Source organism: Ovis canadensis, chromosome 3 (assembly GCF_042477335.2).
Source record: "Ovis canadensis isolate MfBH-ARS-UI-01 breed Bighorn chromosome 3, ARS-UI_OviCan_v2, whole genome shotgun sequence".
Classification (NCBI taxonomy): Eukaryota; Metazoa; Chordata; class Mammalia; order Artiodactyla; family Bovidae; genus Ovis; species Ovis canadensis.
Genome location: NC_091247.1, coordinates 217,400,907 through 217,468,274, shown reverse-complemented (window position 1 = coordinate 217,468,274; position 67,368 = coordinate 217,400,907). Strand labels below are relative to the sequence as shown.

At 46.2% G+C, this 67,368-nt stretch overlaps 2 protein-coding genes across 5 annotated transcripts; one reads left to right on the top strand and one right to left on the bottom strand.

The window, feature by feature from the left end:
- Positions 1-10,673: 10,673 nt before the first annotated feature.
- On the top strand, positions 10,674-31,922 carry TIGAR (TP53 induced glycolysis regulatory phosphatase). 4 transcript variants are annotated; one of them, XM_069581473.1, is made up of 8 exons: positions 10,674-10,879; positions 16,421-16,458; positions 21,901-22,022; positions 24,373-24,450; positions 25,085-25,195; positions 26,243-26,656; positions 29,351-29,395; positions 30,297-31,922. In XM_069581473.1, the coding sequence occupies exons 1-8, from the start codon at positions 10,848-10,850 to the stop codon at positions 30,378-30,380; spliced, it is 924 nt and encodes a 307-aa protein (XP_069437574.1). In that variant the 5' UTR covers positions 10,674-10,847; the 3' UTR covers positions 30,381-31,922. The 4 variants fall into 4 exon arrangements, with proteins under 4 accessions (XP_069437574.1, XP_069437573.1, XP_069437576.1 ...); XM_069581472.1 differs by lacking the exon at positions 30,297-31,922 and having other exon boundaries at positions 29,351-30,169; XM_069581475.1 differs by lacking the exons at positions 29,351-29,395; positions 30,297-31,922 and adding an exon at positions 27,127-28,364.
- On the bottom strand, positions 31,270-42,177 carry FGF23 (fibroblast growth factor 23). The gene is made up of 3 exons (XM_069581477.1): positions 41,982-42,177; positions 35,641-35,744; positions 31,270-34,097 (listed from the first exon to the last, which is right to left on the bottom strand). Exons 1-3 carry the CDS (start codon positions 42,175-42,177, stop codon positions 33,660-33,662), a joined length of 738 nt encoding a protein of 245 aa, XP_069437578.1. The 3' UTR covers positions 31,270-33,659.
- Positions 42,178-67,368: the final 25,191 nt, after the last annotated feature.

The following is a 67,368-nucleotide window of genomic DNA, read 5'->3' as shown; positions in this document are numbered from 1 at the left end:
AGGAAATGAACTCGATCACAGAACAGAAACAGACTCAGCTTTAGAAAACAAAGTTACGGTTACCAGAGGGGAAAGGTGGTAGGTAGGGATAAAGCAGGAGGTTGGAATTAATGTACAGACACATGTCTGTATGTTATCAAACAATGACCAAGGACCTATTGTATGGCACAGGGAACTCTCTTCAATACTCTGTAATAACCTATATGGGAAGAGAATCTGAAAAAGATAAATGTATAACTAAATCACTGTGCTATATACCTGAAACTAACACAACCTTGTAAATCAGTTACACTCCAGCATAAAAATTTGTAATGTGAAAATTTAAAAATGAATTTCTATGAGAGTTAATAAAATATGAAAGGAAATAATAGAGCTGTAGAGACAGAAAATAATAACCTAGTCTCTAAGGGGGGGAAAAAGTCACTTTAGGCTATTTTCCAGTTTAATTCTGACCTCAGTTGCAAGCAGGAAGGGTAACGGTGGTCACGGAGGGACAGTCCAGATGAAGACATTTCACTGTTATTTCCTAGTAACTCCACTCCATAGGATGCTTCATCTTAGAAGGACTCTAGAAGTTCCCCTTTGTCTCCGTCTGCTGTGGACTTCCAGTGTTCTTGGAGGAAAGCAGACGTAACTTTTTTCTTGGGTTTCTGCCTAGTGGCGTCCGCTGGGCCTCTCGGGAGTTTCCAAGGCCTCTTTCGTTGGTTGCTGCTCTTAACCATCCTTGGAATCCTCTTCTGCACGACCGACAGTGCAGCCCTCCCTCCCCTTCCCTCCCCAGTCTGTGCCCCACAGTGCTTGTGCCCTGTCTGTTAATAACACTCCAGCACCTCTCCTCCCAAATACCGTCCAGCTGGGGCCGGCTTCTCCCTTCTGGGGCTCTGGGTACTGAAGGTGGGAAGGAAGCTGAAGCCTCACTCTGCACAGCTGGCTTGGGATCCATCCACTGGCCCCTTCACACACATTTTCAGACCCACTTCATCTTACACTTGGAAAATCTCAGACTTCAGACATCGTGAACACCGGTGTTACCCTCATGAAAAGGACGCAAGTGTTCTTTCTGCAAGTAGAGCAGAGATGTCAAAATCCCAGGTCTTTTGTTTCTGCTCTAGGGACTTCTCTGGTGGTCTAGTGGCTAAGACTCTGCACTCCCAAGAAGGGGGCCCAGGTCCAATCCAGGTGCCCCCTGTAAGACCCAGATGTTTTGGTCTTCCCAGGTGGCTCAGACAGTAAAGAGTCTGCCTGCAATGCAGGAGACCTGGGTTTAATCCCTGGGTCAAGAAGAGCGCCTAGAGAAGGAAATATCTACCCACTCCAGTATTCTTGCCTGGAAAAATCCCACGGACAGAGGAGCCTGGCAGGCTGCAGACGGTGGGGTCACAAAGAGTCGGACGCGACTCAGTGACTAACACTTTCACTTTGTTTCTGCTCTAGGGAGAACTTTTCTAACAACTTTGCAGAGATCTGGGGCTTTGAGTCAGGATACAGAGGTCACGCCAAAATGAAAAGTTCCAGTTGCCCGAGTAGCATGCTTAACCTGCTGCCGTGAGGAGAGTGTTCAGAGCTGAGTGTCACACTGGATCATTTCTGCCCTGTCCTTTCAGCAATAACGGCAGCAAGAATGGTGGAGACGGTGTGACGTTCAGCGTGTCTCAAAGAGCTGACCGGCCACGGCCAGCACGTGTGTGCAGGGCCAACTACACTTGGCCTTCAAGGAGAAGCAGAGCAGACATAACCCATGCTCTCCGGTATAGGAGGTTTTCCATGAGACCCCTGAGGTGGCACAGAGCTCTGATGGCAAACGCCGATGCCCTGGGTGGCTCAGGGTGCTTTCTGACAAGATGAGTTTTAGGAAAATACATACAGCCGGCCTTTCTGAGCTGATGGCGTGGGCTCAGGGATGTCCTGCTGTTGAGGGGCAGATTCCGTCAGGCTCCCGTCAGGAAGGCAGACAGAACTGGGCGGCCTGAGAACACAGCAAGACAAGCCCCAGGGCCTTGCCTCAGCATCCCACGGGAACTTGGTATCTATGCTTATCCAAAACACAGCTTCCATTTCACTGGTGGTGACTTGCTCTGACTCTGGCCTTTGCTCCAGGTGGCTCAGTGGGTGAGGAGTCCACCTGGAGAAACGCAGGAGACTACAGGTTTGATCCCTGGGTGGAGAAGATCCCCCGGAGGAGGGCATGGCAAACCACTCCAGTATTCTTGCCTGGAGAATCCCATGGACAGACGAGCCTGGTGGGCTACAGTCCATGGGGTCAGAAAGGAGTCAGTCACGACTGAGCAACTGAGCACGCAAGCTGGGCCCCCACCATCCTCTGGCCTTGGTGGGTATCAACTTCCTGGAAAGTCCGCTAGGTGGCACTAATGCCATGGGCGGGAGCAACTAGCAGAGAGAATCTTGGCAGACAGGTGTAGGGCGACACCTCCCTCCCACAGGTGAGCAGAACTGGCAGCTGCCTCCCCAGCATCTCTCAGCACTGCTGCCTTCTGACTTCTCCTGGGATGGGCTGGTGCCATTTATGACTTCTTACCATTCTTCTCACTGTCTAATTTGGAGATGCAAAAAGTAATTTATGGACCAAATCCAGCCCTCGGGCATGTTTAGCTTGACTCGCATCACGACTTATATTCATTGGAAGTACTGATGCTCAAGCTCCAATACTTTGGCCACCTGATGCGAAGAGTTGACTCTGGAAAAGACCCTGATGCTGAGAAAGATTGAAGGTAGAAGGAGAAGGGGTCCACAGATGATTGGATGGCATCACCAACTCAATAGACATGAATTTGAGCAAGCTCCAGGAGATGCTGAAGGACAGGGAAGCCTGGTGTTCTGTAGTCCATGGGGACACAAAGAGTCAGATGTGACTTAGCAACTGAACAATGACATCTCAGCCCAGAGAATCTTCCTGGTCCAGGGGACAGGGAAGACCTCATCACAGGCTCCCAAGCCCTTGCTTATGTCAAGGTTATTTTCTTTATCCTCCAAGGAGAGATGGTCATTTCCCTGGCCTCTGGCACCTACTGTTCCCTGAAAAGGGGACAGGGGATAAAGAGCCAAAAAATGCAAGGGAAAAATGCTGGAGGAAAAACACTGATTACTGTCTCAAAAAGTATCCTGCCGTGGACATGATCACCTGAACCCTGCAAGGGCTTATGCTGTTCTCAGCGTAGGGTCACTCAGCAATGGAGGCCTTGACAGGGAAAGTGCTCTCAGCTTGTGTGGGTTTCCGTTTGTGGCTGGGCTCAGTGAGTCTGGACACCTCAGTCAGTACCTTCCTGGAAAGTCTTGATGCCTCAGATGTTTTGACAGCAATCATTCACTTCTATCTCCCATGTGTCCCTATAGAATCAGAATGAAGAGTCTACGGGGGACTTCCCTGGTGGTCCCTAGGTTAAGATTGTGTCTTCTAACGCAAGGGGAGAGGATTGATCCCCCAGTCTGGTAACTAAGGCCCCACATGCCATGGAGTGCGACCAAAAATTGAAAAACAAAACCAGATAAGAGGGTAGGGAAGATCTGCTTCAATATGACACTTCCTATGGCCTTACCCACTCCACATCCTAAATCTTTCCAGATACAAGGGCCAGGAGAACAGGATTCTAGGGTCTTGCTGAGCACTCTTCCTGGCTCTAGGGGAACCTTCCCAATCAAGACCCAACAATGCTTGCTCTCTGCCTGGAGTGTTGCACATTTATTCATCTCATGCAGATGGTCACAGTGATGGGAAGAGTCAGGATGGCACAGCACAGAGGCCGTTTCACTCAAGCAAGAGGATCTATATTTGAATCCCAAGGCGGTTGCTTGTTAACTGTAAGATGCTGCATTATTAAAGGGATTACATGAGGTAGTGTAGGTACAACACCTAATACTGGAAGTTTCAAGCAGTGTCTGACCATGGCCCTTCCATATCCACAGGTTCAACCAAAGATCGAGAATATTTGAGAAAAAAATTCCAGCAAGTTCCCTAGTGGCTCAGACAGAGAAGAATCTGCCAGTAATGCAGGAGACCTGGCTTTGATCCCTGGGTGGGGAAGATCCCCTGGAGAAGGGAATGGCTACCCACTCCAGTATTCTTGCCTGGAGAATCCCACGAACAGAGGAGCCTGGCAGGGCGCAGTCCATGAGGTTGCGAAGAGTTGGAAACGACTGAGTGACTTACACTTCTAGAAAGCAAAGTTTGAATCTGGAGAGGGCTGACAGCTATTCACAGAGCTTTACATTCTGGGTATTCTGAGTAACCTAGAGATGACTAAAAGTGTCTGGGAGGACGTGCATATGTTACCTGCCAGTCGTATATGGTGCATTATATATGCACCATCATATATAAGGGACTTGGACATTCACAGAGGGTGGTACCCAAGGAAGGTCCTGGAACCAGTTTCCATTGGGCAGTGACAGTATATGCAAACACATCAAGTACCTTGTCAACTATTTTTAAAGGCATTGTGAATGCAAATGTTAACTTTCCAAAAGGGCAGGGATGATGGGAGGTATCGCTTTCCTGTAGATCCTGATGGAAGAGACTGCTCTGACCCACGACAGTGAAACCATAAGCGTTTACTCTGTCTACAGTATCCCCTTCATTCTGCTGCCCTTCTCCCAAACATCAGTGAACTTGGGCTTAGGCAAAGTTCTCTTCCCCCACTAAGTGACAGGCTATCAGGCGAGGCATGAAAAGGGATTACTGGATACATGTATTCAAATAAAGGGGAGTTCCCCAGAAGCAGGCTGAGAAGGCCTCCTTCCACCATCCAGTAGAAAAGCCGTTTGACTGGCAGATATAATTTTTTGGAAGCAGCAGTAATGGCGAACTCTGGGTGACAGATGTCAGATGTTGGCAGAGTGACTGCCAAAACAAATCTCCTTGCACCTTCAGACATCAAACTGATGGAGGACTGGGCACAGTTGGACTGGCAGCCCCTTCCTGCTTGGATCACTGCTCACATTATTATTTCTCAGTCGCCGGACAAAGCAGATGGTTTACCATGTATTTGTGACTTGTTATTGGCCTTGAAGTTCTGTTCTTCCATCAGGGTACAGCATGTAATCAATTATGACAGTGGGTGGTGTAAAAAAAAAAAGTCCCTGCCAATAAAAGTCCAAGACTTTCTCTTTTATTACATTTGCACAAACCCTGACAATTTCCAACTTAAAAGCCAGAGGAGCAAAAAGCAAAGTCATGGTGTTAAAAGTACAGTAACTGGGGTAATTGAAAAAGCACCAAATCTTAGTTGTCCTGAAGACTCTTGTTAGTTTAGACTAACATCTGATGTCAGCTTTGTCCATTTTGAGTCTTCAACTCAAAATCTTCTCATCTCTATTTTGGTGAGTCTTTAAAAACATTTTGTTTTTCTTTATTTTTTTAGTTGCTCTGGGTTCTTGTTGCTGATCGTGGGCTTTCTCTAGTTGTGGCGAGTGGGGGCTCCTGCTCCTCTTCATTGCAGTACCTGGGCTTGTCACAGCAGCGGCTTGTCATGCTGCCGAGCATGAGCTCTAAGCGTGCAGACTCAGAAGTTGTGGTGCACGGGCTCAGTTGCTCAGGAGCATGTGGGATCTTCCTGGACCATAGTGAAGAGTTTTCTATCTTATGATTTTTCCTTTTTTTCCCCCCCTTTATTCTTTAGGAGCATGATTTTTGTGGATGACAAATGTTGATTGGGCTTCTGCAACATGACTGTCACCATTCCAGGCCCGTGTAAGAGAACAAGAGAGTCCCTTCCTTAAAAAAAAAAAAAAAAAAACAACCCTACATTCCAGCATATAACAAAACAGAAATGGATTTATACATACAGAGGGCAAACAGGCGGCAAAATGGGGGTAGTGGGAGGAAAGAGATAAGGTGAGAAAGATGAGGAGGTACAAACTTCCCACTGCAAAATAAATGAGTCAGTGGGTATTAAAGGTTCAGTGAGAGGAATACAGGTGACATGTTGTAACCACTTATCTTGGTGATCATTTTGAAATGTGTCAAGCCACTATGTTGTAACAGGAACTAACAGAGTTTTAGCTCAATTATACTTCAACAACAAACCCATGGAGGGGGGGAGATCAGATTTGTAGTTACTGGGGGCTGAGGAGTGGGGAAATTGGATGAAAGCAGTCAAAAGGTACGCACTTCCAGTTACAGGATAAATAAAATTTTGTCTCTAAGTCATGTCTGACTCGTTTTTGACACCATGGGCTGTAGCCTGCCAGGCTTCTCCGTCCATGGGATTTCCTAGGCAAGACTACTGGAATGGGTTACCATTTCCTCTCCAGGGGATCTTCCCGACCCAGGCGTCGAATGGGTGTCTCCTGCAGTGGCAGGTGGATTCTTTACCACTGAGCCACCTGGGAAGCCCTAAGATAAATAAATACTAGAGATGTAATGTACAACATGATAACGATATAAACACAGCTGTAGAGAGTAAATCCTAAGAGTTCTCATCAGGAGAAAAGCTTTTTTTTTTTTTTTGCTATAATTTTGTGTTTCTAAGATGATTCTTTCAGGAAAAGAAACAATTTCGAACTTGATTGATAATCACTAGAGTTTTACTGGACTCCCCTGGTGACTCAGATGATAAAGCATCTGCCTGCAATGCAGGAGACCTGGGTTTGATCCCTGGGTTGGGAAGATCCCCTGGAGTAGGAAATGGCAATTCACTCCAGTACTCTTGCCTGAAAAATCCCACGGACAGAGGAGCCTGGCAGGCTACAGTCCGGGGGTCGCAAAGAGTCAGACACGACTGAGAGCAACTAACACATGAGATGACAAGATGAGGGATATTCACTAAGCTTTTTGTGACAGTCATTCCGTGATGGGTATAAATTACATCATTATGTTGCACACCTTAAATTTATAGAGGACTGGATGTCCATTATATCTCAGTAAACCTGGAGGAAAAAGTAGACGAATAAGGAGAAAGCGGAGGGAGGGGACTGCAGGCTGGAGGTAGGATCACTGAGGAGACTCATGGTGGAGGACGGAAGAGGACCAAGGCATAAATAACCCACGGCGACCTGGACGCACACTGTGTGGGTGGCATTGTCCGCGCACTAACCACTCCTGTGTTCCTCACTTTTCTTATCACCTTTGCAGTTAAGGAGGGTCACGTGAGCAGCTTTGGGCACTGAAGAAGTGTCTAAAAACTGGCTCAACACCCTCAATCGTTCTCACTTCCTGCCCTAGTTACTGAGAATCCATGTAAGGAGGTCATTGTTAACTGTTAACTTAGGACTTTGTGGAGTAAAGCCCCTTCCTGATCCATGTCAGACACGTAGCATGAGAGAGAAATAAAACTTTAATGTAGTAAACCATGGGAAATCCAGGATTAATTTGGCACCATAACTTGGCCTATCCTGACTAATTCAGAATTCTATCATATGAGTTGCCACAACAAAGCATCCTTTTTTATAAAACAAACAAACAAACCAGCATGTTATTTTATCTGTTGTCAACAAAAGTATATCAGTGGTCATTTCCAGCTTATATCTAAACACAGTTGAAATGAATTCCTCGTCCATTTTATAAACTGTAGGGTAGTCTCTGAACTCTTGAACGAATAATGTAGAATAATGTCCATTCTTTCAAAGATTCTCATTTTTCAACTTTTTTTCATGATTCTCAAAGTTTTTGAAAACATACATGGTTTTTATAAGTAGTTCTTAGATAATTAAACATTTTGTATTATTTTAATTTTCTAAATTTTTCCAAAACAATTCTCTCCCCTTACATTATAAAGCTAATTTTTTTTAGATGTTTGACTTATTTGCCAAATGAATGCAACTCTGAACACAAGGACGAATGGAAATTTATAAAGGGTGGGCTACCCGGAGGCTGAGCGGAAAAGAATCAGCCTGCAGTGCAAAAGACTCAGGTTCAGTTCCTGGGTTGGGAAGATCCCCTGGAAGAGGAAATTAATTATACCGTACTCCAGTATTCTTGCCTGGAAAATTCCATGGACCGAGGAGCCTGGCAGGCTAGAGTGCATAAGATCACAGAGTCACACACAGCTGAGCATACATGCATAGCCAAGGGTGCAGGGTGAAGGACAGAATAGAAAATGAGGTAGAGAACGGAAAATATGACCATGAGGAACTAGGTGAGATATTGGGGGAATGGGAACGGAGAGGAACATGATATTATTAACAGAATGGAGGAAGAGGAGTTTGATTGGAAATCAAAGGTGGAAGGATTCTCCAGCAAGTGGCTTTGCAGGATTTTTGGTAAAAATCGGGCCCTGCAGGTGAAACAGGAGGCCTAATCGAGAAACGGTATGGACCTAACAGAAGCAGAGATATTAAGAAGAGGTGGCAAGAATACACAGAAGAACTGTACAAAAAAGACCTTCACGGCCAAGATAATCATGATGGTATGATCACTCACCTAGAGCCAGACATCCTGGAATGTGAAGTAAAGTGGGCCTTAGAAAGCATCACTATGAACAAAGCTAGTGGAGGTGATGGAATTCCAGTTGAGCTGTTTCAAATCCTGAAAGATGATGCGTGCAAGTGCTGCACTCAATATGCCAGCAAATTTGGAAAACTCAGCAGTGGCCACAGGACTGGAAAAGGTCAGTTTTCATTCCAGTCCCAAAGAAGTTCAGTTCAGTTCAGTCGCTCAGTAGTGTCTGACTCTTTGAGATCCCATGAATCACAGCACGCCAGGCCTCTCTGTCCATCACCAACTCCCGGAGTTCACTCAGACTCAAGTCCATCGAGTCAGTGATGACATTGAGCCATCTCATCCTCTGTCATCCCCTTCTCCTCCTGCCCCCAATCCCTCCCAGCATCACAGTCTTTTCCAATGAGTCAACCCTTCGCATTAGGTGGACAAAGTACTGGAGTTTCAGCTTCAGCATCATTCCTTCCAAAGAAATCCCAGGGCTGATCTCCTTCAGAATGGACTGGTTGGATCTCTTTGCAGTCCAAGGGACTCTCAAGAGTCTTCTCCAACACCACAGTTCAAAAGCATCAATTCTTCGGCGCTCAGTTTTCCTCACAGTCCAACTCTCACATCCATACATGACCACTGGAAAAACCATAGCCTTGACTAGAGGGACCTTTGTTGGCAAAGTAATGTCTCTGCTTTTCAATATGCTATCTAGGTTGGTCATAACTTTTATTCCAAAATCCCAAAGAAAGGCAATGCCAAAGAATGCTCAAACTACCGCACAATTGCACTCATCTCACACGCTAGTAAAGTAATGCTCAAAATTCTCCAAGTCAGGCTTCAACAGTATGTGAACCATGAACTTCCTGATGTTCAAACTGCATTTAGAAAAGGCAGAGGAACCAGAGATCAAATTGCCAACATCTGCTAGATCATGGAAAAAGCAAGAGAGTTCCAGAAAAACATCTATTTCTGCTTTATTGCCTATGCCAAAGCCTTTGACTGTGTGGATCACAATAAACTGTGGAAAATTCTGAAAGAGATGGGAATAGCAGACCACCTGACCTGCCTCTTGAGAAACCTATATGCAGGAAAGGAAGCAACAGTTAGAACTGGACATGGAACAACAGACTGGTTCCAAATAGGGAAAAGAGTACGTCAAGGCTGTATACTGTCTCTCTGCTTATTTAACTTATATGCAGAGTACATCGTGAGAAATGCTGGGCTGGATGAAGCACAAGCTGGAATCAAGATTGCTGGGAGAAATATCAAGAACCTCAGATATGCACATGACACCACCCTCATGGCAAAAGTGAAGAGGAGCTAAAAAGCCTCTTGATGAAAGTGAAAGAGGAGAGTGAAAAAGTTGGCCTAAAGCTCAACATTCAGAAAGGAAGATCATGGCATCTGGTCCCATCACTTCATGGGAAATAGATGGGGAAACAGGGTCAGACTTTATTTTGGGGGGCTCCAAGATCACTGCAGATGGTGACTGCGGCCATGAAATTAAAAGATGCTGACTCCTTGGAAGGAAACTTATAACCAACCTAGACAGCTTGGACTGCAAGGAGATCCAACCAGTCCATTCTAAAGATCAGCCCTGGGTGTTCTTTGGAAGGAATGATGCTAAAGCTGAAACTCCAGTACTTTGTCCACCTAATGCGAAGGGTTGACTCATTGGAAAAGACTGTGATGCTGGGAGGGATTGGGGGCAGGAGGAGAAGGGGACGACAGAGGATGAGATGGCTGGATGGCATCACCGACTCGATGGACGTGAGTCTGAGTGAACTCCGTGAGTTGGTGATGGACAGGGAGGCCTGGCGTGCTGCGATTCATGGGGTCGCAAAGAGTCGGACACGACTGAGCGACTGAACTGAACTGAGTCCAGATAAGGGCTGCCAGGGGCCAAGCCTAGACTTTGCGCCCGGAGCAGGTCTGTCTAGGCGGAGTTGGGGGCTGAAGCCAAGGTGGGTCTAAGCACACTGCTGACTCCCGCTCCCAGTGCCAGCGGTTAACATAAACCCTAGGACTGAACGTGTCTGGAGCTGTACATCCACGAAGCAGGACTGCTGGCCTCACTCCAGCCTTAAATCAGACTAACCGCAATCGGAGCTGGAGCAGCCTTATCATCGCGGAGCCTCCAGTCCTGGGTTTGCCCTGGCGCGACCCGTCTGCCGGGGCGGGGCCGCCGCACCTGCCGCGCTCCAATCAAGGGCCTGCGCGCAGCTGCGCACGCGCCACGGCCCTGGGCGGGATCTGGCCGCCCATCAGTCTCCGCGACCAGCCGGGCCCCCGCCTCCCTGATTGGCTGGTCAGGGAGTGACGTAGAGGCCGCCTTCACCTATAGCTGTGGAGCCGGCCGGCGGCGCGGTGCGGAAGCGGAGGGGCTTGGCGGTCGCAGTGCGGGGCAGCGGGTGCGGATTCGGGCGGCGCTGCGGTCCTTGGTCTTCTGGCTCCGGGCGTGGGCGGGATGACGCGCTTCGCTCTGACCGTGATCCGGCAGTGAGTACGGCCGTCGCGGGCTGCCCTGTCCCTTCCGTGGCGTGCTGTGGGGCTGGGCCGGGGGGACCGAGGCTCCGCACCCGCCCCGCCAGTCCTGTCCTGTGTGTTCCCCTGCGGCTCGTCCTGGCGAGTTCTGGGTGTTCCCCGTGAGTTACCCTCTTCCGGCCCTCCTGGCCCAGCGACGCCGAGCAGAAGGCCAGGGGTCAGATGTCATCGGTCCCCCAGTACGTGGGGACAGGGATGTCGGAAGGAGTGAGGTCAAGGTCACCCCCCCACCTCACCCCAGCTGGGTGGGGCGGCTGAATCCGAAGACACAGTCGAGTCCCCGCACTTCCCGGGCCGCGCGTTTGTCCCCAGCTGGGCCCGCAGGGTCTGCAGCGTGGACAGGCTCGGGGCTGACCTTTCCCCTGCAGGCTCTTGTCCCCTCGGTCCCCCAGGCTCGGGTCTGAGATTCTCTTCTTCCCCGCAGAGCTTCGGTCGCTGGGGGAGGAGCTGGGGGCTGGCGGGGCGGGGTGGGGGGTGCGCCTCGCCCTGCTTTCAGCCGCCTGCACTGCCCACGACAAATATTTTTAACATACAACGTTACAGGGAGCCAAATGCTGACATGTCTTGCCATGCCTTCCTTTTCCTTTTCGACTCTGTTTGCCCGGTGTTGTTAATTGAGTTCAGGGCGGTCAGGAGCACAGATTTTTCAAGCAAGGGCGACACAGATTGGAATCTGGGCTCCACCTGGGAGCCTTGTAACCTGGGCTTCCTTTAACCGACTTAATTTACACCACCTCAGTTTCCTGATTTATAAAATGGGGATAGTGATAGGCCCCACCCCACTGGATTAGTGTGATCATTGAATGTTAGAAAGGTAAAGCGCATCGCACTGGGGAGGGGTGGGGAGCATGTAAGAGAATTAAGGAACTTTTGTTTTTGTAAGGGACAACTCTGATAAAAATGCAGGCTGTCGTCCAATATGCGTGTGTGATTAGTGGGACCAGCATTCTGAGTGAGTTCTGTGTATCAGAGGACTGGCTTGCAGGTAACTAAGATTCCAGTTTTGACTTCTTGGAGCTTGCAAGGAACATCAGAATGGTCTAACCTTGTCAAGCTGCTTTTAGTTGCTGTCTTTTTTTGGTCCTGTTCTTCCTTAATAGGAAGGTTATCTCAGCTGTTATCTGAAGTTGTCCCTTTAGGACTCACAGGATTTTAATGGCCAAGTGAGAAATGGAGATGCTTTCTCCACCCCATTCCTCTGCATTTTATAGAATGATTTATGACCATCATGTGACCTTCGAAGGACCTATAGCTACTCAGTAGCAGACCAGGAACTAGTCTTAATTGTGAAGTGAAGAAGTGAAGTGAAGTTGCTCAGTCGTTTCCGACTCTTTGCGACCCCATGGACTGTAGCCCACCAGGCTCCTCTGTCCATGGGATTCTCTTTCCTGTTAATTTGGAGCACTTTCTAGATGCCTGACCCAGGGCCTGACATAAAATTGAAGCCCAGAAGCCTTAGAAAATCTAGGCTAAACCACCCCTTGAAAAACAAGCTGATCCCTATTTAGATGCTTAGTAGACAATTGTTACATGAATGTGTATTTTATCCCCTCCTCCCTTCTTAAAAAGGGCTTGAAAGGTGTAAAATTGTTTCCTAAAAGAAATCCTTTGAGGAATTAATTTAAAAATAAGTCTTAATTAATTAGTATTTGCCAGGTACTGTTGTAATTAAATTCTGACTACCATCCAGTGAGGTAAAGAGGGCCTCTCAATTTGCAGATGAGGAAACAGACACAGAGGTCATGTGACTTGCTTAAAATCACATGATGAGTTGGGAAGGGGGTTTAAACTGAGGTGGCAGTACTGTGGCCCATCCTGTTAACTGCTTTTCCCTTCTGCCTCCTATTTCAGAATTAAAGCCTAGTGTTTGTGGATTGCTTGACTTCCAGCAGCCATTTCAGAAGCTACTTTTTACTTCTTGTGATTTGACTGTGACGAGTGATAAGAACAACTTGGTTTGTTCTGTTCCGTTCATGGGAAAGGGCTTCTCTGGTGGTTCAGTGATAAAGAATCCACCTGTAATGCAGGAGATGCAGGTTTGATCCCTGGGTCAGGAAGATCCACTGGAGGAGGAAATGGCAACCCACTCCAGTAATCTTGCCTGGAAAATCCCATGAACAGAGGAACCTGGCGGGCCGCAGTCCATGGGGTCAAAAAGTCGGACACTGCTTAGCCACAGAGCACACATGCACCCACAAGAAATTGCAGAGAAAGTGTTGAAATAATTGATAGGGAATAGTTAGTGTCCTCCTTCAGAATTCTTAAAGCTAAAATTTGATAATTCATTCAGGAAAAGAAACAAGATGCTAAAAGACGCTTACTCCTTGGAAGGAAAGTTGTGACCAACCTAGACTGCATATTAAAAAGCAGAGACATTACTTTGCCAACAAAGGTCCCTCTAGTCAAGGCTGTGGTTTTTCCAGTGGTCATGTATGGATGTGAGAGTTGGACTGTGAAGAAGGCTGAGTGCCAAAGAAATGATGCTTTCGAACTGTGGTGTTGGAGAAGACTCTTGAGAGTCCCTTGGACTGCAAGGAGATCCAACCAATCCATCCTAGGGGAGATCAGTCCTGAGTGTTTATTGGAAGGAGTGATGTTGAAGCTGAAACTCCAATACGTTGGCCACCTGATGTGAAGAGCTGATTCATTGGAAAGACCCTGATGCTGGGAAAGATTGAAGGCAGGAGGAGAAGGGGATGACAGAGGATGAGACGGTTGGATGGCATCACTGACTCCATGGTTTGGGTAGACTCTGGGAGTTGGTGATGGACAGGGAGGCCTGGCGTGCTGCGGTCAGTGGGGTCGCAAAGAGTCAGACAGGACTGAGCGACTGAACTGAACTGAGTTTTATTGAACAGTGACTTCTGATAATGGAAGAAAACTTTTTAATTGCAATTTAAGCTCAGCCAAACCCTTTATGAATCTTGTGCTTTTTAGCCAAATTCTTTATGAATCTTGTGCTGTTACTGTCAGCATGTTGATCTTCATCAACATCCTTGAATGTGAGAGTGCCAGTGTGTGTCATTGTTGGAACAGAATACCCCAGATTTCAGACTTCAAGTCTGCTGATCTGATTGAGCTGTAGTTTCTCATGGTCTTAGAACAGCATTGTTGAAAAGCCCAATAAATGCAGAAAGGCCTCTGGTTCCCTTCAAACGTTCTTGTAGATGTTTGCAATTAGTTGCCTGCAAAACTATCCCATTTCACTCCATTTTTAGCTAGTTCTTTAAACATTTTTACAAATTAAGTTTCATTTACTTTTAATTCCTGAAAGATGATAAATTAGTATAGGTATTGACAACACTGATTTTATGTTTTTAATTCTGCCTCTTTGGGCAGTTAACTTAGTTTTCATTGAATGCTAATCATTGTTCTAATAGAGCAGGCAAGTTGAATATTGGATCATCTGTAAATTCTTATAAAGACACATGTAATTGTTATGTTCCTGTGATGTGTGTTTTCTGGGATTGATTAATTGGAAGAGCCTGTGCAGCTAGGACTAATCTAATATAGACAAATGTATCATGAATTGGGTATTTTACGTTCCCTAACTTCCACCCAACCATCCAGTGAAAATCCTCACATTCCTAGCCCTTGCAAACTTCTCTATTTTCAAATGAATTAATTGGTGTGGAGGAATCACTGTAAGGCTGTATATTCATGGTTGAATAGCAGGAGAGCACACTCCATTCTCGTGTATACCAGAGCATATCTACTTTGACAACTCGCCCCAGTTGTACACTAATGTCCCATGATTTGTCTCTCCTGTGGCAAACCCAAGTACTTGTCTGCTGAATTTGAATTATTTAAAAGGATGTGGTTAGGAAATTAAGCTCTCTTATATGGTTTCTAGAGAAACGCTATCAAGCATAAACCAGAACTAACAAAATGTCTTTTAAAGTGAAGAACAGCGTGATAATCCCCCAAATGAACGGTGCATATTTGAGGGCCTATAAATGGCCAATCATCAGACTTGGCTTCTTATCATAAGGCTTGGGATTCTTACAGAGTCAGATATCTGTCTTGGAAGTGAATCACACTGCAGATTTTGAAAATGAGTGCTGTTACTCCTGACTCCTTCAAAATACATTCCTCTGACCTTTCCACTCTCCTGATTTTCCCTGTGGCTGCTACAAGCCAAGCTTTGGTTAGGGAAGTGGATTAATAGTAAACCTGTTCTAGCCACCCACTTTTCTTTCCCACTCCCCAAATAAGCTAGTTATAACCAGTTGCTTCAAGGATTTGTACAAACCTCTCGAGAAATGTTTGGTTTGTAACATTTACAAAGCTGTAAAACTAAATATTTGTGCACGTTTTTTTTTGGGAAAAAAGTTCTGTTGCTAGATTGCTCCTCTGTGATGTTTATAAGGTGATTTGAGAGCAAAATACGCCCCATAGAGTGCCAGTGCGCCCCCGCCCTCCCCTGCCTAGCCTCAGTCCAGTTATTCTGTGACAGTATTTCTCATCCTGTTACTCTTCTGGTTGCTTCAGAATGGGCTGGGTTTGGTTTTGTAATCCCTTAGCATTACAGAGCGGAGCAGCTGGAGCCGCTCGAGGACTCAGAAGCCAGGGTGGGGGCTGTGGGTCGCTGTACCCCTTTCTGCTCCGCTCATGGTCCCCTGGACCTGCTCGCTCAGCCCAGCAGATGAATGGATGGACTGGCTGGCCTATTTGGTCCTGATGCCTGGGGAAGTAGTTTTGGTCAACATATTTAAGAAGATGATTTAACAAAAATTTTCTGTCTGTACATGCACTTTTTTTTTTAATTGGGGTATAATTGCTTTAGTGTTTTGTTAGTTTCTGCTCTACAACAGCGTGTCAGATACACGTGTACGTACGTGGCCTCCCTCCCTTCCCTCCCTGCCAGGCTGTCACGGAGCACCGAGCTGAGTCCCCTGCACTGTGCAGCAGCTTCCCTCTAGCTGTCTGTGGTACACGTGGTCTTGTGTACATCCCAGTGCTACTCAATTCGTCTGCCCGCCCACCCATCCCCCCCAGCCATGTCCACTGATGTGCTTTCTACCTCTGCGTCTCTATTCCTGTCCTGCAAGGATGTGCATCAATCCTTTTTTCTAGATTCCGTATATATGTGTTAATATACAGTATTTGTTTTCTCCTTCTGACTTGCTTCTCTCTGTACGACAGGCTCTAGGTTTATCGACATCACTTAACAACTGAGTTTCATTCCTTTTTATGGCTGAGTGATATTCCATTGTGTATCTGTATATATACTTTGAAAAATAATATTCTCTGCCTTCAGTTCACTTAAGATTTATCTATACATTTTACTTCGGAACAGTTTGAAATTTTTAGCTCAGTTCAGTCCATAGAATAGACAAGTGCAGATAGTAGAGTGTCATTTTTACAGGTTAGAGTCTAACATATGTACAATGTGCTATCTTTACAAATATGACCTTTCCTTGCCAATTTTTTCCCCTAATTTCAAAAGTAACCTAATTTGATAATAAGGGCTTTCTCCCTGTCTTTCTATTTTAGTGGAGAAACAAGACTTAACAAGGAGAAAATAATTCAAGGTTGGTATTCTCTGACTTATATTTTTTAGCTCTCTCTGTTCATGTTCATGTGAAATGCAGGGTAAAGAGATCTGATAGGGTAGGAGGGACCAGGGGCAGGTCTGGACTGTGACCTGGGATTATAGAATTAGAGCATATGGTCACAGAAGTATGATCAGAGTAGACGGTACTCAAGAGGAGTAAGTCTCTAGAGTGAATTGGATATGAAGACCAGTGCTCCAAGTTGTTTGTGGGAGGCTTCAGAGCGACCTCTCAGCTGATTAAGGAGTTGTATTGGATCTAATTATCTTCAAATATATCTGCCAGAGTTTAAAATGATTTCATATTTGGAAACAAAAATTTACTGGCTGGTGTTAATGGTATTTTTCCTGCTAAGATGTATTATTTTTAGTAATAACAAAGAAATAGTTTAAAAAGAGAATTCCTGTTATCACATGGGGTTGTTACTTTATTCTGTCTTCCTCCCTCAGCCGAGCTTGTTCTGTTCATTTGGGCTCAGGTTCTTTTAATCTTCCTGTGATCCAGCTTTTCTGGCTTCTAAAGAATATCTTTCAGCTAGACATGCTATTTCTGTGCTCTGGTGATACAAGCGTTGAGTTTTATATTTTGGGGCTAGGGACATCTGGTGTTTGCAGGAGCTGATTTTTAATACCTCACATACCTGCCTCCTCCTGCTGGAAACCAGGCTCTGTTTCCCACTGACCTGGGACCCACCCAGAGCATCCTCAGGACTCATTACCTTGTTTGTTCATGGGCCCTGCTCACTTGTCTCATTTCATTTGAAACTGACAGTTCAGTTCAGTTCAGTCCCTCAGTCGTGTCTGACTCTTTGCGACTCCATGAATCACAGCATGCCAGGCCTCCCTGCCCATCACTAACTCACGGAGTTCACTCAGACTCACGTCCATCGAGTCAGTGATGCCATCCACCCATCTCATCCTCTGTTGTCCCCTTCTCCTCCTGCCCCCAATCCCTCCCAGCATCACAGTCCAATGAGTCAACTCTTCGCATGAGGTGGCCAAACTACTGGAGTTTCAGCTTCAGCATCATTCCCTTCAAAGAAATCCCAGGACTGATCTCCTTCAGAATGGACTGGTTGGATCTCCTTGCAGTCCAAGGGACTCTCAAGAGTCTTCTCCAACACCACAGTTCAAAAGTATCAATTCTTCAGCTCTCAGCCTTCTTCACAGTCCAACTCTCACATCCATACATAACCACTGGAAAAACCATAGCCTTGACTAGAGGGACCTTTGTTGGCAAAGTAATGTCTCTGCTTTTCAATATGCTATCTAGGTTGGTCATAACTTTCCTTCCAAGGAGTAAGCGTCTTTTAATTTCATGGCTGCAATCACCATCTGCAGTGATTTTGGAGCCCCCCAAAAATAAAGTCTGACACTGTTTCCACTGTTTCCCCGTCTATTTCCCATGAAGTGATGGGACCAGATGCCATGATCTTCGTTTTCTGAATGTTGAGCTTTAGGCCAACTTTTTCACTCTCCTCTTTCACTTTCCTCAAGAGGCTTTTTAGCTCCTCTTCACTTTCTGCCATAAGGGTGGTGTCATCTGCATATCTGAGGTTATTGATATTTCTCCCGGCAATCTTGATTCCAGCTTGTGCTTCTTCCAGCCCAGAGTTTCTCATGATGTACTCTGCATAGAAGTTAAATAAGCAGGGTGACAATAGATAGCCTTGACGTACTCCTTTTCCTATTTGGAACCAGTCTGTTGTTTCATGTCCAGTTTTAACTGTTGTTTCCTGACCTGCATATAAGTTTCCCAAGAGGCAAGTCAGGTGGTCTGGTATTCCCATCTCTTTCAGAATTTTCCATAGTTTTTTGTGATCCACACAGTCAAAGGCTTTGGCATAGGCAATAAAGCAGAAATAGATGTTTTTCTGGAACTCTCTTGCTTTTTCGATGATCCAGCGGATGTTGGCAATTTGATCTCTGGTTCCTCTGCCTTTTTTAAAACCAGCTTGAACATCTAGAAGGTCACGGTTCACGTATTGCTGAAGCCTGGCTTGGAGAATTTTGAGCATTACTTTACTAGCATGTGAGATGAGTGCAATTGTGCAGTAATTTGAGCATTCTTTGGCATTGCCTTTCTTTGGGATTGGAATGAAAACTGACCTTTTCCAGTCCTGTGGCCACTGCTGAGTTTTCCAAATTTGCTGGCATATTGAGTGCAGCACTTTCACAGCATCATCTTTCAGGATTTGAAATAGTGCAACTGGAATTCCATCACCTCCACTTGCTTTGTTTGTAGTGATGTTTTCTAAGGCCATGAATAAAAGTTTTCATGTTCATGACCTGTTTTTTAAATTTGTTTTGTGTTCTTTTCCTAACTTTGGAAGTTAGATGCTTAGTTTCTTCAGTTACAGCCACCTTCTTTTTCTTTTAATTTTTGTAAGCATTCAAGCTATATGGTTCTGAAGTGAAGTGAAGTCGCTCAGTCGTGTCCGACTCTTTGCGACCCCATGGACTGAAGTCTGCCAGGCTCCTCCCCCCATGGGATTCTCCAGGCAAGAGTACTGGAGTGGGTTGCCATTTCCTTCTCCAGGGGATCTTCCTGACCCAAGGATCGAACCCAGGTCTCCCTCATTCCAGGCAGATGCTTTAAACTCTGAGCGTACTGTTTTTGTTGCATGCCTACAGTTTTGATTTACAGTGATCTAGTAAGTATTTAGTACCAAGTATCTTAAAATTTCCATTATGATTTCTTCATTGACCTGTAAGTTATTTTGAACTGTTTTTAAATTTCCAAATGAGTGGACTGTGTGGGTTTGTTCTTCATCATTTGTGATTGACTTAGAGTGTGATTGATTTCTGTTTTGACAATATGGTTTATTTGGTAATATGTCTGAAATTAGTTAGCGTAGTCAGTTTTTATTATAAATTTACTATATGTTTGAGAAAAATCTTTGTTTTCTAATTATTGGGTTTGGGATTTTATATCAAATCATTAATCTTGATTTTGCCATTCAAATCTTCCCATACTTCACTAGTTTTGTCAATTTACTCATGTGCCTGTATGACCTAAGGGTCAGTTTATGCATGAGGTATATTGAATTTGCCACTGTGATAGCCAATTTATCCTTAAATACCTTCAGTTTTATCAATTTGTGGTTTATATATTCTGCTTTTATATACTTTAAGGCTATTTTATTAGGCGCATGCAAATTTAGATTGCTCTATCTTCCAGGTGAATTGAATCTTATTTATAGTGATCTTCACAATCCTTAGTAAGACATCTGTCACAAAGTCATGTATTTCTGAGAGTGACATGGCAGCTCCAGCTGTGTGGGGTTGGAATTTTCCTGGTGTGTATTTTCCCATCCCTTTCTTTTCAGCCTTGCTGGGCTGGTCTCCTAAGTGTTACCTTGTCAATGGTAGGCAGCTGATTCTGGTTCTCTTAAAAAAAAGAAAAAAAAAAAAAAAGCAGTCTTTTTGTTAACTGGTGAGAGTGGTTTGACCCATGTTGACTCTGGTTTCTGGTGTGTTTGGATTTTTCCTTTGTGGTGGTTTTTTTCCCTTCGTTTTCTAGTCTTTTCCTTCTCACTCACCTTTACTTCTTAGGTGCCTGCTTTTCTTTCCCTTACCCAACCCACTGTTACCTTGCCTTCTGGCCTTGAAATAAGCCATGTCCGTGCTTTTAACAGTTGTCTTTATATCTTGACCATTCATACCTAATAAAGTATATGCTCAACATCCTCTCTCCTGAAAAATGTGACGCCACTTGCTGTTGTTTTACTCTCCTGTCCTTTTTCCCCTGTGCAACCTAGGCATTATTTTACTTAGTGTTTGTTTAAATTTACAGCCGTACTTGCCAGTTTCTCCTGTCACCATTTCTTTTGCATCTCAGGCCTTCATTCCTGAAGCATCTTTTCTGAGAAGTCCTCTCGTGTAAATCGGTTGGTGGTAAAGATAGTTTCAATCAGTTCTATTCCAGGCAGTTCTGTTTTTATTTTCTTTAGACTTTTTTAGTCCAGTTCTAGACTCATGGTTCTTTTAGAAGCTATTACTCTGCTGGGTTTTTTTATTTTGGCTTCCCTTGCTCCTGTCGAGAGATCTCTCAACCAAATGGTGTCCCATGGTGGATATCCCATCATGGCCATGGTGTCCCATCATATCCCATGGTGTCCCGTCTGTCTTCCTCTGTAGCTGTTTTTAAAGTCTTTTTATTTTGGTTTTCTACAGTTTCTCTTACTAAATCTGGTAGGGTTTTTTTTTTTTTTTAATAATTTATCTTTCTTGGTGTACATCATGTTTCCTTTATCTGTAGTTTTATGTCTTTCCTGATTTCTGTTCTCCATTTCATACTTTGTATTCTCCATTTCACACTTCCCGTTCTGTTTCATAGTTCCTGTTCTCCATTTCGCACTTCCTGTTCTCCATTTCGCACTTCCTGTTCTCCATTTCATACTTCCTGTTCTCCATTCACACTTCCTGTTCTCCATTTCGCACTTCCTGTTCTCCATTTCACACTTCCTGTTGTTTCATACTTCCTATTCTCCATTTCGCACTTCCTGTTCTCCATTCACACTTGCTATTCTTCATTTCGCACTTCCTGTTCCGTTTCATGCTTCCTGTTCTCCATTTCTCTCTTTCTTGAGTTCCCACTAGCTGTAGTTAGGAATCTTTGTCCTTCCTCCATGTCTTTAACATGTCTGAGATGTGCTCTTATCTCCTCGTATCTGTGGGAAAGGGGCACAGGGGACGACTTCAGCCTTACCTTTGGGTTCGTGAAGCTTCTCATATTTTTTTACCTCCACAGCAATTCCGTTTTTCATTGTTAAAAGGTTTGTGTAGTCCTTTTAGAAACCTGTCTGGTTTTTGAGGACTTGCTGCTGCTTGTTTCTGTGGTTCAGTGTGCAGTCTCTGCTGTCTGAAGTACTGGCGTTTCCAAGTCTGTTACCCGTTTCTGCTGACCCTCATTCACGATGGGTTATTGCCCTGTGCGTTGTGTCGCTGGCCGAACTGATACTTGCTCTAAGCTGGTAGAAGGCTGGTCGGCCTTTATGGAGAAGGATTTGCAGTACTGTATGTTACGGAATTTGAACAGTGGAGATAAAGGAGGAAAACTTCTCTAGGCGATCATCCAGCCACCCAGATACAGCAGCTGGGCCGAGAAGGTAGATCAGAGGCAGCACTAATCAAACAGACTGGGAAAGTGGTGGGCAGTGCAAGGCTGGGGAACAGTCTCATCACCCACCAGTTCCCATCAGGCAGACATTCTTCTGGAAAACACTTGGATACCTGAACCTCTATAGGGATTATAGCTTAATTTTGCTTGCTTTTAGTTTTCTGAAAAGTTATGTGGAAAGTACTCAAGGAAGTCTTTTAATGAAACATAGATGAACGCTCTTTATATTCTCTTAGGTGTGATTTTCATTTGTATCTGTTATATATTTGAACGTTGCTGTTCCTTCTGTTAATACTGCAGGACAAGGAATAGATGAGCCTCTTTCAGAAACTGGATTTAAACAAGCAGCTGCTGCTGGTATATTTCTTAAAGATGTGAAGTTTACTCATGTTTTCTCCAGTGACCTTAAAAGGACAAAGCAGGTAAGTTTAGTCAGGGATGAGGCTCGTGAGTCAAAAGTTTCAACAGCTGTACATTGGAAAATTTCCTCCCAGAGTTCATAGAGAATTAAATCGCACACAACCATCATCCCCAATCCCCTTTCCTCGCTGACAGAAGTTCTTTTTATTTCACTTCTATATTTTATTTTATTTTGGTAATTTAATCAGAGAAGCTTGGGGGAAAATGTCTAACAAAATGCCAAAAAAAGGCAGAGGATGTTGTGAGAGAAACTCAGTGGAAACACCACAGAGATTAAACGATTGAGACATCAGATATTGGAACTCAGAGTTTAAAAAGCAATTATGTTGCTATAAAGAAATGAAAGATCTGTGAAATATCTTTAGGGAACAGATTATTATAAAAACAATCCCAGAGGTTTGAAAAACCCAAATCAACTTCTGAAAGCCAAGGGAAGGAGACTTTAGTGACAACCATGGGGGAATAACAGGGCTGGAATGTAGCCTCCCCCAACAAACCACCAGAAAACAAGACAAAAGCTGTGAGACAACTGTTTTCAGGTAGTGGACTCCAGGAAGCCTGGGCTGCAACTTAGCTGGAGTGAAACAAAGGGGATGAGCCCTCAGCTGTCGTGGTTTTCTGACTGAAGTGATCCCCAGACGTCTGCAAAAGCAGCCAGCTAGCGGTCAGTGGTCTCCGAGTTGAGGGGACAAAGCTTAGAATTTGGAAGGCTTAAGTAACTAAAATCTGTGGGGTGTGCTGGAGAGAGAAATGCACAGAGAAGACTCTAGACACGTGTATAGAAGTCCTCTTCAGTCTTTGGTGAACAGTTGGTCTGCACACTTGTGGCTGGAACCACACGAGGGCAGAAAACAGAGCTCTGGGGGAGACCAGTCGCTGGGGTGCGGTTGTCCAGCTGATTCCTGGGGCCCACACAAAGTGGGGAGGTGTTAGAGCTCCCACAGCACAAGTGGAGGCTGTGCTGAACACAGAGCGTGTCATCCCTTCACGGTGAGGCTAAACTGCCCTCAGAACAGGATCATGAGGTGAGAAGTAGGAGACGGCAGAAGCAACTCCATCTTCTAGAGATAAAAAATGCAGTGCTCTGAAACGAGAATTTCACAGGGTGGGATTAGCAGTAGGTTAGACACTGTAGAAGAAGAGGCCAGTGAACGTGAAGACATGGAAACGGAACATTCCAAAATTAACTGCGGAAGGGAAAAAGGCTGGAAAAGGAAAAATGAAGAGCCTCCGAACTGTGGGACGGGACCAGGCAGTGCACTATCACATATAGTTGAAGTCGCAAAAGGGAAAGAGGGAAGAGAGATGGGGTGAGTGTGAACGTAAAAGATACTTTGAAGAAATGACGACTCAGAAGTGCTTTCGAAAATTAAGGTGAAATAAAGACTTTCCAGCACAAGTTGAGGGACCCACAGTTACATGGTCAGTTGTTTTTGTAAGTGTTTTTGGTCAGTTGAACTTTGTTGACAGAGATGCCAAGATAATTCTGTGTTTGAAAGGGTGGTCTTTTCAATGAAAGGTGTTGAAACAATGGGCCAGCCATCTGGGAAAACGTGACATGTGACTCTTGCCTCACACAGTACACAAAAACTAACCTGCAGCCAATCATAGAACAAGTCTACAGGCTAAAGCTATGGGACTTCTATAAGAAAACACAGGAGAAAAGTCTTCATAAAAGTTTTTTGGGACAAAACAGAAATAAGACACAGGGAGGGAGAAAATTATAAATGTGTATGTTATATATGTGTGTATATATTTGACACATATATGTATTTGTCAGTAAATAACTTTTTATAAGTGATTGATCTACAACCTTTATTAATATATATACCTTTTCCAATTAGATTTTTGCTTTCATGTATTCTTGATATAATCAGTGCCCTTTCTTTTCAGCTTAAAGAAGCCCCATATATATTTCTTGTAGGGCTGATTTCGTTGTGATGAACTCCTTTAGTTTTTGTTTATCTGGAAAACCCTTGATTTTATCTTCAATTCTGAGCAACCTTGCTGGGTAGAGTATTTTTAGCTGGAATTCTCAGTACTTTGAATATGTCACACCACTACCTCTCACCTGTAAGATTTCTGCTAGAAAATCTACTATTAGCCTTTTGGGGTTTTTCTTGTCCTTGGGAGGAGGTGAGTTGAGGGTCTTCTATGATGCCATCCTGAGCCCTCCCAGAATGATTTTTTTTGGGGGGCGGGGTGCGTGTCATGCAGAACCTTAGTTCCCCAGCCAAGGGTCTGAACAGTGCTGCTTGCAATGGAAGCATGCCCTGACCATTGGCGTGCTAGGGGAGTCCCCAGTAATGATTATTTTTATGAGAGAAGAAATGGTTGTCTTCTGATTTGTAGACCGTGCATGGGATTTTGGAGAAGAACAAATTTTGCAAAGATGTGACAGTAAAGTATGATTCAAGACTTCGAGAAAGGGTAAGTATTAATAGCTTACTTACATGTTGTTCTTCTGCCATAAAATATCACTACAGCAACTCAGTTTATCCCATGGCTAGAAATCAAATGCCTTCCTGCTTGGGGTGTGAAATTGGCTATTACATGAAGAATCTACTGTGTGGCAATTACTCTTGCTTACTCTTGTGAATAGTGTCTTATTTAATCGTTAAAATCGTAGGCGAGAGGCATCTTAAAGTATAAAAGCAAGGCATACTTGTGAGGACTTAGTACAGAAGAGTTTAAAAGTGAAAAGTTCTCTTCCCAGCCTCCAATCCTCCTACGTCAACACTGGCTGTTAGTGGTCTCTGTGGTCTTCTGATTTAATGACTTATGAAAGGTGTCATTTTAATCTTTCTTACTATGGATTCCTGAGAAGGTAGATTTCCCATGTTTCTTGGCCATTGGTATTTCCTCTGTGACTTGTGCGTTTTGCTAAGGCTTGATTTTTAAGAGCCTAAACAGCTAATGAGCTCTGAAGTCACGTGGATCTGGGTTTGCATCTTTTCAGAGGAGATAAGATAAAGTAAGCTGAAAGTGTGCCGCAAACATGTACTTAATTGTCTGTGTATTGCAAATTCCCCTTGAGGCACTTTTGTCTGTTGGATCATTGCAGAAATATGGGGCTGCAGAAGGCAGGCCGCTGAGCGAGCTGAGGGCCATGGCTAAAGCAGTGGGGGAGGAGTGCCCAGCGTTCACACCACCCGGAGGAGAGACCTTGGACCAGGTATGCAGCCCAGGGGAGAGTGGCTGTGTCCACGAGCTGGTTGACATCCGAGTAGCTGAAACCTGACGCTTTGTGTGAGCAAGACGTTTCTGAGTTTTAGCTAAGCAATTTGCAAGTTGTTTGGTTCACAAAACAACTCTGCACGATACCATTTTTCCCCCCCTTTTAACCTGTCCTGTCTTATCTCATTTATTAATTTGGCATCATTACTGATCATGGATTTGAGGAAATGGGTTATTAGATGGTCTTGTTAAGGACGGGGAGCAGGAGTCTTTGCAGTGACGGGTGGGGGTCAGTGAAGCAGGTGTGTGCTGCTCTGGGGGAGGGCAGCCGATAGACTCAGGCGCAGGGCCATCACGCCTCCCCTGCCCCACCCCTCCAGGTGACGTCATAGCCCCTGGAGTCTTCTGCTGCTCAGTTGTGTTACGGGTGATCATCTCTCCCCCTATTTTTAATTTTCATAGTTTCCTTGTAAGGACTTTATATGAGTTTAGCGAGGGACGGCTTTTCATCCTTGCTGTCGTTGAACTTCAGAAGTGTTGGATGCAGTTTCCTAGGTGACACTGTTTCATGACCTTCTGTTTGCTTCAAGTCAGGAGTCAGGCATTGTATCTTATTCACCTTTGCCCCCAAAGTGCTCTCTTGGTTCCAGGAATATATTGGGCACTTACCTACTAGTATCAGTGGAAGTACTGATTGAATGAATAGAAATAGAGCTTCATCTGCTTCTGTGGTATTACTGGCTTGCAGAAAAATCAGTTCTGTTTTTACCCTAAGTATTATTCTGTCAGTTGTGTCCAGCTCTTTTTGACCTCATGGATGGTAGCCTGCCAGGTCCTCTGTCTGTAGAATTCTTCAGGCAAGAATACTGGAGTTGGTTGCCATTCCCTTCTTCAGGGAATCTTCCTGACCCAGGCATTGAACCCTGGTCTCCTGCATTGCAGGCACATTCTTTACCATCTGAGCCACCAGGGAAGCCTGTTTATGTCTTAAGATAGTCATTAATGTCACTTTATTTCACCTTTTTTTTTTTTTCTTTCATTGCAGCTGAAAATGCGTGGCAAAGACTTTTTTGAATTTCTTTGTCAACTGATCCTGAAAGAAGCCAGTCAGAATGAACAGTTTTCCCAGGATTCCCCGAGCAGCTGTCTGGAAAGTTCCCTGGCAGAGATATTTCCATTAGGGAAAAACTGTGCCTCCACATTTAACTCGGACAGCGGTGCCCCGGGCCTAGCAGCCAGTGTCTTAGTTGTGAGTCACGGCGCCTACATGCGAAGCCTGTTGGATTACTTTCTGACCGACCTCAGGTGCTCGTTCCCAGCGACTCTGAGCAGGTCTGAGCTCACGTCAGTTAGCCCTAACACAGGGATGACTGTCTTCATCCTAAACTTTGAGAAAGGAGGCAAAGGGAAACCAACCGCCCAGTGTGTGTGTGTGAACCTGCAGGGCCACCTGGCCGGGGTGAGCAAAACTCCCTAAATCTGAATCATCTGCATGGAAATCAACAAATGTGAGCCTCTGAGCGAGTGCCTCTTGACTTTACTTCCATCCTCTGCTAATGCAGATTTGGAAACAGTTAAAAAGCTGTCCATTACAGCAGGTTATAAAACTCGAGTGGAATCAGAGCCATGTGAAACACTAATAGAAAACACTAATAGAAAACCATCGAAAATGGACTTCTTTGGTGCAAGTACAGTTGGAATTTTCCAGGGTAATTTTACCACCCTGCTCAGAGACCTCTCTGTATTGTAAATGGATGAGGGAACTCAGTATTGTGAATTGAGGCATGAATAGCCCTGTTACTATGGTTTGGGTTACTATGTCTTTTTTTTTTTTTAATGTTTTTCTTTAATGTCTGAAAATTTTAACTTGTTTTCTTGGCTCTTGGTATGATACTGTATTTTTTTTTTTCTTTTTCCGTCTTCATCCAGTGCTTGGAAGAGGGAACTTGTAATTTCCACTCCATATTTGTGTGGCAGTATGTTATATTCAAAAAGTCCTCAAAGGAAGCCTGCTGTCATAGTTTACGTAAAAGCAAACGACACTAAATCTACTATGGAAATCAGCTGTTGTAACTGTGGACTCTGGAGGGTTTGAGATAATAGATAAATGTGGCTTGTAGTTGCAGAACATTATAGTGAGGAAGAACCATCATCTATTACAGAATTTTAAAGAGGGAATCGAAGCAGGAGAAACAAAAAGAGCAGACTTTTCATATCTAACCTGTGGGCTGAAGAATTTAGTTTGAACATGGTGCTTAAGAAAGCACACAGTTGCTGATTTGCTTCAAAGCAGTGGGGATTTGTTCAAGATGAGGTTTCCTCTCTTTTCCACCAGATGGTGCTAGAGAAAAGGGATTTGGGTTATCATCACCGACTTCATGGACCTGAGTTTGAGCAAGCTCAGGAAGTTGGTGATGGACAGGGAAGCCTGGCATGCTGCTGCTGTTGGGGTCGCAAAGAGTCAGACAGGACTGAGTGACGGAACTGAACTGAAATTCTGTGCAACAGATGGGATTCCTTCTGAAGTCCTCGTCTCTATGGAGAAAGTGTATGCCATGAAGTTCTGCTTATAGATAGTCATGTTGATGAATGCTGTGAGCCTCAGCTCACAAGAGGGTGAGGCTGAGTCTGTCTGTCACTTAAGGCTAAAGTCACACGTAGACGCACGCCAGGTTCAGGATCATGCAGTCCTCAGTGTGCCCAGTGCTGCTGGTGGTCCTGGAACAGAGGGTGTGGTCGCGCACGCAGGAAGCTCACGGCAGACAGACAGCTGCAAAGTAACCAGAAAAGGATGAATAATAAGTGCCCACTTCCCCACCCTCCAGAAGTAATAGCTAACCCCCTCCTTTGTTTTTTTTAATAACACACTGAGATAGAAGTAAAGTTCCTCTCAGCAGCCATCACTGCCCTGTTCCCTCCTGTTCTCCGCAGAGGCGGCCAGCACCTTGGGTCCACACACCCCACCATCCTTCACATGGCTGCCTGGTATCATCAGGGAACGGAATCATTCTGGCGTTTTACAAACGGACACAGCATCGGTCTATTCTGACTTCTCACTTCCTGTGTGTATCTTGGGGCTCTATACTGGTCTGTACAGATCCGGTTACTTCTCTAACCACTGTATTCTGCAGAATAAACACAGTACGTTTTATTTCTTTATTCTCCCATCAGTGGATGTTTTGGTTTATTCACCATTTTCTGAATAGAAACAGTGCTTCAGGGAGTGGCCTTGTGCTGTCGGAGAACAGTGGTTTTTCAGTCTTAGTGGAAGTATTTCAAAAGCTGGTCTCCACATCTTCGGCAACACTTGATTTTGTCTGGTGAAAGTGCGTTAATGTGACGAATGAAGGATATGCCCCTGTGTTAATGAGCTTTTCTGTGACTGCTGGAGTCTGGGCATTTTTGTGTGTGTGCATCTTGACCATGGGGTTCCCTCTCTGGCAGGTCGTCAGTCAGCCTGCATCCTTGGTCTGGCTTTCTGTTCGGCTGTATAGCTTTTTCTTAGTGAGTTATAGGAGGCCTTGATGTCCTCCAGTTCACTCGTCTCTTGGGTATGCCACCATACACCTTTTTAATATATGTGTCTTTTTTTGAAGTCAAACTGATATACCCTATTGTTTATGATTTGGGGGAGTTGGGGGTGTCTTTAAGAAGCTTTTCCTACCATGAGGTCATAACCTAATCTCCTTTTTCTTACAGTGTTAAGGAGTTTTCTGAATATTTCCTCTCTAAATCATCTGGAATTTGTTTTTGAATACTGTAAAATCAGAATTCAGTTTTAGATATTTTTTCCCATGTGGTGAACGGTTACCAAGTGTTTCTTTTACCAGTTGGTTCCTGATTCTCAGTCAGACTCCCATGCACCCACATTTGCTAGAGGGAGTGGACTTTGCCCCATCGTAGGGAGCTTTGGGTTCCCATGCAGGCTTCCTAGGTGGTTCAGCTGTAAAGAATCCGCCTGCAGTGCAGGAGACTTGAGTTCAGTCCCTGGGTTGGCAAGATCCCCTGGCGAAGGAAATGGCAACCCAGTAAAGCACTCGAGTGTACTTGCCTGGGAAATCCCATGGACAGAGGAGCCTGGTGGGCTACAGTCTGTGGGGTCGCAAACAGTCAGACGTGACTTAGCCACTAAACAACAACTTTGTTCCCATAGGACTGTCCTCAGTTACTGCAGCTTCACAGCCAAGTACCCTGCACGGTGAGCACCTCTGTTCTGTACACACGTTGGAATCAGTTCATTAATTTCCAGAAAAATTCTGTTGCAATTATAACTGGAATCGCATGCCTGTGTTCAGTTAGTCATTCGGTAAATATATTTTGAGCATGGCACATACATGCCAGGCTGTTATAAGAATTATTAGAGCTATTCTAAGAACTGCAAATATATAGCAATGAACAAAAAAAATAGACCATCCTTGTGGAAGCTGTACTCTGTCCGGGAAGATGAATACAGGACCTGTCAGTGGGCTCTTTGCAGTGGAGGGAAATGAGACCGGAAGACCCAAGGGAGGCGTGCTGCTTTATTTGGGGGATGCCAGGAGCAGAAGGTGGGATCCAAAGACTGAAACCAAGAGTGAACTCTGCTCGTCTGTGGGAGGAGACGAGCAACCCAGATGGAGATGGGGGGCACAGGGATGGAGGAGGAGGGGTCTAGCTCCATGTGGGACCCAAGCTGGTGCGGGGGGAGCGGGTACTGGGAAGTCTGGGTGGGTGACAGGAGAAGAGGGCAGAAAGCAGAAGGGATGAGGGAGGAAGGCCTGCCTTTGTGGCCTGTTGTAAGGGCTGGGGCTCATCTGTTGATAGGTTAATGTCTGATGGGGCCAGGCTGTAACATGGGGAAGATTCGTGGTCAGTAGACTTGCATTCAGCTTCTAGTAGTTTTGTGGCTGAATGAGTCTCTCCATGTCCCCGAGCTGCTGTTTCCTCATATTAAATGGAGAATAATTATAATAAAGTGTGTGTGTGTTGGTAACCTTTTGCTTTGGATATATCATACCTACAGAAAAGTGGCAAGAATAATACAAGAAACTCCTCATGTTAATCTCTTAACCCAGATTCACCACTTGCTTACATGTTGAACCGTTTGTTTTGTCCTGCAGGCTCATGTGTATGTTTTTCCCCTGAAACACTGGAGAGCAATCTGGAGATCCCATGTGCTTTCCCCTGCAAAATCTCAGTGTTGAAATGAAAGTGTTAGGCACTCAATCGTGTCCGACTCTGCCACCGCACGGCCTCCAGCCCACCAGGCTGCTCTGTCCATGGGATTCTCCAGGCAAGAACACGAGTGGGCTGTCATTTCCTCTTCCAGGGGGTCTTCCCGACCCAGGGACCAAACCCAGGTCTCCTGTGTCTCCTGTATTGCCGGTGGATTCTTTACCCACTGCTGCTGCTGCTAAGTCGCTTCAGTCATGTCTGACTCTGTGCGACCCCATAGACGGCAGCCCACCAGGCTCCCCTGTCCCTGGGATTCTCGAGGCAAGAACACTGGGGTGGGTTGCCGTTTCCTTCTCCAGTGCATGAAAGTGAAAAGTGAAGGTGAAGTCGCTCAGTCGTGTCTGACACCTAGCGACCCCATGGACTGCAGCCCTCCAGGCCCCTCCGTCCATGGGATTTGCCAGGCAAGAGTGCTGGAGAGGGTGCCATCGCCTGCTCCCTTTACCCACTGAGCCATCCCCCAACCACAGTTTGACTGTGATTACCTTTGCTATTTTTCTTGAGGTTTGACGAACTTCTTGTATCAGTGCATTCATTTTTCATCAATTTTTGGGAAATTTCAGCCATTATATCTTCAAATAATGTTCCTCAACTTTTTCTGTTCCTTCCCTGGAACTCCACTTACACATACTTTGGACAGTTTGATACTGTCACACAAATCATTGAGACACCGGTCATGATGTTTTTTTTTTTTAACATTTTTTTCTTTCTTTAGGGTATATGTTGACTTTATTATCTTCAATGGCTATTCTTTCATCTTCAATCTACTGTTAAACCTGCTTAATAAACTTATTATTTCAGATATTTTTCAAGTCTTGATTTCTACTTGGTTCTTTATTGTTTCTTTTCTCTGATCTGTTTATTCCTTAGCACCATTCTTTCCTTTTAAATCCTTAAATCTATTTGTCATAACTGCTTCAAAGTTCCTGTCACCGGTTCCAGGACCTGGCTCATCCAATGGCTGGTCTCTAGTGCCTGCATTTTCTCTGGACTGTGGGCCATTTCCCCTTATTTCATCCAGAGCCTGGAGATGTGTCATGTTCCTTCAGAGGGTTACTGGAATCTTGATGTTGTTGTCTCTGTGGGTATTTTTCAAATAGAAAATTTTCTCTCTTTGAAGGAAACAACAAGCTAGAGTGACCAGAAATATAATCACGATTGAAATTTTTTCTTTGTTTTCCAGAATTCTGTCTGAATTAGTCAAAAATGACTGAGTTTGTTTGTGTATGGGAAAACCCGGAATATTTTAAAGTTCTGATTTTTTTTTCAGTTTTGCTTTCTCTACATTTTCCCAGTGCTCCTCTACCAGAATTCCTTTTATTCTCATATTTTGATATACTTTTATGTATGCATACAAAAAAAGAAACTCAGAGAAGCTGAGATAAATTTTATTTTATTTTTAACAGAAGAAAGGAAAAGGGTGGGGTTACATTTTTATAAATATCTATAAATATAGAGCGAGAGGCAAAAATCTTCCAAATAAATAAATAAATATTGCCATGTGCTAAGGGACAAAAGACTGTGGGGCTCCCTCGGCTCTGCCAAAGAGAAAACCCCAAAGAACCAGTTTTCTGCCAAAGTCCTTTCCATGGAGTTCTCCAGTAGCTCTTATACAGTATAATAGTATCTGCGATGGGAAATGAAGACTATAGAGGAAATAGTTGCCATGTACTGCTATATAGTGTCATACACAGTCAGTGTTTCAAAATAGGAACCGGTCCTTCAGCCTAAAACCATCAGGTGAGGACAGCGGATCTGTTTCTAAGATTGGGTGCATGATGAGAAGCGGGGGGCGGCAAGGAGGGTGGTGAGGTGACTGGGAGGAAGCTGCTATTCAGATCTGCTCTGCTTGCCCACATTCTCCTCTTCAGGTGGCCATTGAAACAGAGGTAGGAACGGGGCCCCTGAGGATGCCTAAGTCATCAGTCCCCTGCCTGGTGCTCCATCGTCTGTAAGTGAGAGTCGGTATTCCTCAGGGTGCCGCTGGGGCTTCTGGGACTGAAAACTGTCTTTGGTGCCCCCAGAACTTCCAAGTGGAGTAACACCCAGACATGCCAGCCTAGGAGAGTGTTAGCTAAGCCTCTGTCCATGGCTGCAGGGCAGGTAGGGTCGTGATGAAGAGCTGACAATGCTGGCTTTTTCTAACTCCTGCACTGGGGTCCCCAGTCCTGCTTTTCTTTCCCCAGGATCCTCAATGCCACTTCGTGAAAGGGCACAATTGCCACAAAGACCCCAAAACCCACAGCAGTGGTCTCAAGACCTCCCTGCAACAGTTGTGTAGTTGGGATTGCCACTCAACCTGGAAGCAGAGACTTAGTTAAACGCCTCTAAGGAGAGTTTGAATTTTTTTCCCCTTGGAAAAACAAATCCTAGCAGTGTAGATTCTCTGGAGCCAAGACTGAATCCCCTCCTTAGGCTCAATTCACTCAAGCCAGAGGCGGTCCAAGAGGCAGAGCTGTGTCAGGGCCGCAGGGGTCACTCTGGGCACCGGGCTTTGGCTGCAGAGGGAGAGGGCAGGGCAGGGGGACCGCCCAGTAGGGAAGGGATGTTTCCGCCTTGATCCCTTGCCTCCCATCTCTGAGCAGTCATTTTGGCTAAGCTTTGACCAGCCTACCTCCAATCTTGTGGACAGGCTTTTCCAGAGATGCTTAAGGATGTTTGCCAGTAGGATTGCCCAGTCGATCTGTTAATGTCCTCTCAGGTCAAGGTCAGGCAGGGTCCAGGCAGATGACACAAAGAAGTGCGTAGTGAAGAATCTGCTGGCTTGGGTTCTCCCCTTCACCTCCCCGGGTGAGAGGAGGGGGTGTTGGGGGGGGGGGGGGGGATCAACTGCCTAAACCTTTGTTGCTTTTTAAATTTTGTTTGTTTTGGCCCGCGAGGCATGTGGGATCTCAGTTCCTCCACCAGGGATCGAACCCACATGCCCTGCATTGGCACGGCTGAATTTTAACCACTGGACCACCAGGGAAGTCTCTAAGCCTTTGTTCTTAATGACTGGACTGATGGAGAGGACAGGAGAGGAAAGAGGAGAGTGAGCGGGGACCCCTTCTCTCCCAGGGGTGCGTGGAGAGGTGGGATGAGGAAGGTGAGGAGTTCCATCCCGCAGGCCTCAAAGGGCGATTCCCCCTGGAGCGGGGAGTGCCAGACTTCCCGGGGAGGGAGCCACCACCCCACTCCACCTCCTTTGCCAGGGGTGGCAGGGTAGCCTGTCCCCCAGGAGACGATGTGGCTTTCCCAAGTCGGGCGCCCTAGGCGAAGCCGGGGAAGGGCCGGCAGCGCTCGGCGCCCGCGGAGCCGGCGCGCACGTCCAGCCGGTGTCCGCGGAGCACCCCGAGCGGGTCGCTGGCGGCAGGGCCGGCGTCCTCGGCGCTGGGTAGCTCCTGGGAGCAGGCGGCGGGCACGGGCGTGGCGCGGGCGCGCGGCTTGAGCACGCTGAGCGGGTCCCCGCCGTCGTGCGCGCTGCGCGTGTGGCGCCGGGGCCGCGCGGTGGCGGCGAAGTGCGGCAGCGGGATCTCGTTCCTGCGCGACAGGAACTGCGCGTATGGGGGCGGGTTGGTGCCCGGCAGGAAGGCGCGCTTGGCCCGGCCCAGGCTGACGAGGAAGCGGTGCTGCGGCGAGTGGTACACGTCGTAGCCGTTCTCCAGCGTCCGCTGCCGGAACCGGCAGCTCTCCGGGCTGAAGTGATGCTGCAAGCGGGGCGGGGAGACTGGGGTGAGCCCGGAGCCTGCGGGGACTGGATGCGACCAGCCGCACCCCGAGGACCCCATCCCTCTGGCCCACTCTGCTAGGGCCGTGCCTTTAAAACCCCTTCGTGCCCTGCTGGGCAAAAGGGATTTCCACTCATTTCCAAGCTACCAGGCCCCCAGCGCGGTTCCTCTCGGCCCGCCTGAGGACTCACTGGCGGCGTGTGGCTTCCTGGAGCCACGCTGGTCAAAACCAGCTTTCTGGAAGGAGGCCGACTTCCATGCGGCCTCGTCCTGCCCTGTCACTGCCCTTTAAACCCTTTTTGGGCTCAGTGGCGACTTGGGTCAGCCTTTTCACCTGGACAAAGGTGGGCTGAGGTTTGTGGGGCCCCACATAAGTGAGGGTGCTCCCAGCCGAGACAGAACGTGGGAATTCAGGACATGAACTTCATCACCAGATGACCTAGGGAAGCCCTCACTCAGCTACTCACTGGGGCTGGGTTTTGACCGGTGACCGCTGGGACCTTTGCAGAGTATCCTCAAAGTCCAGGAAAGAAAGTGTTAGGCACTCAGTTGTGTCCGACTCTTTCTGACACCATGGACCTGCCAGTCTCCTCTGTCCGAGGAATTCTCCAGGCAAGAATACTGGAGTGAGTTTGCCATTTCCTTATTCAGGGGATCTTCCCCACCCAGGGTTTGAACCCAGGTCTCCTGCACTGTAGGCAGATTCTTTACCGAATGAGCTAGGGAAACCCCAGAGTCCAAGAAGTCAGTATTTTAAAGATGAGGACTCTCTATATGCCTGTATGTGGTCAACAGGTATTTTCCTATCTATCTATATTTGTTCAACAGATATTTATCTGCTCTGGGTCAGACTCTGTGGCGGGTGCTGGGACACAGCAAGCCAAATAGAAAGGAATTGCTGTCTTGGAATTTCTGGTGGGAGGAGCTCCGGAGCTCCGCCTTCCTGCTCCTGTTTTAAGGCCTGATGTTTGGGAGGGCTGCGCTGCTGCTCTCCAGCACAGAGCAGCTGTCACAGCTGGGACGGAGAGAATTCCTTACAGACCCTGAAGTGGGGGAAGCCCACAGGGCATATGATCCACATCCGCACCCTTGACTTCTTCCAGGTCAGGAAACAAGTTGACAGGTATAGGGGACTTGCCCAAGGTCCGGACATCTAGGAATAACATCATGAGATGCCAGTGGCTTCTCACCTTTTCCTTCTAACGGACTTTACAATATGAACGGACGTGACATGAGGACCTGGGCTGCAGACAAGGTGCTGTGCCAGGTACAAAAATGGGGACCAAGTGGGGCAGGTCAGATTAGAAGCTGAGAGCCCAGGAACCCTAGAGCTGGGCATCCTGGGTTCAGAACCCAGTTGTATAAACCAGAGCATCTGATACTTAGATGGGTAAAAGTCCTTAGTGAAAAGATCACCAAGATACACTGCAAGTGAAAATCTTTAAGCTATAAGGTTCTATGTTTTGCCAGAGCTGTGAGATAAGTATTTGCAAATAATAACCCAGCACAAAAAGAAACTCACGGATCCAAAAATGTTGCCTGTGAAGTCCATGCAGAGGTACCGCCTGCTCATCACACCTGTTATCACCACGAAGCCCGCATCCTCTGATCTGATCATCAGGGCGCCTGTGGAGAAAACCATTCAGGTCTAAACCTGGCTTCACATGTGGTCCCCACCTCCAAGAAGCCTGCCTTGATTGATCTGAAGGGGGCAGGGTGAGGACTTCACAGAACTCCTCACAGTTGTCCTTGTTCAGCCTCTTTCTTCTGACTCCCACTTCCCCATGCCCCTCCCCTCCGCCTTGCCTCCTGTTTCTCCCCCTGCCTGTCAGGAGCATCCCAAGCTCCCAGCATTCTTCTACCCGTGCCAACATGGTTCTCTCTCCCTGGACTCTGTTGTCCCCTTTCGGGGGACATACTTTCATGTAAGGGGACAAACTTATACTAGTAACTCATACTAGTATAAGTTTGGCTCATACTTTTATGTTTTGACAGTATAGATCTTAGTTCCCCGTCCAGGGATTGAACCTGTGTCCTCCCTTCCCCCCAACATTGGAAGTGCAGAATCTTAACCATTGGACCACCAGGGAAGTCCTTGGCTCATACTGCTTAATGTTTGCCGTGGTGGTCACATTCTCCCAAGCTTTTGTGATTTTGAAATCTATGCCCAGATGTCTTTCAGGAATCCAGATTGTACTTGGAGCCTGATCCTCCACTGAGATAGCTGTGCGGAGCTGGTGATACAGCAGTCAGCACCCTTTCTGTGTCAAAAACTGTATTTGAGTGAATCTTCTCCTCTCCTCTGTGTGTATCCAGGTCACTCATGCTCCAAGGCTAGGCTCATATGTCTCCATTTTATGGAGACTTTTCTAATCTCCCTCACCTTCATGGACTGTTCCTTCTTCTCAGCCCCTCCAAACAATGGCTCACCCCAGCACAGCATGTACTGCATCACCTGTGTTAATAAGTTTATGCCTCACTAGTGTGGAGAAACAGGTGGTTTAGCTTTCCATGGTGAATGGATGCAGGGAATTACTTCTTGCTTCTCCATCACTATTCTTTTTCCTTTTCTCACTTGCAGGTGCCCCTCTCCCCCAGGGGCAGCCTCTCTCAAAACCTAGCCCTGGGGCTTCCCTGGTGGTCCAGTGGTTGGGAATCCACCTGCCAATGCAGGGGACATGGGTTCGATCCCTGGTTCGGGAGATTCCACATGCTGCAGGGCAACTAAGCCTGGGCACCGCAACTACCGAAGCCTGCATGCTCTAGAGCCCGTATTCCTCAGCAAGGGATGCCACTGCAATGAGAAGCCCTTGCTCTGCAATGGAGAGTGTCCCCCACTTGCTGCAACTAGAGAAAGTCACACGTGGCAGTAAAGACCCAGCACAGCTGAAAATAACAATTGAATAACCCCCTAGCCCTGGACAAAAGCCCGACAGCCATTCATTCTACTTACACCCTGAGTAAGTGACAGCAGCTTTAAGTGTGACCCCCCACTCCTTTGCCCACCCCCGTGGAAACTTGCAGTTTTAAGAAGTACCAGTGACTTTAAATAAAGTCTAAAGTTTCTGTTTTGTAGCAAGGGTACAATTAGACCATAAAAAGCGTGATGCGATTGATAATTGAGCAAGACTTCCTCCCCAAATGTGTTTAATTTCCTGACATTTTCTACTAGGATCATTTTTTTAAGTCTCAGGGTCTCTTCCCTTAGCCGACCAGAGAATTGTTCCCCAAATGTCTCATTTGGCCTCAGAGTCCCCAGGGAGGTAGTTCAGGCAGGGGTCTTCTAGAAAGGTAGCCTGGAGAGCTGTGGATGCCGGGTATGTGTGCCCAGTAAGTGGTGGCGCCTCGTTGGTGAGTTACACCCCAGATCTACCCACTGTGGGCTCCATGCAGAGCCCTCCAAGGACAGCGGCAGGCAGTGCTCAGACCCTAGGTGAGCTCCGAGCAGTCAGAATGATGACAGGCAGAGGCCGTGAAGCCGAGAGTGAGCCCAGAAAGAAGCCCAAGGGGAGCAGTCGCTGGTTTCCAAGTGTGGCTAAGGATTGGCCTTGACAGAAGCTTCTGGAAGTGGGGTGGGTTATGGGAGGTGCAGAGGATATGAAATACTCCATAGTGGCGTCTGTCGGGGTGTCTCAGATCTACAGTTACTGTCGAGGGAAGACCTGAAACATAAGGAACAAGAAGCTGTTTCTAGCCTGATGATTTTTCAGTCTAGCTGGGAAAAAAAAAAATTACGCTTCATAACTGTTTTTGAGAGGTTGTACTCTGAGTACTTGATAAGTTATCAAAATATGGGACTTGCCTACTTGTCCAGTGGTAAGACCCTAAGTTTCCATTGCAGGGGGGCTCAGGTTCAATTCCTGGTTGGAGAACTTAGATCCCACATGCCTTGGGCACTGAAACTAAAGAAATAAAAAAGAATTTTTTAAAACCCCAGCTGCTATGTTGTTAATGTCACCACTATTAATGTTGGAAGTAGCAACCTCCCAATTTAAATGATGAGGAACCTATGGCAATATTCAAACTCCAGTCCGTGACCCTGACATCCTTTGCCCACGGCCCAGGAGCTCATCTCCAACATGACAAGCCTGTCATGACAAGCCTCAGAAGACACAATCAGGGGCCAAAATCCAGGCCATGGCTATGAGGCTTCCAGGTCGTGGTGCCCTGGAGGGGGTCAGGGGAGAGGTTCTGAGCCAACAGCCCGGAACCCAGACACTAAGATTCTGTTCCCTGTTACGGCTCTTACTAATGTTGTAGCCTCCGCAAGTCATCGCTCTCGTCTCACAGCTGCGCTGCCTGCTCCCCAGGCCTGCGGCAGGATCAAAAGGGATGATGCTGTAAAAGTGCCTTGAAAATGTTTAGCAGATGGAAGGCTCCATGGAGGGTGGTTGGCCTGCCCTTGACGACAAGCCATCACTTGGGCTCTCACCGGCGGATGCCTGTGTCCCTCTGGGTGGTGTGTGTGGTGTCCAGGGCCACTGAGGACAGAAGGCAGCCTGCAGAGGGACAGGGAGCCGCTGCTGTGAGGGTGCGCAGGCTTGAACCAACTCCACGGGAGCTGATGCAGAAGTCTAGCAAAGGCAAGAGCTGCTTTCTCTCCCCGGTGCAGGGGCCCAAGGCAGGTCTGCACAGACCCATGGGCAGAATTTGGCAGAAAGAAGGCATCAACCAACCCCTGGCTGCTGGGACCACATCTGTTGGAGCCCGGAAGGTGTGAAGGACATTTCCTTTCATGATGCCATGTCTGTGTACCTGACCCCAGGAGAAGCGTGGGACCTGTCCAGGTGTTCTTTAGGTCACTTACCATATGTGACCACAAGCCAGTTATCTGTGTTCTTGAATCTCTGTTTTCTCATTTGGAGCACAATCATTTACCCCATTTGGTCGACTTTGGGATGTAAGGAGATAATATTTTTATCCACTATAAACACACTTTCTAAATAACCAGTGATTGTTACTATGACCATTTGGCTTCAACCTCTGCTGTAAAAGTAGAAAATTTTCTCCCCTATTCTCATCTCATGGCCAGTAAGTGACAAATGAGATGATGGGTGTAAACAGCTTTGTGTTGTGTGTTAGTTGCTCAGTCATGTCCGATTCTTTGCCACCCCATGGGGTGTAGACCGCCAGGCTCCTCTGTCCATGAGATTCTCCAGGCAAGAATACAGGAGTGGATTGCCATTTCCTTCTCCAAAAGAGCCTTGGGGTCCCCAAAAGAAAGATATTATTTTGAAAGATTAAAAAGCCCAGGGATGGTTCAGCTTCATGTAAAGAAAGTGACACTGGGGAAGGTGAAGGAAGTAAAAAGTTTAGGATCTAGAGAGAAATATTAACTGGGAGTAATAAGCATCTCGTTGATACTCTTGCCACATAGTGGGGCTCACGGGGTTCCAGAGGGTGACCTTGTTTACAGTAGGGAGGAGATACAGGCTTCGGAGAGGCTCCCTAGACCTGAGGGTCTAGCATCTTGTAGCAGATAATGTAATGATGATCAACAAACCAAAGATAGGCTGAACACTCACCAATTAATCAAAGTTCCTCACTTATAAAAGTTAAAAAAAAAAGAATTTAGTAAAGCACATTAATCAAGTGAACTGCATTTTACTGGAAATGCATAATTAATTAGGAGGGGAAATACACCCCACATCTTTCCATCAATGTGAAACCATCGTTGGTTTTACAAAAATTCCAGCATCGCTTGGTGGGGAGGTCATTACAAATTCTTCGGCCTGTTACTTGGTTGTGCTAGCTAGTTACACGTATCAGTGTTTCTTCTTTCCTTTTTGGGTAACTTTTTATCTTGGCCTACCTATCTCTCTCTTTCTCTAATCTATTTCTTTATCTATATGTATATAATGCTCATGACAACTGATCTGAATAATATAAAAGTTTATACAAACTAGGAGAAGTGTCTCCCTCCCACCCCTGACTCCGTCCCTTCCCAGGTTTCTTAATGGCCAGAGACACAGGCTTAGCTAGAGTCTATATATGACAAAACAAAAGCACATTTCTGTAAAAAAAAAAAAATCTGAAGTCAGTCCATTTCAGTTTGCTTCCTCTCAGTGATTTTAATTCATTCCAACTAGCACTCTGAGCCTTTTGGGGGCCTGAGGTCAGTGGCTACAAGAGGGAAAGTTCTCTGATTCATTCTGCGAATTCAGTAGGCTAAGCCCCGCCCCCTTCTGGCACCGCTCACAGCCCTCCTCCCATCCCCACCAGGATGCATCTCTGGGGGCTTCCTTTCATCAAAGGAAGATAAGTTTTAGAAGCAGTCTCTAATTGTGTGCAGCCCTTTCCATCTAGGGGAATCACAGTAATGTACCATAATCTACTATCCTGCATTGAAAATCATCTCTCATCTTGAAGGGAGGCTGACCCTCCATGAGAGGTGCAAAACCATGTTTCCTAATAGTCTCTTCACAGCGGGAAGACATGAAGGGTTGGAAGCCTGGAGGTGCTTGAAGGGCTGGGTCTTCTTCTGAAGTCACCTTAGCTTTGGGTAATGTCGGACACATTGCAGATGCTGCTAAGCATCCATTGAATAAAACACGCGCTCCATTGGCGGCAACAACTGTATCCTGATTTAGTTCAGATTTTTGCCATGTGGCTCAAACTTGGCTTCCAAGATGTTGGCACCTGAATTCTACCATATTCCCCTGAGTTCTGGAAACCATTTGGTATTTGGGGAGACCTTCTTCCTATCTCCCGTCACCACCTGCTGAGAATTTGAGGAGGTCTGTCTGATCTCTCGGCTTTGCTTGTTCATCCGTCTTGCTACCACGTTTAAGGCCCTTTGATTCTTAGCAGAATGAATGTCTTGCATACTGCAAGGCCGTCGCAAAATTACTGAATCATTCCTTGCAGCAATAAAGGGCAAGTCATTCCTACAATACATTTTTTAAAATTAAACAGAGATTGTGATTACTCTTTCACTCCTCTGACTGAATTTTGAATCAGTTGGCATTTTTCCGTATCCTTAGAGTAATTTTTACTAGTTCTCATAAAAGAGAAGACCATGTCTTTTTAAACATCCATCCTCTTCCCACCCCATTTTCCCTTCTGGGGACATCGGAAGCACAGCTAGTTGGCTGACTATTGTAGTCTGTGGTCCAATTTTCCACAAACCTGATCTTTAAAAACATTCTGATTGTCTTATGTTTTCAGTGAGTTTCCAAGCAGCTCAATTTGCTACTAGGTAGAACTTTCAGCTCCACAGAGAAGACTCACTGGCTCATAGCAGCCTGGGTACCACTGAAGCCCTCAGTAAGGTTGTCGGATGGATGAGTGCACGGATGGGTGTGTGGATTCACTGGGTCAGACTCATGAAGACAGTGAACGCTGTCTAGTCTAGTCTTTGATACATGTTTCCTGAGAACTTTTACATGGCCAGAATAATAGAAGCCCGGAGTTGGAAAGAGCCCCTGGATTCATCTATCCCAAGCCTTGGTCTGGCACAAGAATCCTCTTTACAACCTCCAAGGCTAAGCCAGTCCAAAGTGAGCATAACTCAGCATCTACTGACTGGTCTGGCTTCCCTTCCTCCCAGCCTCCTTGTCTATCATTTGTATATTTTTATGACTCTTTGGACAGGGCAAAGGGGAAGAGGTTGCTCTTTGTGGGAAGACAGATTTTAGTTCAGGTGGAAATTATTCCTGTTGGGAGAAACCAATAAACACTAATTGGGGAGGTGACAGAATATTCTCCTGAGGTCTAAACACACACACACACACACACACACACACTGGACAAGGGTCTAGGAGGCTGCATTCGCCCTCTGGCCCAGCTAAGGCCTCCCCAGGCCCCTGAAGGTGGATGCTCAGAGCAGCCCCCTTCCCCCGGCATGGGTGGAGCCCCACTCACTGTAGACGGTCTGCTGCGGGGAGCCATCTACGTGCCCGTCTCCATGGATCTGCAGGTGGTAGCTGTTCCTGGCCGTGGCTGTGTACAGGTGGGTGAGGCCGCCCCAGCTGGAGCCCAGCAGTGGGGAGCTGTTGGGATAGGCTTGGACCGCACAGCTCAGGGTGCAGACCCAGAGCCCCAGGCAGGCCCCCAACATCTCAGCTCTCTGAGTGATCGGTGCTGAGTCTGAAACCCGACCCTGCCTCCCTGACTCTGCCGGCCTCTTTCTCCTCTTCTTTGCTGGTTTCTGGCCTGAGGCTCCTCAGCTGCATTCCCTCCTTTTTTCCCCTCGGACTTTTAAAGGGTAGCAGTGTGACATCAAACAGGAAAAACTCCGCCGTCCACATCCTCTGTGTTGTAATCAGCCCATTTGAAGAGAATACAGGGATCTCTGAGGCTCACGGAAGGCACGTCGGTTCCAGACACGCACACACACACACATAAACACACACACCCCTCAATTTCAAGCCAACGCTCCCAAAAGTGAATGATGTGTGGGCAAAAGTTATCTACGACTCTGGGCTGTCTGCTGACCTGCCCCACTTCCACCAGGAAATGTGAAGGCAGCCAGCAGTTCTGAAAAAATCCAGCTTCAGCCATGCAGTCGACAGACGTCTGTGCAATTAATCTCCCATCAAGTCCACTCATTTTGCTTCTCTCCCAAACGAGTGTTTTGAATTCCAATCAGGAACTGTGCATCCAGAACGTTCTCTGTGCACAGTGCTAGGTGGGTGTCTGGAGGGATGCAGAAGTAACCCAGGTCAGCATCAGGCCGTGGCATCCTCCAAGACTCCATCCTCGTGAAGATTTGGGAGCCAGAGGCTGAGGCACCCAAAGCCAAAGTTGCCACCTTGGGAAGGATTTGAGATGGGAAGGAAGGATAAAGACCCAAAGTCACTGCTCCTTTATGAAATGCTGAGGTTTGATTGCTTGGTTTCCCTGATGTGGACTACCCAGGGCCACTCCACCAGGATAGTGGTCTCCCTGGCAGCGTGGAGTTGAATTCAGAGAGCTTGTGAAGATGGGACGTCTGCTGGCTATACCTAGGGAGCAGCGCCCAGGAGGGTCCCTGGAGCAGAGCTGCAGGCCAGGGGGCCCCACAGTTAGTCCTTAGGGGGCCTGGGTCCTGGGACTGGATATGTCTTCTGATTGGAGGAGAGAGATGTGATGCCTGCCCCAGGAGCCCTCAGCTAACACAGGAGGCAGAGAAAAGTCAGGAACTATTGCACAAGGCATCACGGGGTGCGAGGTCACACAGATGCAGGCACAGAAAGCTCGTGTTTGTTATTCTGCATGTATACATGTTTTCATAGTTTATAAAAGCGTTTTTCACGTGTATTTGCTCATCTGATCTCACAGCCACCCTGTGAGTTAGACACACCAGGCATTAACAATATTTTAATTTTTTGCATGAAGAAAGGGAGCTCTTGGGGTTTATATGTCTGGAGTCACAAAGCAGATGAGCAGGAGAGCAGGGACAGCGTCTTAGTTTCCCCAGGCTGCTGGCCCCATAATAATCCTGGTGACACGTGGCACTTACGGAGAGCTTACTAAGCGCTTTACATGTAACTCATTTATTCTTCATAGTAACTCTGTGGGGGAGGAACTGTTACCTCCTCTGTGTAGATGAGGAGGCTGGTGAAGACAGTTTAAATAACACGCAGCTTATACCGGGAGTGGTCGAGTCTGAAGCTTCATGTCCTGAGCCCACCACGGGTTGGGGCTGAAGTCACCAGAGCAGGAGAGGAAGGACCAGGAGCAAAGGTGCACAGTGCTCCTCACCTGGACTCAGGATGTGTCTCTAAGACACAAGGTGCTGACGCCCCAGGTTAGAGAGAAGATTCAATGCTCTATGCGGGGCTTCCCTGGTGGCTCAGCTGGTAAAGAATCCTCCTGCCAATGCAGGAGACCTGGGTTCCATCCCTGGGTCAGGAAGATCCCCTGGAGGAGGAAAGGGCAACCCACTCCAATATTCTTGCCTGGGAAATCCATGGATGGAGGAGCCTGGCGGGCTACAGCCCATGGGGTCACAAAAAGTCAGACACGACTGAGCGATGAAACCAGCACCACTGATGCTATGTGTCAGACAGCCTTCTTTAGGAACAGTCACAGAATGGTTCGTAGAAAGAACCCCACGCCTCAGCGAACCGAAGAAACAGCTTTGAGAATTGAAGTACAAGTCATTCAGGAGCATCTGATGGTGGGTAGCATTGTAAAGCCAGCCGCAGGGGTACTGAGAGCCTTCCCTGTGCCAGAAGGGGCAGGGGAGGAGTTACAGAATACAATGCAAACTTATCTTCAACGGACCCACGCCATGATCCTGTGATTTGTTCCCTACAAGTTGCCACCTGAGAGGGACTGGATGGCCAGGGTGGGTGGGGCTTAGCAGGGCATCCGGAGGAGGGACAGATCTCTGGGTGGACCCAGTGGTCCAGGAGGACGTGAGGGCAAGAGAGGCTTGAGGGAGACTCACAGGGTGGATGGGGAGGGTTGTCCAAGCCCCCACCAAGGCATGGTGGGACGCAGGGCAGGTGTCTTGGGAGGAGGATGTGGGCATTGGCTCCAGTTCCAGTCTGGTTGGAAGGCAAACCGCCCTGGCCCCTTCCCTTGTGGGGAGGTGGTCTCAGAGTGGGTCAGGGTTTTCTCTGCTTTGTGGGACTGTGAAGCTCCTGTCTACAGAAGAAGGTCTCTGTTCCCTACCTGTACATCTTCAGGGTATATCATTTCAACAGTGGTTTCCCCCGCCATCTTGCCCATCCAATCCCTGGAGTCAGGAAGATCAATGCCTAAGCCTCCAGGAGGGATGGCCTTCCTGAAAGCGTCATCCTGTGTGTTGTTCTGCTGACAGTTAAAGCGCGTTTCCTAATATCCAATCAGATTCTCTCTTCCCCAATTCATCCTCACATAAGTGTTTATAGGAAGCCTACCTTACAGCCAGTGCTTTGTAGGAAGTCTTTAGGGAAGCCTAAGAATGAAAAAGGACAGTCCTGCTCTTCAAGGAGCTGACGACATGCTGGGCAGGAGACGGCTAGCTTCTGTCCGGCTCTTCCCAACCTACAATCTGCGTCTACACCCAGCATCCCATCTGATGCTCTGACAGTCCTGTGAGACAGACTGTCAGGCCACTTTAAGAACTCCACATCTCAAAACTACAGTGAAGAACCACCTCACACTGGTCAGAAGAGCCATCATGCAAAAATCTACAAATAATAAATTCTGGAGAAAAAGGAACTCCCCCCTACACTGTTAGGGGGGATATAAATTGGTGCAGCCATTATGGAGAGCAGTATGGAAGTTCCTCAAAAAACTAAAAATAAAATTGCCATATGATCCAGCAATCCCACTCCTGGGCATATATGTAGAGAAAACTATAATTTGAAAAGAGCATGAACTCTATGTTCATAGCAATACTATTTCCAATAGTCAAGACATGGGAGCAACTTAAATCCATCAACAGATGAATGGATAAAGAAGACGTGGTACATATAAGCACAATGGAATACTACTCAGCCATAAAAAGAATGAAATGATGCAGCGACATGGATGGACCTGGAGATTATCACACTAAGTGAAGGGAATTGGACAGAGACCAATATCACACGATATCACTTACGTGGAATCTCACATATGGCACAAATGGACTTATTTACAAAACAGAAACAGACTCACAGACACAGAGAACAGGCTTGTGGTTGCCAAGGTGGAGGCAGGTTGGGGAAGGAATGGACAGGGAATTTGGGATTAATAAGTGCATGTATATGTATATAAACCACGCATATTAACATATATAAGCGTATGTATAACTGAATCACTTTGCTGTACACCAGACACTAACGCACATTGTAAATCAACTGTAGTTCAATAAAATACACTTAAAAAAAGCTCATCACCTCTCAGACAAGAATCAATACCTCCCAAGTTGTCCTCCCAAGTCCTCCCAAGGGCTTTTATTTTGGGAAGGCTACCATGACCAAATCTTCCCTGATAGCTCAGTTGGTAAAGAGTCTGCCTGCAATGCAGGAGACCCTGATTCAATTCCTAGGTCAGGAAGATCCCCTGGAGAAGGGATAGGCTACCCACTCCCATATTCTTGGGCTCTGCTTGTGGCTTAGCTGGTAAAGAATCTGCCTGCAATGTGGGAGACCTGGGTTTGATTCCTGGGTTGGGAAGATCCCTTGCAGAAGGAAAAAGCTACCCGCTCCAGTATTCTGGCCTGGAGAATTCCATGGACTGTATAATCCATGGGGTTACAAAGAGTAGGACATGACTGAGCGACTTTCACTTAACATGACCAGAAAAATAAGCTGAAATGTCTGCCTTGGGAAGGAGAAAATGAAACATCTCTTTGGGGAAGGAAAAGATGGAAGAGGAGGTGAGTGACCCCATGGGAGGTTTTGACTGAGAGGTGATGAAGTTCTTAAAGAACTTTCCAAAATAAAGGCCCTTGGGAGGACTTGTCGTCTGGGCCCACCCTTCTCCAACAGCCTGAGAGAGGGACCCTTGGACCCAGGCAGAGTGGATGCACCGTCAGGGCCTGGAAATAAGTTCAAATCCATTTAAAACGCTGAGGTGAGAATTGTTTCCGCACCTGCTGCTTCTGCCAGTGAACCCTCAAGCTTCCAGTGACCTTGTAAATCTGTAATTACTGACACTGATGGGTTGGCAATAGCTATGGATGAAAAGGATAGGCATCTGCGTGTTATGTATTGACTTTTGGAAAAATAAGCTTTAACTTTCAAATACCATTCAACTTTGCCACCTAGTATCAACTTACTACAGAGCTTGAAGGGTTTCCCTGGTGGCTCAGCTGGTAAAGAATCTGCCTGCCAGGTTCAGTCCCTGGGTTGGGAAGATCCCCTTGGAGAAGGAAACGGCTACTCACTCTAGTATTCTTGCCTAGGAAATCTCATGGACGGAGGAGTCTGGCGAGCTACGCATAGTTCATGGGGTCGCAAAAGAGTGGGATATGACTTACTGACTAAACCGCTACCACTACAGAGCTTGAAAGCTTTAAAAAAAATAAAAGCAATTGTTTGAATGTGTTTGATGAAAACGATATCTGAGTGCTTGCTCCGCATAGGGGTTTAACGCTTTTCAAGAAGTTATACGTCATGCTGGATAGGAATTCTGAAGAGGCTTGCAGGGTGTGTCTGTGTGTGTGTGTGGGAGGGGGCTCTGCTACTTGGTGACTGAGAGGAAGCTGTCATGAGAATGTGGAAGGAGTGGCTGGGGGCGAGGAGAACCAGGAGACGGGGACGTCCTAGGAAACAACACCCCTGGAGGGCAAAGGCTTTAGGGCGGGGCCAGCCCTGCAAGCATACAGTCATGCCCTGCACCCTGCCGTCTGTGGCTGCTGGCACTCGGGCACCGTCTAAGACAGTGAGAGGAGCTGAGCGCTGGGAGGACACCCACAGCCAAGCACTGGAGCACAAGGGAGCTTTAAGGCTGTGAAACGGTTCTCGGAGAGACTGTAATGGTGGACACACAGCCACATAGAATTCACGAGCCAAGGAGTGGACCCTCATGTAAACTTGAGACCTTTGTTAGTCATCACATGTCAATATTGCTTCACTGATTGTGACAATACTTAATGCAAGATGCTGGTAGTAGAGGAGATTATGTGCTGGGGGAGGCATATGAGAGCTCTCTGCTCAATTTGGTTGTTAACTTCTGTGTGTGTGCTCAGTCGAGCAATTGTGTCCGACTCTTTGGGACTCCACGGACTGTAGCCCACCAGGCTCCTCTGTCCATGGGATTCTCCAGTAAGGATACTGGAGTGGGTTGCCATTTCTTCCTCCAGGGGCTGTTTCTGACCCAGGGATCGAATCTGCCCCTCTGATGTCTCCTCCATCGGCAGGCAGATTCTTTACTACTGAGCCATCTGCGGAGCCCACTGTTAAAACTGCCCTAAAAAAAGAGCGTATATTCCAAAGGATGAGAACAAAACTCAGCCATGGCATTTGCCTGAATGGGGGACGAAATGGGATCACCACCTGGAACAATTCATTCCAGGGTCAGAGAAATGAGATCTGTTGAAACAGCATCCATCTGCCTGCATTTGCTCGTTACCTTTCGTGCCTCAAGATAAGACACGTCCAATCTCTCACATGTCCAGTCACATGGAGCAGCTTCCCCGTCGCTGGGCAGACTTGTTTTTTTCTGAATCTGTGCCTGCAAACTGCGGAACCGCACCCTCCTCTCTGACCTGTATCCCCAGCTGTCTGCTGGGGAGGTGGATGTGTGAATGGAATAATCTCTCAAGTCCCTACCGGGTGTCTCAGTTTGGCAGTGTCTCTGGGGGTCAGACCTTGTCATGTCTTCCATTCCCCTCCACAATAACTCACTTTATCACCTGCTACACTTGACCTGGTCAACTGGGAAGTGCCCACCTGTGGATGTAGACAGAGGGTTTATTGTTCTCTGCTGCTGGCCTCGTTTTTCCCCTCTTGCCTTGCTTATGTTCACACTGGATTAGGGATTAACTCAAGCAAGAAAGTTGCCTTTACTCTCTATTTTCTTATATTTCCTCTCTGATCATTTGGTTTTAAATTACAGATGTTATTTTATTTATTGTACTACTTTTTAAAATTGGAGTTTTTTTTTTTTTTTACTTTTGGTGATCAGTCTGTTTAAATGATCTGTTTTTTTCTTAATTCAATGTTGGTGGGCTGTATGTTTCTAGAAACTTGTGCATTCTTTCTAGGTTGTCGAATTTGTTGGTATGTAACTGTTCATAGTGTTCCCTTGTGTTATTTGGTGTTTCTGCGGTATCAGTTGTTATGTCTCCTTTTCCATTTCTTATTTGGCTTATTTGGATTCTCTCTCTCTTCTTGGTGAGCCTGGTCAGAGGTTTGCCAGTCTAGTTTATTCTTTCAATGAACCAGCTCTTGGTTTTGCTCATTTTTAAAAATTGTTTTTTAAATCTCTATTTCCTCTTTGTCCTTTATCATGCAGTTTTTAAGTTACAAACACTACAGATGCTGTTAATTTAATATTGAATATCACACAAAGGACTGTGTATTATAGGTCCCTATAATATCAGTCTCAGCCCAACAGATGTACTCAAGAGGAAATCCAAATATATAGCTAGAACCCGCCTGATACATTCCCCAGTGAAATGCAAACAGCTTCTCGAATGTCACAGAACCCATGTTGCTGCTGTCTGGCCTGTGGTGGTCCGAATGAAACTTATGTTGCTGGACAAAGAGGAGTTAAAGCCCTGTGGACGCCTTCACTGGGGACCCCGGTCAAGGGAGGGCCACAGAAGAGCTTGACAGCGGAACATAGACTGACCCGAGGCTGCAGCTCACGTCCCCTTTCCTCCGCCACCTCCCCCCTTCCTCTTTTCCGCTGACACCCTTCTTACTGGAAGCCCTCTCCTGGCCTCCTCCATGACGGCCGGGGAGAGATAAGACAACACCGCGTGTCCTGGGCTGCGGGAGGGATGTCAGAGGGTTCACTTTGGGTGACAAGAGTGGGGCTGCGCTGGGTCCATTCAGAGCAAAGCCAGAGACTGGGGTCAGGCTTGCTGGGGAAGCGGGGAGAGGTGGGCCTGGGGGTATGGGGGAGGGAATAGGGCAACACAGCTTGTTTTTGAGATGAGATTTTATTTTGAGATAAGACTTTATATGTTTTTGCATAAAAACAAAAGATTATATTTATTTATTTTTTAAAATTAATTTTTATCGGAATCTAGTTGCTTTCCAATGCTGAGTTAGTTTCTGCTATGCAGCAAAGTGAATCAGCTGTACATATACATATATTCCCTCCCTTTGGTATTTCCTTTCCATCTAGGTAGCTCGGAGCGCTGAGTAGAGTTCCCTGGGCTCTACAGTAGGTTCTCATTAGTTATCTATTTTATACACAGTATCGATAGTGTATATGTGTTAGTCCCAGTCAGGCAGGGATGACTCTAGAGTAATGTCATCCAGAGAGAAGTAAGCCAGTAAAAGGAAAACGGTATAAATGATCTTATTTGCACGAGAGACACAGACATAGAGAACAAACATGGAAACCAGGTGGGGAAGGGAGCATGGGATGGATTGGGGTAGCCAGCTTTTGAATAAGGATTCTCAGTATTTGTTGCTGTGTTAAGTTGCCAAGTCGTGTCCAACTCTTTGCGACCCCATGGACTGCAGCACACCAGGCTTCCCGTCCATCACTGTCTCCCAGAGTTTGCTCAGATTCAAGTCCATTGAGTCAGTGATGCCATCCAACCATCTCATTCTCTACCGCCTGAGGATTCTCAATATAAAGTTTGTCCATTTGTTACCCTGCCTCTCACCAACAAATCTCACTTTTTATTTTTTTCAAAGAAGTTTATAATTTGAAGTGGTGCTTTCCTGAGCTCTGTGTCCTGTGAATCCCCAGGGATAGCAGATGTGCAGGGCATGGCTGGGACCTGGGGGGATGGGTGGCCAGCTTGCAGACAGATGCCACCTTCTATCCGGACCCCCGTGTGAGGAAGATTTGAAAGCCCCATTCCAAGATCATCACACTTGCTCCAGGTATAAAAACAGCCCTAGGGGTAAAGTGCTATCTCACACCTACTCGAGCCCAAGCCCCCGTGTAAGCCCAGGGAGGAGGCGAGAGCAGTGTCCCAGAGGAGATTTTCAGCAGCGTCTCCAAGGTGATCCACACTGAAGCTGGGACTGGCCCGCATGCCCTAGGTTTCATGTAATAACAAAAGCTCCACCCCTGACATTTACAAAGGGCTTTCCAAATGGAACAGTCTCACAGAACATCCTCACATCCATTCTCTCTCTCTCTCTTCTTGGCTACTCTGCAGTGTATGGATTTCTAGTTCCCTGATCAGGGATCGAACCTGTGGCCCCTGCATTAGAAGCTCAGAGTCTTATCCACTGGACCACCAGAAAAGCCCCTCTTACATGCAGTCTCTTATCTGATCTTTCCAACCACTCCGTGGGAGAGTAGGAATCCCATTTGATGTCTGAACAAACCGAGGATCAATCTGGGACTTATGCAAGGTTTTATGTTTCCTCTGAGGCACAGCCGGGAGACAGACCCTGGCCTTCTTGCTCTGAATTCAGAGCTCTGCCAAAGACACCCCCTCGCTCCATATCTGGTGTGTGTTCCCATTTTCAGGGACTTTAACTGAGTGGCTGGGGTGGGAACATGGTGGGCAGAGAGCAGTGGCAGGGAGAGCTGGAGGGATCTGGTACCCTGGAATTAGGCTCTGCAGGAGGAACTTGGAATGTTTTCTCTCTTCTAGGTGGGGAAGAGAGATTCCCAGGTGGCACCGGTGGTAAAGAACCTGCCTGCCAGTGCGGGAGACATGAGACCAGGGTTCCATCCTTGGGTTGGGAAGATCCCCTGGAGAAGGGTGTGGCAACCCACTTCAGTATTCTTGTCTGGAGAACACCCGTGGACAGAGGAGCCTGGTGGGCTGTAGTCTATGGGGTCACAAAGAGTCAGACATGAGTGAGCACACTCGCACAGGTGCGGAAGAAGGAGCAAGGCCTAGAAGCCTTGGTTATCCTGCTGGCTAAACTTGGCTGGGCTGCTATCTCTTCCTAACCCCTCCCACTCTGCTCTTTTGACCAGAACCAGAGAGAAGACGAGGATGCTTGTCAAGCTGGGACTGTGTCCAGAGAACAACAATGGGAACTGTGAACTGCAGAGTTGCCTTGTGTGTGTGTGTGTGTGTGTGCACACGGCCTGCCTGATCTGATTGGCACTCGCAGGCTGCCCATCGGAACCCAGCCCGCCCTCGCAGGATGCCTGGGGCTTGTCACGCAGCCCACGTCGGAGAGCAGACATCCTGGTGCCCACTCACCTCCTCGGAGCCTGTGACCCAGGCCAGTCCACCGCGTTTGGGATGCCGCACATCCGGGCCCGTGTTATCTCGGGGTCCTGGGACTCCTTGGCCCCCCTGCCCGGCCTCCTCCCCTCCCAGTGGACACGTAGCCACCGCACACTTCTTGGAGGGCTATTTCTAGCTGAGGGGGCTGGTGATTCAGCCCAGCCTGTCGGGTCAGGTTGTCTGTGTGCTGCAGCTGGGATGGGCGGCCCGATGTGCTTGGGTTCAGCAGAAAGCAGGATGCGGGGGCTTCCGGAGAAAGGCATCCCCTTGGGCTGCTGGAGGTCACAGCTGCTGACACGTGGGGGTGGGGCAGGCAGGATGCTCCTGCCTCACGATGGGGAGGGGCGGGGAGTCCACAGGGCGAGGAGAGAAGCCAGCCGCCTGGCACCTCTGTGCTCTGACCCCCTGCCCTGTCTCCCTGCGGGAAGCACTTGTCTTCAGTGTGGCTTGGAGTGAGCAGAGTTCTGTGGTTGAAGGAAGGCCCTGGGGTTTGACAGTTTGGGCCAGAACCCGAGCTCTGCACCATCAAGCCACTTCCCCACTCTGAGACTCAGTTCTCTCATCTGTCAAAAAGGAGGTCAAACCTATTGCAGGGCACAGGGAATTCTGCTCAATATTATGTAACAACCTAAATGGAAAAAGCATTTGAAAAAGAATAGATGCATGAGTATGTATAACTGGGCTTCCCAGATGTCTCAGTGGTAAAGAATCCTGCCAAGCAGGAGCCACAGATTCCCTCCCTGGAATGGGGACGATCCCCTGGTGTAGGAAATGGCAACCCACTCCAGTATCCTTGCCTGGGAAATCCCATGGACAGAGGAGCCTGGCGGGCTACAGTCCATGGGGTCGAAAAAAGTCGGACACGGCTGAGCGACTAAACCACCATCACCATACGTAAGACTGAACCACTTTGCTTTCCACTGAAGTTATCACTACACTGTTAATCAACTATATTTCAATATAAAAGAAAAAGTTAAAAAAAAAGGGAACCATAATTATACCCGTCTCATTAGATGGTCAATAAGATTTAACACAATGACAGGTGTGGTACACAGTCTCATGGGAAGGGGTCACATAGCCCCTGATTGGTAGATGGTCAGTTTTTCTTGCTGCTGGCAGTTCCTTTTCCAGACTCTAACCTCCTACTGTAGATCCAGGTGGGAACCATCTGACCATTCCCACCTGGATCTTTCCTGCAGCCATAATTCCTCACAAGTGACCTTCACAGCTACTGTCATTTCAGAGTTACTTCTGATGCCTGTCACATATTGGCACTTGTTGTTTTTGTTTGGAGTTGTTCAGTCCCTAGGTCATGTCTGACTCTTTACAACCCCATGGACTGTGCAGCACGCCAGGCTCCTCTGTCCTCCACTATCTCCTGGAGTTTGCTCAAATTCGTGTCCATTGAGCTGGTGATGCCATCCAACCATCTTATCCTCTGTCGCCCCCTTCTCCTCTTGACCTCAGTCTTTCCCAGCATCAGGGTCTTCTCCAGTGGGTCAGTTCTTCACATCACGTAGCCAAAGTATTGGAGCTTTAGCTTCAACATCAGTCCTTCCAATGAATATTCAGGGTTGGTTTCCTTTAGGACTGACTGTTTTGCCCCTGCAGCTAAGGAACTCTCAAAAGTCTTCTCCAGCACCATAATTTGAAAATAGAAATTCTTTGGTGCTCAGCCTTCTTTATGGTCCAGCTCTCACATCCGAACATGGTTAGTGGAAAAACCATAGCTTTGACTATACGAACCTTTGTCAGCAAAGTGATGTCTCTACTTTTTAATATGCTATCTAGGTTTGTCATAGTTTTTCTTCCAAGGAGCAAGCGTCTTTTAATTTCATGGCTGCAGTCACTGTTAGGATCTTATTAAGTATTTACGGAATGAAAGGATGAGGTCCCCCCTGAGCCTGATATAAGGGCAGGGCATTGAACTTGGAAGGAAAATGAACACAAAGCGAAAGCCTAGGTTCAAGTCCCAGCCACCCCGTGGCCAGTGGCATCACCAGCCGCATCAATGAGATGGCCCCATTTCAGCGCCCCCTCCCCGGCCCGCTCTCTGCCCAGCCTTGTCCCAAGGGGGTGGGAACAGGTAGGCCGAGCGTATGGCTCCTTCTAGGTGGGTTATTCTTCATCTCCAGTGACTTCCCAAAGAAGGAAATAAATGAGCATTTAAATAAAGGGAATAACTGAAGACCCTCCTCTGAGAGACTGGGCTAGAACCCGTCTGGTCTCTCCTCCTTCCAGCCTGGCCTTGATTCCCACCAGGTATCTAAGGAGGCAGAGAGAAGGGAAGGAAGAAAGGGAACTTAGTGGCTGAGAAGAGCCTGGTGTGATGTACTCCATGATGTTCCTAGCTACGATTTATTTATTCCTTCTACTAGAGAGCTCCAGCCACTAGTGTGTCAGAACCTCAAGGTGTACACCTCAGAGAAACAAGCCCTTTTGGTAATTGACTCACATGTGAGATTTCATTCCCAGGGCTGGAGTGATGAGGAAGTCTTCAGCTCCCTGTTGTTTGTTCTTAATTATCAGGAATGAGGAGAGGAAAAAAGGGGAGTGGAGGTCTTGGGGAAGCCTGAGGAAGTAAGATTTCCAGAAAGAGGGCGTGGAGAACCATTCCCAACACTGCCCAGAGGACACACAAGCTCAGGGATCAGGTTTTGCAATTTTTCATTCTTGATTTTGCTAAGAGTTCTTTCAACAGAGTAGGACTGGAAACCAGATTGTGTGGACTTGAAGGCAAGATAAACGAGGGGATGAAAGTGGAGAGTGTGGACATTCTTTTAAAGTGTGGAGAAACATTAATAGGAAGAGCCATAGAGTGATGGTGTAGGCGAATTAGTTAAACTCAAGAGAAGAAGTGATGCAGTTATCAAATCACAAAAAGAAAAACTTCACAGGAATACCACTGCCATTGTATCATTTGTTCTGCTCATAAGGCTTTCTTTGTGGAAGGGCTTACAGGGCTAATCCATCCATGACTGACTGTTTTCTCCAATCAAGGAGATGGGAAATCAGGGACTATTTTTAAAATTCTGGGTTCAAACTGCAAAACTATAAAACTCCTAGAAGATAATATGGTTGAGAAAATGTAAGCAACCTTGGGTTCGGCGGTGACTTTTTAGATACCAGTCATTAAAGTGAAAACTTTGGCTCTGAGAAAGTAAAGTCAAGAGAAGCTGCAGACTGGAAGGAAATATTTGCAAAAGGCACATCTGAAAAAAGGACTGTTAGCTAAAATATACAAAGAAATCTTAAGACTCATCAATAAGAAAAGAAACAAACAATTAAAAAATAGGCATAAAACCTGGACACCTCACACAAAGATTCTATACAGATGCCAAATAAGCATTCAAAAAGATACTCCACGTCATATGTCATCAGGGAAAGGCAAATTAAAACAACAGTAAGATACCACTACACACCTGTACTCTATACACTCATTAGATTGGTATTCAGAATTGACAATGCCAAATACTGCCAAGAACGCGGAGCAATAGGAACGCTCACTCATTGCTGGTGGGAATGCAAAATGGTGCTGCCACTTTGGAAAACAGCTTGGCAGTTTCTTGCAAGATTAAACATACTCTTACCCTGTGCGCATGTGTGCCAGAGTCGCTTCAGTCATGCCTGACTCTGTGCGACCCCATGGACTGCAGCCTGCCAAGCTCCTCTGTCCATGGGGATTCTCCAGGCAAGAACACTGGAGTGGGTTGCCCTACCCTCCTCCAAGGGATCTTCCAGTGCTAAAAATAAATATGCTATCAAGCCATGAAAAGACACAGAGGAACCTTCATTGCCTATTATTAAGTGAAAGAGGCCAATCTGAAAAAGGCTACATACTGTGTGATTCCAGCTATGTGACTTTTTGGAAAAAGCAATGCTATGGAGACAGCGAAAGATCAGTTATTTCCACGGTTCGAGGGTGGAGGGATGAATAGACAGAGCAGAGAGAATTTATCCCTGGGTTCAAACTGCAGATTTCTTGGGCTTCCTAGGTGGCTCAGATGGTAAAGAATCCACCTGCCAATGCAGGAGACTCGGGTTCCATTCCTGGGTCAGGAATATCCCCTGGAGGAGGAAATGGCAACCCACTCCAATATTCTTGCCTGGAAAATCCCATGGATAGAGGAGCTTGGCAGGCTACACAGTCTATGGGGTTGCAAAGAGTTGGACATGACTGAGCACACAGACAAGGCTGTAAAAATACTCTATATGATACCCTAATGATGAATATATGTCACTTGATACCTGTGTCCAAACCCATAGAATTTGTAACAACATCAAAAGTGAACTCTGGTGGAAGCTGTGGACTTTGGATGATCTTGTGTCAATATGGGTTCATCAGTTGTAACAAATGTATCACTCTGGTGTGGGATATTGATCAAGGAAAAGGCTATGCATGTTGGGGGCAGGGAGGATGGAAAATCTCTGCGCCTTCATCTCAGTTTTGCTGTGAACCCAAAATTGGCATAAAAAAATAAACTCTTAAAAGATTTCCTTCTTCAAATGTTCATGTACCTTATAGCCTGATAAGTCTGGCAAAACCAGAGGATTCTATTTAGAAAATAAAAAGCAATTGCCATGTGCAGTGGTAATATTTGCTGTTTGATATGACTCCAGCTCATACACTTTTAAAATACATTTTTATTGAGGAGTGTTGCTATATGATACTTTGGCAGGAAAAAGTGATAGACATGACCTCCGCTCTCCGTGACTGTCTAGCAGGGAAGAAAGACAATTTTAGAAGTCACATTCAGTTCAATTCAGTTCAGTCGCTCAGTTGTGTCCGACTCTTTGAGACCCCATGAATCGCAGCACTCCAGGCCTCCCTGTCCATCACCAACTCCTGGAGTTCACTCAGACTCACGTTCATCGAGTCAGTGATGTCATCCAGCCATCTCATCCTCTGTCGTCCCCTTTTCCTCCTGCCCTCAATCCCTCCCAGCATCAGAGTCTTTTCCAATGAGTCAACTCTTCGCATGAGGTGACCAAAGTACTTCAGCTTCAGCATCATTCCTTCCAAAGAACACCCAGGGCTGATCTCCTTTAGAATGGACTGTTTGGATCTCCTTGCAGTCCAAGGGACTCTCAAGAGTCTTCTCCAACACCACAGTTCAAAAGCTTCAGTTTTTCGGCCCTCAGCTTTCTTCACAGTCCAACTCTCACATCCATACATGACCACTGGAAAACCACAGCCTTGACTAGGCGGAACTTTGTTGGCAAAGTAATGTCTCTGCTTTTGAATATGCTGTCTAGGCTGGTCATAACTTTCCTTCCAAGGAGTAAGCATTAAAAGTTGATAAATGTTGCAATATGGGTGGAACACAGACCCAGGAGAAAGTGTGTCAGTAGGTCACATCCCGGCAAACAGGACAGTGAATAACCGGGAGGACACGATGAGGGCTAAACCGAGATCTGAAAGGTGAGTACCTGTGTAAACTATAGAAAAGTAGAGAGGCAAGAAAATGCTCATACTCTGTCTGAGCAAGAAAAATTATTTGATCACAACTCAGTGTATTTTCTTTAGACCTTCCTTTATTGAACACCTTTTTTTGTTTTGTGAGAATTCGTTACTCATAAATAACTTAAGAAAATAAAATGAAAAAAGAAAAAAGAATAAAATAGAAAGAACAAAGCTTAAAAAAAAAAAAACCCTGCCATCTATCAATACCCACTCTTGAATGAACTTTATTGTATATATCTCCATATATAGGCTTCCCTGGTGGTTCAGTGGTAAGGAATCCACCTGTAATGCAAGAGACCAGGGTTCGATCTGAGGGTTGGGAAGATCCCCTGGAGGAGGAAATGGTGAGCTGATCCAGGGTTCTCGCCTGGGAAATCCCCATGGACAGAGGAGCCTTGTGGGCTACAGTCCATGGGGTCACAAAACAGTCAGACGTGACCGAGCCCCGCCACCACCATTCCATGTCTATCTTTAGGGATAGAAGAACAGGAAGAAACATTAACAGAAACGTTTTTACAAAAATGGAATCATACCACATATTCATGTTTTTACACAAAAATGTTTTAATTCGGTATTACTTGGATTTAATGGAAGGAAACAATGGAAGTAAAACTGGCCAAGTAATTGGTGAACTTCAGTTAAACGAGTCATTTGCAAAAGAGATACTGTTTTGATAAAATCCTCCCACATTTAAGAAAATAGATTATGAAAATATTATAAAAGCATTAAGAGGTTAGAATCATTGCCTATCTGTCAATATTTTTTTGGTGACTGATTTAAATTTGGCAATTTCAGTTGGGCAAATGCTACAAAAAATAAGGTAATTAGCAGCTTTCACATGTCTGTGTTCTCCTCACAACTCCCTAATTTTGCTAATTATATTCTTAATTTTACATCTTTAAGGCTTATTCTATGATTGTTTAGTCTTAAGTCAGTATCTAATTGTTTTAGTGCCTACCACCTGTACTTTTTCAGCTGTTTCTCATTTCCTGAATTTTTGTTTGGATTCTTATTTTAATATATAAAATTTTATTAAATAGCTTTCCCCCCTCATCCCAAGTAGAGTTTCTAGGTGCTGTCTTCCTAAGTTCTTTCAGGTTTGATAAATTGTGTTTTTCGACTTCGGCTAAATGACTTCTTGGTGGTTATAATTTGGGGTGCCACTTTCTTTTCCTCAAAACTTTGTAAATATTGCCCCATTATTTATCAGGTAAACAATGCTCCTGGAAGTCTGAGGTCAGCTTGACTCTACTTCCTTGCAGGTGTATTGTTTCCTATACCTAGATTTTATACTTGGAAGGACGAAGTGTCTTCCCTCTTGAAAGCCAGCAGTCTTGTAAAGAGCCTGAATGCAATGAGACTGCCCTACTGTGAGGAAATCTAAGTCAGCCACCCGGCAAGAGAGAGGGAAGCCAGGCATGTGAGTGAAACCTTCTTGGACCCTCTGGTTCAGCACAGCCAGTGCTAAATGCAGCCAGGTCTTGACGCCATCTGGTGACGTGGAGCAGAAGGAGCCCCCAGCTAATCCCTACTCACATTCTTCATTTATGATGCTGTGAAAGTGCTGCACTCAATATGCCAGCAAATTTGGAAAACTCAGCAGTGGCCACAGGACTGGAAAAGGTCAGTTTTTATTCCAATCCCAAAGAAAGGCAATGCCAAAGAATGCTCAAACTACCGCACAATTGCACTCATCTCACATGCTAGTAAAGTAATGCTCAAAATTCTCCAAACCAGGTTTCAGCAACACATGAACCGTGAACTCCCTGATGTTCAAGCTGGTTTTAGAAAAGGCAGAGGAACCAGAGATCAAATTGCCAACATCCACTGGATCATGGAAAAAGCAAGAGAATTCCAGAAAAACATCTATTTCTGTTTTATTGCCTATGCCAAAGCCTTTGACTGTGTGGATCACAAGAAACTGTGGAAAATTCTGAAAGAGATGGGAATACCAGACCACCTGACCTGCCTCTTGAGAAACCTATATGCAGGCCAGGAAGCAACAGTTAGAACTGGACATGGAACAATGCCGGGGTCCAGCCCCGGTGGATCCAGGGAATTCGAAGGTGGGGACGGCATCGGTGTCTTTGGAAATATCTTACTTAATTACAGATAGAAAGGGATTAGAAGATTAGCAGAGAAAAAGAGGCTGAATAACTTGGTTCACATGGGATACCAATCACCACCTATGCAGGCCGCAGGCGTCTTCCTATTCTCCCGAAGGAGAGGAGGCACTGAGGCCCCCCCCAGTCCGATCTTAGAAGCCCAGGCAAAATTAATAGGCTTGGTGGGTACCCATGCACCAGATGGGAATTCGGCCAGAAAATAGTAGGAGAGCAAAAGGGGCTGAATAACTTGGTTTACATGGGATACCAATAAAATTTCAAGACAAGGAATTTGCACCATCTACGCTGGGCCACTGGTGCCACTTGAATATCGGAAGGTGCCCCTCCTTGGGCTCCTTCTCGTGTGGGCTTGAAAACCGGGGCAAATAAGTAGACTTGGAGGGCACCCACACTCCAGATGGGAATTCAGCCAGGAAAATGGGGAGCAGAAAAGAATGATATGAGGGAATCAGTCTTTCCGGAAACTGATCCGATTTCTTTATTTTGGGGTTTGCTTATATACCTTTTGTTACACATAGGGATGAATACAGAGTCACGCGGGGGTCAGCAGTCCTGACCTTTATCAAAATCAGGTGCTTCACATAAATGTATAAAAAAAGTACATCATCTTCCGGCCATGAGTGAGACCTGCTGACATTTTATGATCCTTTCTTTCTGATAACCAAAAAACTTATTTCTTCCAAGGGTGTTTTTTCTTAAACCAGGCACCACCCTCCAAATAAAGTTACATTCCTATAGGGTGAGGGTGTAGTGAGTTACAGTCAAGAAAGGAATTTATTTAACCCAAGGTTAACATGATTAGTCTTAAAAGTTAATACTTATTTCTCCTATATGCTTAAAGGTTAATACTTATTTCTTCCTATATGCTGGTTATATTCATTATAAGGGTAGGGAACATGGAGATTTAGCAGCAAACATCAGCCCAACAAATGAAAATCCTTTCACCAATGCTCCCCTTAAGATCTATTTAGTCTTAAGATATGATAAAGTTACATTTTTACATAACAAGGACACAGTGATTTATAATAAAGTACAGTGATCTATTACAAAAGAGAAAATCCATTAACTCGAAAAGCCTAGTATTGCTAAACTTAAAAACTACTATATTTCCTTTTCTATAGTCCAAATACATTGATTAATATATTCCCAGGTGCCTAAGGATATGGAGGCCTGGCGGCAATCATTGACTCAACAAGAAGAAAAAGCCCTATGCTAATTAGGACTCTCAAAATACTCCAAAACTCTGTGCTGTTTATGGTTGAAAGGTAGTAAACAATCATGCAGGAGTATGGATAATCCTGTCACACAAGCTAGTCTGTCAGCAGAGAGGTTTGACCTGAGACACCCTTGTCCCACCCAGGGCAGGGAATTAGCAGCAATTATTGACACAAGTGAAAAACCCTTTACCAACATAATTCCTACCAACCCATTATAATAATAATTTCTAACTCCCCAAAAGAATTTGCCTTTAGTAAGTCTAAAACATCTCGTGCCTCTCAGGTTGGGAGGCTGTAAACAATCACATGTGGCCGGACAAACCTATACAGGTGGGCTAGATAACCTTCAGAGGAGTCCGTAAGCTGAAACACTCTTGTCACGCCCAAGAATTTTTATTGCCTTGGAGCTGCACGTTTACTCCTTCTCCGAGAGAAACGGTTATGGGGGAGAGCCCCCCGTAAAGTCAGAGGTGTAGGTGAGAGCATAAAACAGACTCTGGTTTTGGGGTTAGATGCTCGGGAACAGGGGGTTTCCTGAGGCTTGATCACGCCTTTGCGTATGCCAAGCCTCGTTCCTCATGACCTTTGCCATGGGCGGAGTTCCTCACGCTGGCTCCCGGCAGAACAACAGACTGGTTCCAAATAGGAAAAGGAGTACATCAAGGTTGTATATTGTCACCCTGCTTATTTAACTTCTATGCAGAGTACATCATGAGAAACACTGGACTGGAAGAAACACAAGCTGGAATCAAGATTGCTGGGAGAAATATCAATAACCTCAGATATGCAGATGACACCACCCTTATGGCAGAAAGTGAAGAGGAACTAAAAAGTCTCTTGATGAAAGTAAAAGAGGAGAGTGAAAAAGTTGGCTTAAAGCTCAACATTCAGAAAACCAAGATCATGGCATCTGGTCCCATCACTTCATGGCAAATAGATGGGGAAACAGTAGAAACAGTGTCAGACTTTATTTTTTGAGGCTCCAAAATCACTGCAGATGGTGACTGCAGCCATGAAATTAAAAGATGCTTGCTCCTTGCAAGAAAAGTTATGACCAACCTAGACAGCATATTCAAAAGCAGAGACATTACTTTGCTGACTAAGGTCTGTCTAGTCAAGGCTATGGTTCTTCCAGTGGTCATGTATGGATGTGAGAAGAGGACTGTGAAGAAGGCTGAGCGCTGAAGAATTGGTGCTTTTGAACTGTGGTGTTGAAGAAGACTCTTGAGAGTCCCTTGGACTGCAAGGAGATCCAATCAGTCCATTCTGAAAGAGATCAGCCCTGAGATTTCTTTGGAAGGAATGATGCTGAAGCTGAAGTACTTTGGTCACCTCATGCGAAGAGTTGACTCACTGGAAAAGACCCTGATGCTGGGAGGTATTGGGGGCAGGAGGAGAAGGGGACGACAGAGGATGAGATGGCTGGATGGCATCACCGACTTGATGGATGTGAGTCTGAGTGAACTCTGGGAGTTGGTGATAGACAGGGAGGCCTGGTATGCTGCGATTCATGGGGTCGCAAAGAGTCGGACACGACTGAGGATTCGTCTCATGTCTCGTTGGCCACCTCTTATATTTGTATAATAACCTTCCTTTTCCCATGACTACAAGTGGAAAAGATGCTCATTCTAAAGCCTTGGAAAATTCAGAACTGAACTGAACTGAAGCCATAGCCACTGATTGTTGTTTAACAGTGATTAGGTGTGTAGAAATAGATAACTAAAACAACTCTATAAACAGTTTTGTGTCCTTTTTTTTTTTTTTTAAATCCACTTAATGATGGATCCCGACCACTTCTTCCACAGTGAGCTTCCCAGGTGGCTCAGTGGTAAAGAACCTGCCTGCCAAGCAGGCGATGTGGGTCAGATCCCTGGGTTGGGAAGATCTCCTGGAGAAGGAAATGGCAACTCAAGTCAGTATTCTTACCTGGGGAATCCCATGGACAGAGGAGCCTGAAGGGTTGCAATAGAGTCAGACACAACTTAGAGACTGAACTTAAATAACTTCTACTTTTTTTTTTTTCCACTCTGTCTGAGCAACTCTGCTTGTTCTGGGTTCAAGGATGAGGTTGAGAATAGCTCTGAAAAAAATCTATGCAAGTCTGTTAGATTAATTCTCATGAAATGAATATTTGCCACTGAGAGTGAATATTTACCGCTACGATTGACAGAGAACCCAAATGACAACAGTTCAAACACAGAGAGGGTTTTTTTCTCAGGTAATAAGAAAATATTAGTAGGTGTTTGCTGGAAATGGTCCAGTGGCTTATCATCAGGGCTATATCATTCTGAATCTTCAGCCTTGACCCTGGAGTTGAAAGATGGCCACTCCAACTCCAGACATCACGTACATTTTCCTGGCAGCGATAAAGGGGAAACAGAAGGAAAAGCTTCCTGAGGCCCTGATAGGATTCGTCTCATGTCTTGTTGGCCACCTCTTATATTTGTATAATAGCCTTCCTTTTCCCATGACTACAAGTGGAAAAGATGCTCATTCTAAAGCCTTAGAAAATTCAGGAAACAAAAAATAGAGAGAAACAGTTATGTGGCAGCCTGGATAGGAGAGGAGTTTGAGGGAGAATGGATACTGAGTCCCTTCACCCTTCACCCAAAACTATCACAGCATTATTAATCGGCTATACCCCAATATAAAATGTCTTTGCTGTTAAAAAATTAAAAATTAGAAAAGAAAGCAAAATCGTCAATAATCTCATACCCCAGAGATGGTGTCAGTTGTTAACATTTAAGAACATTTCCTTCCAGAAATCCATCCCTGACATATGTAGATGATATTATATTATATATTTGGTATGGCACCATGCTGTTTAAAAAAAAAAAACCCTCAGTATTGTGTTTTCCCACACCGTTAGTTTTTCAAGGTCATAATTATTTTTTTTATTATTTATCTTACTTTTTCTGGATCACCAAACTTACACATCCCTGTAAAATATTCATGTTTACAAACATTCCTGATATTCTCACCTCAAGAGAAAACCACTCGAAGCAGCCAGCAGCTTTATCAGAATTTATAACTATTCTGTGCTGTTGGGCATCCAGGTTGTCTGCATCACCACAGATAACACTTTGATGAATATCCTCACACATAGATTCTGTTCGCATTCCTGATGATTTCCTTTGTGTAAATTCCTAGAAGTGGAATTACTCGGTGAAAGGGTAAAAACATTTTTCAACACTGCCCCTGCATACTGCCAAATTGCTTTCTGTAAGGGTTGTACCATTTATACTCCGACCGGCATTTTATGAGCGTGGCCCATCACTGCAACCTTGCCAGGACTTCTGAACCTCTTTCAGATCTATTGCAAAAAAGGCAGTGGGGCTTAGGAAGCACAACACTCAGACTTCTAACTAATTCTAACCAGCAACCAGAAGTCCTGCTTTTAAGCTCTGACTCCAGCAGAGCTTTTGTGTGACCTTGGGCAAGTCGGTGAGTGCACGTCTAAGTTTGGTTGAAAAATTCTGTGTACTGTAGTGAACACTGTTGTCTGCCTGTGCAATAATTATTTGCCCTCTACTCCTTTCCAACAGATCCTGATCGGCTCAGACACGCGCCCCTCCTCTAAGACAAGCTTGGGGATGCTGATCACAGGCCGCCCCAGCCTCAATAGGTGGAAGCTGATTAATTTAAGCAGTGGTTCTCACACGTTTTGGTCTCAGACGGCTTTACCCTCTTTTTTCTTTTTTAAATAAAGTTTTATTGGAGGATAGTTGCTTTACAACGTTGTGTTAGTTTCTGCAGCACAGCAAAGTGAATCAGCCCTACCTATGCATAGATCCCCTCTTTTTAGGAGTTCTTTCCCATTTAGCTCGCCACAGAGCCCTGAGTAGAGTTCCCGGTGCTACACCAGAAGGTTCTCATTAGTTCCCTATGTTATACGCAGTCGTGTGTATGTGCCAATCCCGATCTCTCCGTTCATCCCACTCCCTCCCCCACCCCTTGGTATCCATGCATCTGTGTCAGACACCGTCACACTTCTGAAAGTCTTTGAAGAACTCAAAGAGCTTTCGTTTCTAGGGGCTAGGTCTGTCAATATTTACTGTATTTGCTACTAGAAGTAGGGAATTTAAGAACTCTTTTGAATTAATTTACAGATAGCAACAAGAAGCCAGTTAGATGTTAACCCGATTAGCATATTTTAAAGAAAACATCTTTTATTTTCCCAAACCACAAACACTCAGTAAGAAGAGCAGCATTGTTTCACAGGTTTGCAAAACTCCTTTCAGCATCTGGCTTGATAGCAGCACAGCGGGATGCCCACATTAGCGCCTGTGTTCCATCTGCTGTGTTATCACCCAGCATGCAGTTGCTGTAAAAGTCCATCGTGAGAGACTGAGAGAGAAAGGCAATACTGTTAGGAAAATAGTTGTCCCTTCATGGACCTCCTGAAAGGATCTCAGTGCCCCCAGGGGCCCCTAAACACATGTTGAAAGCTGTCCTGGTGACCGCACCAGAAGCTGGCCTGGGAGTGGGCACACAGCCCAGTGTGGGGGGTGAGGCATAAAGGAGAGGCTGTTGGTGGGCTTCGGGAAAATTCTTGCTCCCGAAGAAATGCGTATGGAAGGGGTGGGTATCTGCGCGCGCCAGCTGTGTCTACGGCTGTTTTTCTGCCACTGTGGGAGTGAAAGGTGTCCATGCAGAGGGGCACAGCCAAGGGGTGACAGGTGTGAGGAAGAGAGTGGCCCTCAAATGAGGGATGCGCGAGGGGAGGAGGTGGGGAAGCAGGAGCCAGAATCAAGATCCCCGCTGGTCTAGACTGGACAACTGGACACTGCTATGAGGCTGTGAGTTACCAGATGCAACTATTTTCAGTAGAACTGTGGGATGATAAGTGAGTGCCCACTGAGGGCGTGGTGTTAGGGGAAATGATGGGAAATTCAGGATATTGGAGCACTGACTGTTTTTGGTGGCCTTTAGTAAATCTTACAAGAAAGAGACAAGATTATGCCAATCGGAAAGCAGAGAAGGAGGTGGGAATCTTGTTTCCAGGAGATACTTAAGCCCATAAAAACCTTACTGGCCAGGACCCTCCCAAACACGTTCCTTTGAGTTTCTTCACCAGACGCTCTGGACAGGGTGTCAGCAAGATCAGCTTTATGGTGGGGGCTCCCTGCCCAGGAATGTTATTTAAAGTGCCTGTGCGCAGACGTCTTTACACTGGGCTCAAGAGCTCGATTATCAGGGGACTCAGAGACCACATCCAGATCAAGTCTTTGGTTGAGGATTAATAAGTGATAGAACTGACTAGAAGCAAATTGATGGAAGCTACATGTGGTGATGAGAAGACTCTTGATAATCCTTTGGACAGCAAGGAGCTCAGACCAGTCAAACCTAAAGGAAATCAACCCTGAATATTCATTGGAAGGACTCATGCTAATACTGAAGCTCCAATACTTCATCCACCTGATTTGCACTGGAAAAGACCCTGATGCTGGGAAAGATTGAAGGCAGGAGGAGAAGTGGATGACAGAGGGCTAGATGGTTGGCTGGCATCACTGACTCAATAGACATGAGTTTGAGCAAACTCAGGGAGATAGTGAAGGACAGAGAAGTCTGGCGTGCTGCAGTCCATGGGGTCACAAAGAGTCAGACATGACTTAGTGATTGAACAACAACAAAAATATTAAGGAAACTGTGTTGCCAGAGAAATCCTAACCTTGGCCAAGAAAAGGATCATTTTTTAAATCCCTAAGTAATCCCCATACCTCTGAGCTTGTGGTCACTGAAACTCTGTACCTCCTCCAACAGCTATCTCATTATGGCTGTGAAAAATTCATTCCTTCATATTCAGGATCTATCTCCAGTAGGCGTCTATGAAAATGTGAATGCTTTCCAACATACAGCAATATATTGAATACCACCCAACAAAAACATACTAGTTGCTTTCTACCCACCAGATATTTTACAGACATTATCACATTTGACCCTCACAATAACCCTACAAAAATGAATTCTGATTCCTGCTTTGCAGATGAGGAAACTAAAGGTTAGTTTGTTTCAGAAACTTCCTGGTTTCTTAAATTTTCTGATGATTTCCATCTTTAGAACCTGGTTCTCAAGCTGGTAACTGCTGGCACCTTTGTCTATGTTTGCTCATTCAAGTTGCAAAGGTACAGATGGCCAACCCAGCAGTCTCGGGGCAATAAAGTTCTCTGACCCCACAGAATCTAGAAATGAGCTCACCCACTAAGAGGGAAATGAAATTCAAAGCATAGTGACATGAAACACTGATTTGGTTTTTCTTAATCAAAAATACAAATTATAATCTGTCAGGAAGTCCACAGGTATGGCCGTTTTCATGCATGTTGGCGGGAGGGGTGTTCCTGACTGGAGGAAGGAAGTTCAGAGGAATTTCTTACCCACCTTGAACCACATCATGTAAGCGGCTAACCTGCAACTAGTCCTGGGATCTGCTGATAGTCAGTGGCTTCAGTCAGTGTCCTTAGTGACTGCCGGGCACACAGTTCTGTTCCCTATTCCCATTGCCCGGATCACCCTCCAAAATCCAGGAAAGATTCATCCCTGGAGTCCTCTGACCGCTCCCAGACTGCATAGCTTCTCCACTCTTGCATCTGTTGTTGGTCGCTAAGTCGCGTCCGACTCTGCAACCCGATGGACTGCAGCACACCAGGCTTCCCTGTGCTTCACCAGTCTCCAGAATTCACTCAGATTCATGTGCATTGAGTTGGTGATGCTATACAAC

Coding starts and splice junctions, on each gene's coding strand:
- TIGAR (XM_069581472.1), top strand. CDS start 10,848: ATGACGCGCTTCGCTCTGACCGTGATCCGGCA. Junction 25,196..26,242: donor GAGGAGAGACCTTGGACCAG/GTATGCAGCCCA, acceptor CTTTCATTGCAG/CTGAAAATGCGTGGCAAAGA. Junction 26,657..29,350: donor TGCAGGGCCACCTGGCCGGG/GTGAGCAAAACT, acceptor TTGTTCCCATAG/GACTGTCCTCAGTTACTGCA.
- FGF23 (XM_069581477.1), bottom strand. CDS start 42,177: ATGTTGGGGGCCTGCCTGGGGCTCTGGGTCTGCACCCTGAGCTGTGCG. Junction 35,745..41,981: donor CCCGCAGCAGACCGTCTACA/GTGAGTGGGGCT, acceptor TTTTCTCCACAG/GCGCCCTGATGATCAGATCA. Junction 34,098..35,640: donor CAGGCAACATTTTTGGATCC/GTGAGTTTCTTT, acceptor CCCCGCTTGCAG/CATCACTTCAGCCCGGAGAG.